Source organism: Mytilus galloprovincialis, chromosome 4 (assembly GCF_965363235.1).
Source record: "Mytilus galloprovincialis chromosome 4, xbMytGall1.hap1.1, whole genome shotgun sequence".
NCBI classification, from domain to species: Eukaryota; Metazoa; Mollusca; class Bivalvia; order Mytilida; family Mytilidae; genus Mytilus; species Mytilus galloprovincialis.
The window spans coordinates 56,717,111-56,789,199 of record NC_134841.1 but is presented as its reverse complement, the minus strand read 5'-3'; the positions used below and the strand labels follow the sequence as shown (position 1 = coordinate 56,789,199).

At 33.6% G+C, this 72,089-nt stretch overlaps 3 protein-coding genes and 1 pseudogene across 5 annotated transcripts in view; 3 read left to right on the top strand and 1 right to left on the bottom strand.

Annotated features, from left to right (window-relative positions):
- LOC143072505 (mediator of RNA polymerase II transcription subunit 28-like) overlaps positions 1–5,467 on the top strand; it is a 6,785-nt gene extending 1,318 nt beyond the window's left edge. The window contains exons 2-4 of the mRNA XM_076247449.1: positions 3,423–3,489; positions 4,106–4,218; positions 4,666–5,467. Of these exons, the coding sequence (XP_076103564.1) occupies positions 3,423–3,489; positions 4,106–4,218; positions 4,666–5,073 (588 nt within the window). The 3' untranslated portion in view covers positions 5,074–5,467. The remainder of the gene's footprint in view (positions 1–3,422; positions 3,490–4,105; positions 4,219–4,665) is intronic.
- A 7,274-nt stretch (positions 5,468–12,741) lies between these two features.
- LOC143072503 (uncharacterized) lies at positions 12,742–22,359 on the bottom strand. Of its 2 annotated transcripts, XM_076247447.1 has the most exons (3): positions 21,526–22,359; positions 20,776–20,910; positions 12,742–16,385 (listed from the first exon to the last, which is right to left on the bottom strand). In XM_076247447.1, the coding sequence occupies exons 1-3, from the start codon at positions 21,821–21,823 to the stop codon at positions 15,559–15,561; spliced, it is 1,260 nt and encodes a 419-aa protein (XP_076103562.1). In that variant the 5' UTR covers positions 21,824–22,359; the 3' UTR covers positions 12,742–15,558. The 2 variants fall into 2 exon arrangements, with proteins under 2 accessions (XP_076103562.1, XP_076103560.1); XM_076247445.1 differs by having other exon boundaries at positions 12,743–16,385; positions 20,776–22,357.
- A 10,318-nt stretch (positions 22,360–32,677) lies between these two features.
- On the top strand, positions 32,678–38,309 carry LOC143072502 (uncharacterized). 2 transcript variants are annotated; one of them, XM_076247443.1, is made up of 2 exons: positions 32,678–32,814; positions 36,967–38,309. In XM_076247443.1, the coding sequence occupies exon 2, from the start codon at positions 37,004–37,006 to the stop codon at positions 37,991–37,993; it is 990 nt and encodes a 329-aa protein (XP_076103558.1). In that variant the 5' UTR covers positions 32,678–32,814; positions 36,967–37,003; the 3' UTR covers positions 37,994–38,309. The 2 variants fall into 2 exon arrangements, with proteins under 2 accessions (XP_076103558.1, XP_076103559.1); XM_076247444.1 differs by lacking the exon at positions 32,678–32,814 and adding an exon at positions 32,854–33,008.
- An 18,370-nt stretch (positions 38,310–56,679) lies between these two features.
- Positions 56,680–60,667, top strand: LOC143072501 (uncharacterized; annotated as a pseudogene).
- The last annotated feature ends 11,422 nt before the right edge of the window (positions 60,668–72,089 follow it).

Here is a 72,089-nt window from a genome sequence, read left to right as displayed (position 1 = left end):
TCTTTTTTGGTAAAAATATTGATTACAAATGCTTATCTGCTTTTTTCAAAGGATTGTACTTGCAAGTCTTTAGATTCAACAAAATAAATTCCATGCCCACTCCTATGGGTGGGCAGAGGGGACAAGGTAGAAATTTTACTCACCTGGTGCCCACTCCCATGGTGGGCCGGTGGACAAAGCAAAATCCACCCGAGCTGTAGTGTATCTATTGTCCAGGTAAATGGAAAAAAAGCCACAGGAAAAAAAGTCACAATATATGTTTGAGTAAAATTATTTATCAGAACCTGAAGTATGTTGGAATGCACATGAAGAAGTAACTGCATGTACATGTATATGATTAATAATTAAACTGAAGTTTTGGAATGCATAGAAAAAAGTCATAATATACTTGTATCAGATCATTTATCTTAAAAGTGGTAAATTTTTTAAAACCTTTAAAGGGCAATTTAAGGTAGCACAATACAAAGATTTTTCAACCCCAACCAGACATCTTTAAACTGATGTAATTTCACTCATCTTTCTTTAAATTTTATAAATGAGGTACCAAAAGAAAGAAGAAGGATTAATCTTCCAAATTGTGATAATTTTTCATTATGACATAATTATTACATAATTAATTGTTATGTAATTAGTTGCCATATTGTGAAGTCCATACTTGAATGAATTTAGCTTCTTTGTTATTCATAGCATCCCAAAATATTTTATAGATTCTTGCACAACACAGTTTGACCTCCAAAACTGTGTCTCAGATTTTTCCTATCATATTTCATTCTCTCATAAATATACAATGAAATTTGCAACAATAATTCATAAGAGATCACTAAATTCAATTGGGTATAAAATTTGTTCTATTGATGTTTTTGGAAATCTGAGACACAGTTTTGGAGGTCAAGCTGTGTTGTACCAGAATCTATTAAATATTTTGGGATGGTATGAAGAACAAAGACGCTAAATTCATTCAAGTGTGGACATCACAATATAGCAACTTATTACATAATAATTAATCATGTAATAATTATGTCATAATGAAATTATCACAATTTGAAAGATGAATCTTTCTTCTTTCTTTTGGTACCTCATTTATAATATATAAAGCAGGATTAAATGAATTACATCAGTTTAAAGTTGTCCGATTGGGAGTGAACAAATCTTTGTATTGTGCTACCTTAAATCAGTACATGTGACATAATAGATAAACTAATAAAAGTGTAATTATAGAATTTTTTTCAAACTGACTTTTTGTAACAAATTGGGAAAGCTTATTGTTTCCTCTAACCTAAAAATGAGATCAAGTTGTATTTCATGGGTATGGCTTCCTACCAATAAAGCATTTGAAAGGTCTACAAAACGGCGCGGGACATTTGCGCTTATTTTTTTGGACACTTGCGCTTCAAATCATAGGACATTTGCGCTTCAAATCATAGGACATTTGCGCTTCAAATCATAGGACATTTGCGCTTTTAAAAAAAGGACATTTGCGCTTTTTACATAGGACATTTGCGCTTTTGCAATATTTGGTTTTTATGACTATCCTCCTCTTTTATCCGGGGTTGGAACCAGCATGTTTGACCTGGCAGAGTTAAAGTATATTTTTCTTTATGGTTAAAAGTTTAAAAAATCATTTCATAGCACAGCACATTTATATGTGCTTAAAAGTTTATATACACTGAGCTAAAGTAAACATTCTAAAGACATAAAAACATGTATGTAGTCATCACAGGTCAGTTTTCGCTTGATATCTGAAGCCCAAGGAGTGAACAAATTTAGCTATTGTTATCTGTTCTGAATGGTATTTCGACCACATTTTCAAATAAATAATCAAGTTTCTCTTTCTCAATTCTTGATAGGACGAATCTTAATGTAATTCATTACAATAATTATTGTTAAATGATACTCTTCAAAAGGATAAGAAAAAAAATAGCAGGATGGTCAAGTAGAAGCATTAAAGGATTCTGGACCATTTGTCGTACTAATGAGAAATATAAGTTAAATTTACGTAATGATTACTTCTCATTAAAATAACGGGTAGACGACTATAGGTAAAAAGCGCAAATGTCCAGTCAATTTAATACAGGTGAATCAAAATTAAAAGCGCAAATGTCCATAGTATTTGAAGCGCAAATTAAATGTCCTATCGTTTTACAGGTAAAAAAGCGCAAACGTCCTGTGCCCCTACAAAAAGGGAAAGGTGCCACAAGAAGCCACTAATCAATATCAATAATTGTTGTAAGTACTACACTATTATTAATGGCAATGAGTTGTTTGTTTAACACTAAATGGAAGGATTCCTATTATATCTTCAAAAATCAAATAACATGCCATACATGTATACTGAATTTCTAACTTTGACTCAAATTAAAGAAAACTGTTGCTGTTTAACTCTCATCTTCTTCATAAGAGCTAGATATATAAAAAAAATAATAATACCAGTAATACACTAACATGTACATGTTTCATTTAAATGCTTTGCAATTTGTATATAAATTTTTAAAGCCAAAGAGTATAAAACTGAATTAAAATGTGTTCATTTCCATACAAAATATATATTGTATAAAATTGAGAATGGAAATGGGGAATGTGTCAAAGAGACAACAACCCGACCAAAATAAAAAAACACAACAGCAGAAGGTCACCAACAGGTCTTCAATGTAGCGAGAAATTCCCGCAGCCGGAGGCATGACTTTTTTCCTGTGACCTTTTTTCCTGTGACCTTTGTTCCTGTGCCTTTTTTTCTATGACTTTTTTTCCTGTGCCTTTTAATCCATCTATTGTCCATGTCACTCAATACAGCTCACTTCAATTATTACCTGGGGGAAGTACTCAAACCTCTTCCCCTTTCCAAACATGTTTATTTTGGCACCTTCTGGAGGAATGAAAAAAAGTGCACCACAAAATCCTGTAAAGTTTTTATTTTTCTTAAACATAAAACGTTACATATTTGAAATTTATTTATCTAGGGCATGCTATGCCTTAAATCTTTCCCAGATGTACAGATTTGTCTGTACTCAGAGTAAATTTTGAGGTGAAAAATCATCCATTTAAGCCATAGAGTCCGATGAACCTTTAGGTTCATCATAAAAAATGGACAAATATCATGACTATGACTGTATTTATTCCTCAAAAACTACACTATGTACAGACTTACATGTACAGTTTTAAAAGTCGCAAGGCCTGGCATCCTCTAGATATATAAAAATGCAATTTGCATTGCGTTTCAGAAAGATAAAATCATTTTTGGATTTTGATGGACATTTTTTTTCCGTTTTCTGTTTCTGCAGAAGGATTTAGGATTTTTAGCCATTATAATTATTATTTTATTGAATTGAATTATTTAAAGAATGGATCAAATCAAACTGCAACTTGAGAAGTGTTTAATCTTTTGGTAATTTGAAAAGCAAAAGCCTCTTTCATTAACATTTCAGAATTGCACAGCAGCTGTAACCAGTCAGGAACACTTTAACACCCAAGACACAGACGAGTTGAAACCAGGTGAATTATCTGACTAATTAATCTATGATCATTAGGTAGGAAGAAGAGGTTCAAAATAGAATATTGATAATAATACACCACTTTCGCATTTATGCATATTTCCATACATTTTCTATAATGTCACAATATACATGATATATAAGTAATGTTATTATGTCAGAGAGTCTGAAAGTAAGAATCATTGTTCAATAATGTCATTCATATCGATTGACCTCAGTGTCAACTGGTGTAGCTCATTCTGAATTTTATTTTGAGATTGGTCTATTAAGAAATTTGATGAAAAAACAGCAGATTAATCAGTAAACAAATAGATTTGATCCTCTGAGGGGTCACTTCAATTCTTAATGTTACAGTAAGAGGTGAGCAGATGAGACAATACAAAATCCCACCCTTTCATATATTTTGAATAGCAAAAATATAAATTATTTCATATATGTGTTAACAAAAATCTACCTATAGCTAAAAAATAAGTAAACAAAAATCTACCTATAGTTAAAAAATAAGTAACATTCAAAATTTTGTATTGTGACCAGTAAGACTCGAGTAATCTGATGTATTCATCCTTATGACATAATGTGTAGACTTATTTTCACATTTATGTTTTGTAAATTTTCAGGAGCAGAGCAAACTTTCCAAAAGTTCCTAGATTTATGTAGACAGACAGAGGCATTCTTCCTCAACAAAAGGCTGGTGTTGTCAAAGCAGAAACCTGAACAAGTCATTAAAGATGTAAGTCTTAATCATCTCTTAAAAGATCTTTATCATGTGTATCATTATATGAAGAAACAAGAATGTGTGCCCCAGTACATGGATGCCCCATCTGCACTATCATTTTCTTTGTTCAGTGGACAATGAAAATGGGGTAAAATCTCTAATTTGGCATTAAAATTAGAAAGATCATACCATAAAGAACATGTGTACTAAGTTTCAAGTTGATTGGACTTCAACTTCATCAAAAACTACCTCGACCAAAAACTTTAACCTGAAGCGGGACAGACGGAGGAACAGATGCACAGAAAACATAATGCATAAATGGGGACTAAAAAAATATAGCCATAATAACAAGGGCAACAATATGTATGCACAATTCCTTCCTTAACAAATACATTGTGATAAAAACAATATTTAATTTGTCAAGAAAGATGATACAATGTATATATATTTCTATGATTACAGGAAACTGAGGATCTGAGAGCAGAACTTGAGAGGAAAGATGCTTTAATCAAACGCAATCAAGAAAAATTACAACAATGGCAGACATTATTAAATAATATTCAGAGGGGACCAGGTGGGAACTTGCCTGGGTCACATGGAGCTCAGAACCACCAACCCCATCAGTCACAACAGATGCATCCACCTCATGGTTATAATGTTCAAGGAGGGACACAGATGGCACCAATGGGAGGAAGTCAAATGTATCATCCCCACCATAATCAAGGTCCCCCTCAGACTGTAGGGATGATGATGCCACCTCAGGGGCCTGTTCCTGGACATCAGCCACCACCAGCATACTCATCACAAGTGCCATCAGCATTGGCCAGTCTGGAGACAATGTCCAGTTTGGGGATGCAGGAACGAAGATAGTGCAAATTGTATTTGATATTGTTAATCATGGCAGCTTTTCTAAATTGTTTTGAACTAAGGGCTTTTCCAGAAATTAGTTAAGTTTGGAGTCACTTATATTAAGATATACTTGTTTTGTTACCGGTATGTGCTTTTGATTTTAGATCAGAAAAAGTTACACACAGGCAATTAAAATTTCATGCATGTAGAGGGTATACAAAATGTGCTCCCCACACCCAAGTGCAATTATTTCTGGAATAGTGCCGAGTCATTTGTATCATACATTGCAGTATCTGAAAAATAAATGTTGTATGGAATGCAGACATAGAAGAAATATATAAAATTGCTGAATTTTATCAGCATTTAGTGTGGATTTTATAAAGATTTTCAATAAAAGTGTATGATGTGAAATATACATGTACTTTGAATTTGGTATTTTTATAGCTAGAATTAATCATAAATGTTCTTATATTGTTTAAAAGTGTAGAGGAATTATCTATTATAAGTTAAAGGTATGGGAGTGTTGGTATTTTGTTTAATAAGACTGCACCCAAACAACTTAAAAAAAACAAAGATAAGACATTTGAGTGGTCAATTTGGTTTTTTCAACAATAGTGTCACATGTCAATCTGACTTTCTCTGAGTCAAGACTAGAGAATTGATTTAACATGGACTTATTTTACTCAGCATTAGAAATGTTTGCAAGAGTATGTTTTTGCCCCACCCCCCTGTGCACACTCTGAAGAAGCAAAATATGCCTGTTCTTCCATCCTTCCTTCCAAATCACAACAATGCTTAGAGAATGTTTGAATTTTTTTTTTCATGTTTTACATATAAACCAAATATGAGAATTGGGTCAAATCTATGAATAGCTATTATAGTTTTCTCAGATATAAGCAATAGGTCAACTGTATGTGGTATATGCAATGATTGTAAGGGAGCTACCATTTGATTTTTATGGGGGGGCTAGGATGAAATTTGAAAAAAATAGGCAGGACAGGAGTTCTGAGTAAAAAAAAAAGGCAGGATGAGACACTTTGCCAAAAAAAAAAGGCAGGATGACAATTTATGAAAAAAAGTCAGGACAAACTAATTAAAAAAAAAGGCAGGACCGAATAGAGTGAAAAATAAAAAGGCAGGACAGAGATTACAACTAAAAAAAAATGCAGGACAAAATTTTTCATCCTAGCCCCCCCCATAAAAATCAAATGGTAGCTCCCTAAGAGGAAAGTGACCCTTTGAAGGGGTTGGTTTGACCTTGACTTCATTTTCATTGATCATTGGTCAACAAAGATTTTGGGGCTAGGTCCTTTTCTCAGATACTACCGGTATAAACACTAGATAAACTATATATGATTTGTAAGGAATGATTCTTAGGTGAATATGTTTTTTTTTGGCACAGTTCACCTGACCTTGACTGCATTTTTAAAGTTATTAAAAAGTTTTCTGTGGTTAGGGGACGACCATTTGAGGTATATTGTCTCAGGAAACCTTACCTCACTTTTATTTCAACAGGGCCGTAACTACATGTAGGAAATTTCAAAACCAAACGCTTGTCTCCATATCAAATTGTTTTCACGGCCTTGCAAGAAGAAAGTTCTGTTTCTCTCAGACTTATAGCCCTGATTTTTCAGGATCAATGTTTCTAATTTTTTTGTCTTTTGTTCATTGATTGCCCTTCTGTATTCTGTTAGTGTTGCATTCCTTTTCTAAGATAGGGCTATTCCAGAAAAAAATGTGTGGAGGGGTTGGAAGGCACAATATATCAATAATACATGGGTGATGGGTATCAAAGCAACTTTTCACACTATAATGCACTATATTCTCAATTACAATTGTCCGGGTGGCGAGTGCTGACTAAAACTGCCTTCCAACCCCTCCATACATTTTTTTCTGGAATAGCCCATAGTAATTTTGTTATGAACTTGATCATGAGTTTAAAAAAAAACAGCAGCCACAGGCTTAACTATGTGAATTCCATTTTTGCTTTATCTTGCATATTGGTCTTTTGATGTTGTCCCTTGAAACTTCAGTCTTACATTTTATACATTTTGCTTTGAGACCAAAATATTGTTAAAAATTATTAAAACAAAACTTCATTTTCAGATTATGAAAGGGTCTTCCGAACACCCAGAAAGCATGATTTTGCATCATTTGTTCTATAGCTTCTTGGGCCTAATTCAGTGGCTCCAAAAACCTTAAAAAAAAAAATTTCCTCGATCCGCTTGGCGTAGTATGTTTGCCAATACATTTAAAAGTCCCTAGTTATAACTAAACTTTAATACTATGTATACATATGTATGTATGTATGTATGCAGTACATGTATATGCAGTTGGGAATTTAAAAGATTCATTTCTGCAGAGGAGAGAATAAGACGTCTATACAAATGGATGATTTAATGCTGGAATACAATGACGTTAATACATAGCAACCATGACGTTACATATAGAGAGCGGTAACGTGTATAAGTACATGTATGAATCCCGCGTAATGTGATTGTCTCTTTTATCCTCGACACTGTGTAGAGTGTTTTTTGCTCCTGTTTGACGTTTTTTTACCACTTGTGTTTTTTACCCAATTTGTTATTGTGGAAACTATGTCCAGATAGTTGTTGTGTTCATGGCTTTACACTTTCACAAACAGATTGTAAACAAACCCCTTCAGTGCCAAGGCTTTTTTTGATTGTCTCTACGTTCACGGAATTAACGTCGACGTCATAGTACAGCTTTGATAGCGCAAAAAGATTTCAATTGAAAATTGACGGCAATTCCGGAGATTTAAATATTTCGACAGACTACATGTACCTTCTTGGTTGTAGGACATTCTGGTCCACGTTTTTAAGTAAGAGCAACTAAATAAAGTAAAATCAAGCTTACAATTGGTTGAAAACTTAAATAAATTGTTTTATGTTTTATGTTCTCAAAATACATGATCAAATAATTGCACCAATTTATAAGCTTGACGTTTACTTCTTTTCTCTCTTGAACAGGGACCCGAATGTCCTTCACAAAGAAAGTAACACGTTAGAAAATCATTTACTCACGAATCAAAAGTCGGTTATACATGTATGAAAAAGAACTAATGCAAATGGATTTGCCACTGCTCATAATATAATGCTTGTGATTATAATTATTCTTTATGAATAATTTCATTATATGAGCTTGGGATCATACAACATTCAAGACACATTTATATAGAAAGATATTTTATTCATCAGCATTACATCGCCTGCTGTGTTTCTTATAACACATTTTATGAACACCTTTATGGCAGAGAACACATATATGTTTCGACTTTTTTCTACCACCAGGAACATTTCGAACCGAACATACACAACAATCTTTTTCTTTTCTTTCCGGCAATTTTCTCAAATTGTTAATTTCATCATTTAAGATCCCAAGATTGACACGGTTTCTTGTCATAGGATCTTCGGAAAGGTCATCAATTAGCAGTTGAATAAAATGGAGACGAGATTTAGCATTGTCGGAGTTCTGTTGATATAAAACATGCGTTTATTACCATCCTGTGTATAATATTAAACACGATCTTCTTTCACACATTTTCGTCGATTTTCGCCCGTCTTCGTAAAAGCTAGTCAGCATGTCGTTCAAGTCAATTCCTCCCATATATTTATTGTACTCAGTTATCATCTTAGGTTTTTGGTTTGCAACTAGTTCTGCATTGTACCGGGTAGACAACATTTTGACATTTTTTCGCTTTTCTTTTTCCTTAAACGCACATACCAAAATTTCTTGCTGCCGCATGAACATACTCTGGGAGGCCCTTAACTTAACCGATTTGATAAGGTTTGGTAAAGAGCGGATTACTACGCACAGTACCAGTTGTATTTGTGTGTAAGTTTAACAATCGTTTCGCTAAAGATAAAGAGGTGAAAAACATGTCGCAAAACACATGGTACCATTTATTCAGTAAACAAGCAGCGCGAAGTAAGGATATAACAACATATGAACCTTGGGTATCTCCTGCTGGAGTGGGATCGTATCTTTTTCCTTTGTAAACATTAAAATAAAAACAATACCCAGTAACAGCTTCTGTCAACATCCATAGTTTGACACCAAATTTAGCGTGCTTTGTCGGAATGTACTGTCTCAAAACTGTACGCGATTTGGTCCCGATTAAGGATTCGTCAATCGACAGGTTTTGAGACGGAGAATAATGTTTTTTTGCTTTTAAAAGATTGAAATGGTCAACAATGGGTTTAAATTTTGCAGTAGGGTCATAACTTGGTGAATTTCTAGGCGCTATCTTTCTATTGTCAACAAGATGCAGGAATTTCAATAACAATTGGAACCGATTTCTGGTAAAAACTTTCCTGAACCAAGGAGTTGACTGACTAGAATGTTTTCTGTTCCAGTACTCCGATATTGTCGCCTTCTTTATCAAGCCCATATTTAAAATAACCGCAACGAAGGCTTTAAACTCTATTAATGTTAACTTTCCTTTCTTATGCCAATCATGAACCCTGGATTTATTGCTGATATTGTGTTGATTTCTTGTTATAAAATTTCTAGCGTACCTGGATATAAAAAATAATGAGTTTTTTTTTATATTCTTGACAACCGTATAATAATTATTAAATGTATTAAATTGTAGTTTAAAAATTCACACTTGTTTAAGAAAACAAGGATTGTGTCCGGTTTTTTTCCAATTCTCTTTTATGTGGTGAAATAAGAAGGGACAAAGTAAAAGATGCGTAAACACAGGCATGTTCCGATCAAAAACTATATTTCATATATATCATATCATCTATAATCAAGCTCAATAATCTTTTTGACGATGCAATACTGGACAATGCGTTCTCCCACGATAAATGCAATATTAATTTCATAATGAAATCGAGTGCATATCACTATAGCTCCGTCCCGTGTGTTTTGCTTTTTTTTTCTTCTTTTTTTCCTCTTGTATATCAAAGTGACCCCTTGATTTAAATGTTCAACCTTTTCTAACGTATGCCGCATTGATCTTGAACATTAGAAACAGTTTTTCAGTTTTTGTTTTGAAATTTATTCCGTGCATTGCGTCGTTTTCAAAGGAACAAGCCTTAGGGCTTTTGGATTGAGAGTTGTCTCATTGGCACTCATACCACATCTTCCTATATCTACTTACACAAACATACCTGTTTGTTTCTAGGACAAACTTCTTCATTAAATCCATTTTTAAAAATCAGCATAAAATATGCAATGGGTCTGGAATTTCGTGGCGGCATTCTTTTAGGTCCAACATTTTGATCAAATTCTGTGTGATCCCGAATTTCAGGAGGATATGCTCGAAACCAGGGATTAGCATCAGCCATTATTCGAAAGATGCGTTAATGGATGACGTCATAAGATCAATAACGTCATTTATTGAATATCGTACTTTTTGGCGTATTTTTAATTTTTTTTGCATCTCTAAAAAATGTTATTATATTTTATATAAACCTTTCTTTGTTAAGGTATTTTGTTCCTATTTGATTAATTTTTACATTTTATATCTAACGTAGTTGAAAAAACCATCAAAATAGGTGCAATTTGGGTACCGTCACGTTACATTTTTAATTGCATTTATATAAATATAAAGTAATCCGCAACTTGAAAAGTATATATATATTTTTAAAAGTACACTCCCTTGATGATAACTTTAGGAAAGAAAGATTAAAATGCATAACGCAAAAGTACTGGGAAAAAAGAGTGAATTTAAGACTTATTACACATAAAACTTACTTCCATAATGTTTATAAAGGAATCCACATGATTTTATTTTTATATTTTTCAAGAAAAAAAGCTCGATTTCCGAACTTTTCAATATTAGAAAAAAACGCGCGAAAATTTAGAGACGATAGACTTAATTGAAGAGGGGGGATAGGACCTTTATCGGGACTCCGGGATCGGGTGTTTCGGGATTGACTCTTTCGGGATCCGGGAATCCTTTTTTAGCTCACCTGGCCCAAAGGACCAAGTGAGCTTTTCTCATCACTTTGCGTCCGGCGTCCGTCGTCCGTCGTCGTCCGGCGTTAGCTTTTACAAAAATCTTCTCCTCTGAAACTACTGGGCCAAATCAAACCAAACTTGGCCACAATCATCATTGGGGTATCTAGTTTAAAAAATGTGTGGCGTGACCCGGTCAACCAACCAAGATGGCCGCCACGGCTAAAAATAGAACATAGGGGTAAAATGCAGTTTTTGGCTTATAACTCAAAAACCAAAGCATTTAGAGCAAATCTGACAGGGGTAAAAATGTTTATCAGGTCAAGATCTATCTGCCCTGAAATTTTCAGATGAATCGGTCAATCGGTTGTTGGGTTGCTGCCCCTGAATTGGTAATTTTGAGGAAATTTTGCTGTTTTTGGTTATTATCTTGAATATTATTATAGATAGAGATAAACTGTAAACAGCAATAATGTTCAGCAAAGTAAGATCTACAAATAAGTCAACATGACCAAAATGGTCAGTTGACCCGTTTAGGAGTTATTGCCCTTTATAGTCAATTTTTAACCATTTTTCGTAAATTAAAGTAATCTTTTACAAAAATCTTCTCCTCTGAAACTACTGGGCCAAATTAATCCAAACTTGGCCACAATCATCTTTGGGGTATCTAGTTTAAAAAATGTGTGGCGTGACCTAGTCAACCAACCAAGATGGCCGCCACCGCTAGAAATAGAACATAGGGGTAAAATGCAGTTTTTGGCTTATCACTCAAAAACCAAAGCATTTTGAGGAAATCTGACGGGATAAAAATGTTTATCAGGTCAAGATCTATCTGCCCTGAAATTTTCAGATGAATCGGTCAATCGGTTGTTGGGTTGCTGCCCCTGAATTGATAATTTTGAGGAAATTTTGCTGTTTTTGGTTATTATCTTGAATATTATTATAGATAGAGATAAATTGTAAACAGCAATAATGTTCAGCAAAGTAAGATCTACAAATAAGTCAACATGACCAAAATGGTCAGTTGACCCCTTTAGGAGTTATTGCCCTTTATAGTCAATCTTTAACCATTTTTCATAAATCTAAGTAATCTTTTACAAAATCTCCACTGAAACTACTAGGCCACAATCATCTTTGGGGTATCTAGTTTGAAAAATGTGTCCGATGACCTGGCCATTCAACCAAGATGGCCGCCACGGCTAAAAATAGAACATAGGGGTAAAATGCAGTTTTTGGCTTATAACTATGAAACCAAAGCATCTAGAGCAAATCTGACAAGAAGTTAAATTGTTAATCAAGTCAATATCTATCTGCCCTGAATTTTTCAGATGAATTGGACAACTGGTTGTTGGGTTGCTGCCCTCCAATTGGTATTTTTAAAGAAATTTTGCCGTTTTTGGTTATCTTGAATACTATTATAGATAGCGATAAACTGTAAACAGCAATAATGTTCAGCAAAGTAAGATCTACAAATAAGTCAACATGACCTAAATGGTCAATTGACCCCTTAAGGAGTTATTGCCCTTTATAGTCAATTTTTAACAATTTTCATTAATTTGGTAAATTTATGTAAATTTTTACCAAATATAGTTCTCTGTTACTAATGGGCAAAGTTCATTATAGATATAATTGTAAGAAGCAAAATCGTTCAGTAAAGTAAGAACTTCAAACACATCACCATCACCAAAATACAATTTTGTCATGAATCCATTTGTGTCCTTTGTTTAATATGCACATAGACCAAGGTGAGCGACACAGGCTCTTTAGAGCCTCTAGTTTCGGATTTCGGGACGTCGGGATTTACTTTATTTAAATTCGGAACCTCGGGATTTCGTTTTTTTAAGTCCGGGATTTCGGGATCAGGACCCCTCCTATCCCCCCTCATTGAAGCGCAAAAACGGCGACGTCATAGTACATTACGTATTTCATAACACCATTTGAATCGGCCGATGAATCGGCCCTGTGGCACAGAACTCGTTAAGCTAAAGGTGGAAATTTCTGTATCAGAAAGTGTTGTCTAGTCCTGGTCATGTATGAAATGTTTGCCACTGAACAAACAACAATCAATCAATTAAAAATGGAAAGAGTATAAGAAGATTGTTATGCACTTACGACCACTACTGAGGACTGTGTGAACGTGGAATAGTTCGTTTTTGTTGGTTTGTTGGTAATTGGCTATAATTGCTGGAATGAAAAACCAATTCTTTGTAAAATAATAGATCTTTATTAATTGCTGGTCAATGTTCAAGTGACCACAATTTCGTAAAATACAAGTTTTGTTTCATTCCCAGGTGAGGCCCAATTAAGGTAAAATAACTATGTACACAAAGTAAAATATCTCATAAACCCTGTCACTGTCCCCATGTCACCTAAGAGCTCAAATCTACGATAGCGTGGTCTTAATCCGGACATGCTAATCCAACATATTGTTAAAGGTTACATAATATTTGCTATCGCTAATAGATAATATATTAGACTCTAATTTATAGCTTTTGTAAATCTTTTGTAGAAAAATGTCAAATAATAGCTATTTTAATTCTTTGTCAAATTCTGGTATTTTAGATAATCTCTTTTAAACTTAACTTATAAAAGTTGGGTGACATGACGACAGTGAAATTCTTTTATTTATAAAATAAATCAAAACTCATTTCTATTAAAACTATAGTAAAAATATGTAAAAGATCTATAAGAAAAGTGATGGTGCATTTTCCCCTATCACAAATATCCCCGTCATTAGAGATTCTTTGTCCTCAAAGAACATGAGAAATAAAGTAAAAAGTATCAAAATTCTAAAAATTTCCCTCTGGGATCAAGTCAACATTCACTTCTGAAATACATATTTGCAACAAGTCACATGAAATAATAGGATATTGTGCCCTTTTTCAGCATACAAGCATACAAGTCAAATATTAATGTTATATGTCACACAATGTAAAATTTGAGTAAAGAGGTATATCTTTGAAAGAATTGCATCGTACCAGTGTTCATATTGAGGCAATACACGCAACTATGGCAATCAATAAACAACCTTGAATAAATTGTTGTGTACAACTAAGATGTATGATGTGAATGGTGATTTTAAAATGTTTTTCAACATTTTGCCTTTAATTGGATTGACTGTAAAAGTGTCAGGTACCTTGATTTGTTGTTTTGTGTGTACATTAACAATGCTTAAGCCTGACATTTCAACATTAAGTTTTGTATAAAAAGTACCAGATATTCTCAGGTTTGTTATGTTATTTGGTGTAGCAATATCCCAATCTGATGGACATAAAGGTAAATTAACAAGTGGTATTGTCAAGCATGTTAAACCATTGCTGATTTCAAGTATGATTTTAGTGTGATGTCTTGTGCAAACTTGTTTATATAAATAATGCAATACTCCAACAAATGAAATAATTGTGATTGCTGCCAACACAATTGATGGCCACTGATTTAACTGTGGTGATAATAACGAATCATAATTTTGAGTTGTTGATATAGGTGATTGCATGTAATGAAATGTTGGTGGTGTTTGTGGTGTCACAAATGCAGCTGATGATGGAGCTTTTTGTAACAGTATGAGTGCTGTTGTCAAAGCACGAACTTTGTTAAATAGTATAATGCACGCTATCGTCAAAAGTATTGATAATACAAGAGATATCAGGGAGATCATCTCATTTGTGTTTGGCCAAGAATCGTCAATATCTATTTCACCATCAAGTAATGGTTCTGACAATGAGGTAAATATTTTTCTGTCGGCTTTTGCTGCTTTCGCTATTCTTTTCAGACTTAAGTGTAAATTATTATCTTGTGCAATGACTGAATTAAAAGTATGGTTGAAAAAGTGAAGGTTTGGAAGTGTAATGTCTGCTGGTTCTGTAAAAATTGTGTCGCCTAATATTGAGTTGTAAGTTTCTGATGAAAAAAAGTGTTGAATAAGTGCTAGATTTACTGGATGTACTATAGTAACTGTGTTGGTATTGTTATCACACAATCCTATTTTTGCAGGTATAAATATTGAATCTGTTTTAACAGAACAAAGACATGGAACATGTATTATACAAAAGGAAGATCCTTTTTTCAATTTTATGAACTGATGGACAGTCAAAAGCAAGTGTTTTGGTTTTGTACACAAGTAAACTTGTGTCAGTTATTTCTTTGACTGCTGGCTGTATAATGTTGGTGAGAAATCGGAAATTGCAATTTGAATGTACAGTTTCTTTGTCATTGAACAGTAGTGCAAAGGAACAACTTGGTGAAACAAATGAAAGTAAAGGAAAAGTTTGTGTACAGTACAGTATATCTATTCCTGAACATGTTTTTATAAAGTCATCTGATAATTCTGCATATTGTCTGTTGTCAGATGTAATAACTAGGTACTGTGGAAGATCTACTAACTGAGTTGCATGATTGCTGGTTGTATTTATAGGTACTGGATACGAATTTATTTTGTATAAAGTGAGTGGATTCACAAATGTACTAATTGGAAATTTGATGCTAATGAATAAATGTTTGTGATGTCTGGTATATAAAATGTTAGATTGTGAATAATAATATGATGGGTTCACATTATTTAAGTAAAAACCTTTGAATTTGTCATTTAAGATAGATTGAATATGCTGAATTGTATGTTTGAGATTTTGTGGTGAAATCAAAAAATGGTGATAATTTGCCTTTAACTAACTCATGTACAGCTATCTTGAGTTCTTCTAGATACTTATTAATTTCAGCGGTTTCATTCATTTGTTTGGGTAAAAATTTTGACAATTTGATGCTTAGTTTCTCAAATTGTGAGATGAATTTTGCAGTTTCTTTAGTGATATTTTGAATACCTTCATAATTGTTCTTAATACCCAATATAATGTTGTCAAATCTCTTATTAGTTTTTGACATATATGATGATAACAATTTATCGTGATGTGTAATGTCTTTGGCAAATTCATTGTTTCTTCGAATTAAAATGTTAACATGTTTTGCCAATCTGTTTACATCCTTAGTAGTTGCTGTGCCAAATAGAGATTTTGAAATTGAGCCAATAAAGTCAAATAATCCACGCTTTAGTCTTGATTCTGTATTGGACTTGTCTTCAATATCAATATGTGGAATAAGTTGATGAATCACATCCACTGTGTGATTCACATCTGATGACACTTGTGTTCTGATAGCAGATAATTGTGATAAGACTTGGTTTAAGATATAACAATGCTGATGTGTAATATCACATTGTTCAAAGTTTCCATCAGTTTGTTTGCTGGGAAGGGGAATCTTGAAAGTGTGAAGCCAATTTTCACGACCCGAAAGTAAATTTGGTTGTCTCTCAAACACTACTCCATAATTGATACGCTGTATCTGGTTCACCTTGTCAGCTGACACACATATCATTATCCACAACCATATAAAAATCCTGGCAAGACCTAGAACTCCTATAGAAAACAAAGAAAAAGGAAATTGATAGAATGTGAAATGTTTGTTGGGTAAGAGGTTGCATGCCTCTTTTAGCACTAAGTAACATGAGCATAAGCTCATAATTTTTAACAAACATTAAAGAAAAGAAAGCAAAGAAAGAATTTTATAGTAAGAGTGTTCAGTTATGCCAACATCCTCATATAATGTTTCACAGATAGCTAGGTGACCAATGTATGAAGTTTTAGATATGTAAATGTGAAATTGTAAAAACCACTACCGTAAAAGTAATATATATGTAATAATATATCTCATGAAAGTCAATTGTAAGAAAATTTTTCAAGATATCTATACAAAACATGGATTCCTTTGTGGACGTTTGCGTCTTCTCCCCTGTTGTGTTTTGGTAGCATGGAAATTATTGATAATGTCATCACTTAAATCTTTGGCAAGTTGCCATGTAAGTCCTCTGTAACCTTTCCATTTTATTAAATATTGTTTTTGACCGTCAACTGTCCTTGACCTAATAATTCTTTCTATTGGGTACTCTTGGTCATCATTTTGATCCTTTGGATCTACATCATTGTCATCATCATCATCATCATCATCATCATCAACAGGTGCTTGATGTGCATCCTGTTGAGGTTGTACTTGTGGCTGAACTGGCATTGGTAAATCTGGACGAGGCACATCCCTGGGAGGTGCATTTAAATTTTGTCTGTGATCAGGTGGGTGGTATAGTTTTAACCTGTTTGCATTGATCATACTTTTGAGTAATTTATGGTCGCTACATCTGCGCAATTTATACGTGTAATTCGAACCTTTGTCAACAATGTAAAATGGTCCATCTTGTTTCTTGTAAAGTTTGGAAGAATATCCAACTGGTACTTTTGGAGTAAATACTAAAACTTGGTCGTTTACTTCAAACTTTGGCAATTCTGTTCGTTTGTCATAGTTTGTTTTTTGCTTTTGTTGAGCATGGTTTAAGTTTTCTGTAGCTATTGCCTTAGCTATTTTCAAGTTGTCCAGAATATTGTCGATATGTGTTTTCAGATTTTTGTTTAGATCTTCTCTTGGGATAAGGTTGGCATCAAAAGGAAGGTTCATGTCTTTGCCGAAAACAAGATAGAATGGAGAATACTCTGAAGAAGCAGATGGAGTCATCCGAAAAGCCATTAGAATACCAGGCAGTAGTTCTGGCCAGTTTGATTGTTGTTCGTTAATGACAGTTCTAATGCATTGGATGATGGTTTTGTTGGTACGCTCGGCAATTGAATTCGTTTGCGGATGGTAAGAGCTTGTGAAGGAATGTTTGACATTGAAAATGTGGTTGACTGCTGCAACAAGCTTGCTCATGAATCCTTGACCACGATCTGTACAGATTGATACTGGGCTGCCATATCTTGTAAATATCTCTTTGTGCAATACAGAGGCAATTTCTGCTTCACTTTCTGACTTAACTGGAAAACATTCTACCCATTTACTGAAAGAATCTACTATGATTAAAATGAAGCGATGTCCTTCTCTTGTCTCTCTTTTAAAAGGACCAATAAAATCCATGTGCCATCGAGCAAATGTATCTGTAATTGGCATTGGTGTCATTGGAACTCTTTTGGAATGTGGTGGATATTTTGCTTTTTGACATGGTTCGCAACCTGTAATGTATTCTGTAACTACTTGGTACATGCGTGGAAAATAGTACTTTTCTTGAATAGATTGGTATGTACGATCAAAACCAAAGTGTCCGTGATCATGGTATACTTTCATTAGATCATTTCTAAGTGTACGTGCCAATGCAAGTTGTTTAATGAACCTTTTGATTTTTCTTAAACCTTTTTGTCTTGGTTGATACTGATGATACAGGACATCATCTTGCATGATGTATTGACTTGCATCTAGGACAACCTTTTGTGCTATTTTCTTGTCATCTGGAAGTGTGTTGTTTTTAAATATTCATATATGTGACAAAAATCTGGACATTCACTCTGAAGTTTGCCTATTTTAATGGGTATGATATCAGATGTTGTTAATTCTGCAACTAAAGGTGATGTGCTTTTAGGCTGATCAGAATAGACAAATGTAACTTCTAGATAAGGATTTTCAGATTGGTCAATAGCATGAATTGAAGGTATGACATCTTCAGGTTCAGAAATATCAGATTCTTTTGTGACTGGATATTCACGTCTAGAAAGACAATCAGCAACGACATTTGTTTTACCTTGTCTGTATAAAATTTCCATATCATATCCTTGTAACAAAACTGACCATCTGGCTAAGCGACCAGTAGATTGTTTGATGTTTTTCAGAAATTTGAGAGCATTGTGATCTGTATAGACTTTAAAATGTTTGTATGCTAGATAAACATGATAAGTTTTGACACCTTCCAATATAGCTAGACATTCATGCTCACTTGCTGACCATTTCCTCTCTGCTTCCGTTAAACTTCGACCATCATAAGCTATAACTTTTTCTTGACCTTCAGAATCTAATTGAGCAAGAAAATAACCAATAGCTGTGCCGCTGGCATCAGTGGTAAGAATAAAGTCTTTCGACATGTCAGGATAAGCAAGAATAGGAGATGAAATCAGAGTTTTCTTCAGTTTATCAAAAGCAACTTGACAATCCTCTGTCCATTCAAAAGGTACATTGTCCTTAGTCAGATTATGCAAAGGACCTGCAATGTGGCTATACCCTTGAACAAATTTTCTGTAATAGTTACAGAGACCTAAGAAACTTCTGACTTGTTTTTCAGTTTTAGGAACTGGGAAATTTTCTACAGTTTCAATTTTAGATTTGTCAACTTCAACACCCTTCTTTGAAACTTTATGGCCTAGATAAATCACTTCTTTGCGTGCAAATTGACACTTGCTAGGTTTAAGAGTGAGGTTTGCAGCTTTCAATCTGTCAAAAACCAGCTAAAGATGTTTTAAATGATCTTCAAATGTTCTGCTAAAGACAAGTATGTCATCTACATAGACTAGAGCAATTTGGTAATTGAGACGATGAAGAACCTGAGTCAAAAGATGTTGAAAAGAAGATGGTGCTGCTGATAAACCAAAAGGAAGCCTTTTTCACTGATAAACACCACTAGGAGTGACAAAAGCATATTTATGAGCTGTAGCTGGGTCTAACTGACACTGCCAGTATCCGGACAAAAGATCTAAAGTTGTGAAAATCTGCGCTTGTGAGCGTCCTAAGGAGTCAAGAACATCCTCCATGCGAGGCAAAGGAAAAAACTTGGGACGTGACACCTTGTTAAGGGAGCGAAAATCACAACAGAACCTTAGTTCCCCAGATTTCTTTTTGCACATGACTACAGGTGCAGCCCATTCACTGGTGGACTCTTCTATGATACCGTGTTCAAGCATTTTGTCAATTTGTTTGTTCATTTCTTCTAGAACTGGTGGAGATTGTCTGTAAAATCTTTTTCGTATTGGTGGCGCATCTCCTGTGTCAATTGTATGTTTGTATAGATTTGTATTTCCTAGTTCACTAAGATCTTTGGCAAAAACTTGTCTATTTTTAGATAGAAATGCTTGGAGAATAGTTTTTTGATCTTCAGACAGATCTGAATCACTGAAATCAAAGTCTAAGATGTCACCCTGACAATCAGATTTAGAATTCTGAGTTTTCTTATCAACTTGAGTGTCTGCTAAAGAAGTGATAGATTTAGAGTCAACTGCAGAAACTGATGCAACAACAAAGTTAGCTGGCAAATGAATAGATTTTTCTGTAGGGTTCATCAATTTCATGTAAGAATTGCCAGTGTCATCAAGTTGAACAATGCACTTTGCCCCAGCTAATGATTGACTTGGTAAAGTGTGCAAGGGTTCTAAAAGAGCTGTTTGGTTTCGTAAGTTAGACACTTTGACTGGAATGTCAACTTGATGTAATGCTTTGATGTTAATGTGTCTCTTTGTGCGAGCTAAACCATTGTTTAACTCTACAGAATGTACAAGTTTTTCATCAGTGTCTGGTTCTGGGATGAACAGAGTGTTAGTGGGACAATCAATGATTGCTCCATTTTCAGTAAGAAAGTCAAATCCAAGTATCATACTCTGTTGCATTTTGGAGAAGACATGAAAACGATAGACAAAAGAAATATTTCCTATAGTAAAAGGCAAAAGGATAAGTCCTAAAATGGGATGGTGTTCACCCCTAACACCTACAGCATCTTGTATTCTTGTTCGCTGAATTTGTTTAAGATCAATGTTTAGAGATTTGAGTAAATTTACTGAGCAACAGCTAATAGCTGCTCCTGTGTCAACCAAAGTTTTAACATTGTTACCTTTAACTGTAACATGAACTGTGTTTCCATTTAATTTTGACAACTGTGCAATTTCTGGTGACAATAAAAACATTCAACATTGTATGCTGGGCATTTTCTCCTATCAAATACATGTGACTTACCACAAAACTTGCATTTGGTCAGTGACTGCTGCCTTGATCCTCTATAATTTGGACTGTAATTTTGCTTGTTTTGATCCTGATGAGGTACACCCACTGCCATCACTTGTTCTTGAAAAACTGATCTAATACCCTCTACTAAAGAAGAACATAAATCATTAATTGAATGTACATTGTTTACACTTTCTACATTTAATTTTTGAACATTTTGTGTAGATATGGTTGTATTGTTTGTGTTAACATCACTAGCTTTACATTCTGCTACACTAGTAGCAAGATAGATTGATTCTCTTAGTTCATTAATTGTTTTGGGATCTTTCCCTACCACAAATGGTTTGATATCTGGGTTAAGCCCATTTTTGCATAACCCAACAATTGTCTGTTCGCTAATGTTCTGTGCACCACTTGCTAGGTTTTGCACTCTAGTTAGGTACTGTATCCCGGTCTCATGCGGATGTTGTTTAAGGCGGTACAACTCATTGTTTGTGTTATGGTGCTTAAATCTGTCTAGAAAAGCAGCTTTCAAATTTGTCAGATCATCACGCGTTGCTGTAGGTAATGAATGATACCATGTTGAGGCTTGTCCCTCAACGTGAAATGAAAATGCAGCTAAAGCTGCCTCATTCTGATAATTTTGTAATTTAATGTAATTTTCAAACATGGTCCACCAAATGGCAGGAACCTGGCTTGTTTCATCATGAAAATGAGCTAAATTTATATTAGACATTACTCTTTTTGTGTTATTTGTCAAACCTATTGGAATAATTGGCACTATTTGTTGTTCAGCCTCTGGTTCTATTTCTCCTTCTGCTTGTACGGTATTTTGCAATTCTATCTGGTTGTTTGCTGCTGGTTCCTGTTCAGTTATGCTGTCAATATCTGCATTCTCTGTTTGATCGCCGTCTTGTATATGTTCTGTTATGTTTAGCAGAATCTCTTCTAGATTTGCAGAGTATATGTCCTCAGCGACTTGTGCTTTGGCCCTTGTATTGTAATTGGACGGTGTTGCCCCTGTCGTTGACTTGGCACCAGCTGTGTTTCTGTATGGCATGTAGACAGTAGAGCTAGGTAACAGGAAAGAGTCAGTCCTCTACCAATTTGTGAACGTGGAATAGTTCGTTTTTGTTGGTTTGTTGGTAATTGGCTATAATTGCTGGAATGAAAAACCAATTCTTTGTAAAATAATAGATCTTTATTAATTGCTGGTCAATGTTCAAGTGACCACAATTTCGTAAAATACAAGTTTTGTTTCATTCTCAGGTGAGGCCCAATTAAGGTAAAATAACTATGTACACAAAGTAAAATATCTCATAAACCCTGTCACTGGCCCCATGTCACCTAAGAGCTCAAATCTACGATAGCGTGGTCTTAATCCGGACATGCTAATCCAACATATTGTTAAAGGTTACATAATATTTGCTATCGCTAATAGATAATATATTAGACTCTAATTTATAGCTTTTGTAAATCTTTTGTAGAAAAATGTCAAATAATAGCTATTTTAATTCTTTGTCAAATTCTGGTATTTTAGATAATCTCTTTTAAAATTAACTTATAAAAGTTGGGTGACATGACGACAGTGAAATTCTTTTATTTATAAAATAAATCAAAACTCATTTCTATAAAAACTATAGTAAAAATATGTAAAAGATCTATAAAAAAAGTGATGGTGCATTTTCCCCTATCACAACTGTTGTAATAGTCTCAGTCTAAATATGTTAATGAAGAGAAAAAGAGGGACCAATTCAAAGTTGAAACCAATGTTCCTCTTCATGGACTTTAAACTTCGTGCTGTTTAAGGACATCAGATTTTGTAAAATCTATAAAGAAACGTCGCACGCTACTGGTGTTACTTTGGTGAAATCACGGACAAGACACATTCATCTTGTTAATTTTTAAACATAAAAAATGATATTATAAAGTGTTGTATATCATTTTAAAGCTTTTAAACTCTTCTTTCAGATTATTGCAATTTTGTATATGTAACAGACCATTTTCATTAATTTAAACTCAATAAAACCTTTATTTTGCAATATGATTTCCTTGTCCCGCGTTACACTTTTAGTTTTGTGAAATTCTGAATACTGTAAAAAACATATAATTTTTTTTACCAAACGATATAAAAGTTTGTCTAGAACAAGCAATTTATAAGTGGTCAATGACGTAATGTCGATTTTTCTCTCTCGAAAAGACGGAAATATAAAAAAAAAAAGGGATCAAGACGATACAAATTATGTGTCCCATGCACGAAAGGTTGCCGTAATTTTTTTTTTTAATTGTCCCAAAAAGGGAATTCCAGAGCAATCTCAAAGTCTAAAGTAAATAATTCTTATACTAGTATTTTGTACAAAGATCACACTTTCGCCTCATGCAATAATCAGGAATTTTTAAAACAAATTCTTTTTATTCGAGTTGATTAGCAATGTCCTACTTTTTGTCCCCTTCAAACCAAATTAACGTAGGGTTACGTTTTCTGTTTTTTTTTCATGATGATTATTTAATACAGTGCCATTCGCTACATAAAAAAACATTTTAATGGATAAAAGTACACATTTTTTTCTCTATTTTGATATTAAATTCCCATAAATTAAAATCTAATACATGTATACGAGATATCAGATAAAACAAAAATGTCCGATACAATGTCCCCACATACGATTTTGACGTTTAATATATAAAAAAGTATGCTTCTAACTTTCCGTCTAATTGTCATGATTGCGGGTTTCACAGACGATTTGGAATACTTTATTTTGTTGCTTAATAAGAAAACTTTAAAATGAATGTTTTATGTTGAAGCTATACCGATTCATAAAGAAGAGGTGGGGGAGAGAGATTTCCTCGCAGGACTGAAGTGTTTTCCGGACTATAATAGTCGGATTCGCTATAATACAAATTTATAGAAAAAAAAACCAGCTATAATAATTGTTCCCGCTAATTCCCTCAGTGCATATATTTGTGCAGAACTGCTATGCTAGATATGCCGTAGTCCTTTCGCCTTGATATTCTGGAGTCCAAAAATGCATTTAGTATGGCGTTCATTATCACTGAACTAGTATATATTTGTTTAGGGGCCAGCTGAAGGACGCCTCCGGGTGCGAAAATTTCTCGCTACATTGAGGACCTGTTGGTGACCTTCTGCTGTTGTTTTTTCTATGGTCGGGTTGTTGTCTCTTTGACACATTCCCCATTTCCATTTTCAATCTTATTTGCAGTGCATAGTTTATCCATAAAAAAAAAGAAATCGAATGCCTTTATAATTAAGATGTATATTTAGTGAATGGCTATTATTTATTTTGAATTTATTGAACCATAAAACTAATTTTTGACTCTTCACATTGAATAATCCGCGAAGCGGATTATGTAAAATGTGAAGAGTCAAAAATTAGTTTTATGGTTCAATAAAATCAAAATAAATTATTGCCATTCATTATAAATAAATTTCTATCAAAAATAAGGCTCAAAGAACTTTTTATATATTATTTATATTAACAATGACAACGTACACACGTTGGCGTATGAATACACAACGTCAGAGTGGGCGTGTCGCCATCAAAATTGATAACATTGAAAATAAAACTAATAATTTTAACCAATCAGAAGACAGTAAAAACACCAAATTTATTTATAATTAAATGGTTTCAATTCAAATTACTTTTTTATTTTTTATTTGTTAATAAAAATAAAGTTTAACATCTTTTATCTAAGAAAAAAAATTAATCCTTTCTTAGGAAAAAAATCAATCCTTTAAAATTTATTGTAAAAAGCCATCTGAACAAATTGCATTCCAACGTTTTTATATTGTCTTACGTCTTTGAGTGTGTAACGTTAGGTGACACCAGTATCGTACCACGTTTCAAAGGAATCATGACTTTAAAAAGGCACTGAAACTCATGGGAACCTCAGTGTGTGCATGGCCGTGATAGTTTGTGACAACAGTTTGTTTTGAAGCAAAGAAATTGAATATATCTGATCCACGCCTGGTAAACCATCTAATCTCAACCAAAATGTTGAGACGGAAAAAAGTATTCTGGCACTTCCTGTTGAGTCTTTCTGGTTCAAAACACATTGTAGGTCGACTTTTCGTCAATTTACTGAAAATCAATGACTTTTTTGTAAAATAGGAGAATGTCATGCCATAGATAATTGAATTAGGATTTGTTTCGTGTATAACACGGACCAATATGATTTAAAATGACATTGGAATGACTTTTCTCCTGCAGGTAAATGTGGCCAGTGCAGTCGGCTATTGACAAAATTACAGTGAAATCATTGATAAACTACGTATATATCAGTAAATTAGTATTTTTCTAAAACCTTATAATCATAAAATTACAGTTTGCTCCTTTTCTTTACTAATATAATTTAATTAAGCTAAATATGTTATGAAGTAGATCATGTTGAGATTTTCTGGTATCGGTTGAGATATTCTGGAACAATGTTGAGATCTTCTGGTGATTGAAATTTTCAACTAGCTTAGTATCAATTATACATACAAATGTACAACCGCCAAAATTCATAAACTTGCCGTATATTGTTTGACATTTCAACTGTCATTTTAATCTTATCTTTTTCAACTGTCATTTTATTCGTGTCTGTATAGTTATGACAGACAGCTTCTAAAGAGACCTTTGGTTGTACTAAAGTGAATAGTTAATAGTGAATAGCTGTGTTTTTTCTGGCGCTTGAGATTAATAGTCTAGCGTTTGAGAAGCAGTTTTGCACAGAAGCTATAAAGTCAATAATGTTGTACTTCATATCTCCAGCGCTAAAATTTATTCCTACATCGCTTAACTTGACATCGCAATAGCTAGCTTTTCGAAATCTACATCGCTATACTTTACATTTGCAGTGCTGGGGGGTAACATCAGCACTAAACTTTAACTATACACAGCTACTTTTGCATAGGTACTGTTTCTAGCAATTTCACAAAGTAAAATGTCAGTGGGTCAGTTATTTTTCTATTACGTTTTTTTCTATGTTTTTAATCAACATGAACAGGAGTAAAACTGCGCAGATTGTAGTATTGATGTTTTAATGAGTCATTAAAATACTCATTTTCTAACTAAATGCATATTCAGGACGAGTACATGAAATGTAAACATGAATGTTATATGAACATAAACCCTCCTTTGTACTAGATTGACACGCCGTGTGTGCTTTTGAAAATGAAATTGATATATACGTCCACTTGTATTTTTGTCCATCTGATGAATTAAGCATTTTCCAACTGATTTTTATAGTTCGTTCCTATGTTGTACTGTTATTCTACTGTCCAATGTTAGGGGAGGGTTGGAATCCCGCTAAAATGTTTAACCCCGCAATATTATGTATGTATGTGTCTGTACCAAGTTAAGAGCCTGTAATTCAGTGGTTGTCGTTTGTTTATGTGTTACATATTTGTTTTTCGTTCATTTTTTTATGCCCCACCTACGATAGTAGAGGGGCATTATGCAGGGCCGTAACTACCTATGAGGCAGGGGAGGCAACTGCCTCCCCTGAATTTTCTGCACCAATTTTTTTTTTTGAAGTAATAAAAAGAAATATTGACAATATGTACACGAAGAACTTGAATTTGTATTATTAACAACACACGTTTACAGTTTTAACAGTGTTATCGTGATACGTGATATATACACTGTATCTGTCATTTTCAGGATTTTTTATCGAAAGTGAACCATTTCAGAATTTGTTTTAGTTTTTTATTTCGTCTGGCCATCCATCTGTTATTCAGTATTTCCTATGTCGTACGAGAACGCATATGAAACTTTGCTTTCGGTAATTTTAATTAAAAGTTAACTAATCACTTTTATTTACCATGTTTAGGGGCTCAATTAAGCAGAGGAAGTTCCCTTTGTATTGTCAAGATTCGAAGTTTTATTTAGAGTCGATATTCAATAAACTACATAAACACAAGCTCTAGTGAGCTTTTCAAATCGACTTTTGTGAATCTTTTATGATATCGGAAATTCGTTACCGGCTGAATCAGCTGTTGGATAATTTTTTTAACGTGTCTAGTCAGACAGTACGTCTCCCGATCGTACGAGAACATTATGGTCAATGCCATTAGTAGTTAAACACTCCCATTCGTTGTAGTTCTATACATGTCTGTTCAGCTTTCAAACTATGATATTGAAATTCAAGGTCCTCGATAAAAAAAAATATTCTTGCGTTCTATTACCTTGCTTTTTTTATATGGGTTTTTTAACATACCAGTTTGATTTCTAACAAAAATATCTTTAAATACAGATAATAATTGTTTGCAAAACAAATTGCTCCCAGGTGCAAGCATTACTGATGAGTCGTAAAGTAAGGAAATCGAAGGAAAACGTCTTTTTTTCGCCATTTTATTGAGAGAAAAAAATCGGCGGTCACAATGTATTTAATGTTAATAATTATAGTTAAAAGTACGACCTTGAAGACGGAGCCTTGGCTCACCCCGAACAGCAATCTCAGTTTGTTTTTGCATAAAAATTGCTATCAGGTTCAAGCAACACTGATGAGTCTTAAAGTAAGGAAATCGAAGGAAAACGGGTCATTTTAAGCTATTCTCTTGGGGCCTCAATCGGCGGCCAAAAACCCCTGCCTCCCCTGAAATCGATCCCTAGTTACGGCCCTGATTATGTTTTCTGGTCTGTGCGTCCGTTCGTCCGTCCGTCCGTTCGTCCGTCTGTTCGTTCGTTCGTTCGTTCGTCCGTCTGTCCCGCTTCAGGTTAAAGTTTTTGGTCGAGGTAGTTTTTTATGAAGTTGAAGTCCAATCGACTTCAAACTTGGTACACATGTTCCCTTTGATATGATCTTTCTAATTTTAATGCCAAATTAGAGATTTTACCCCAATTTCACGGTCCACTGAACATAGAAAATGATAGTGCGAGTGGGGCATTCGTGTACTGAGGACACATTCTTGTTTTATATAAATAAGGTCGTTAGTTTTCTCGTTACTATTGTCATTTCGGGGCCTTTTATAGCTGACTATGCAGTATGGGCTTTGCTCATTGTTGAAGGCCGTACGTTGACCTATAGTTGTTAATCTCTGTGTCATTTTGGTCTCTTGTGAAGAGTTGTCTCATTGGCAATCATACTCTATTTATATATATATTTATAGTATACAAGGTATTATCCCGCAGCTAAGATTTGTCACTCTTTAAGAACGCATGCACATCCGTAAAAAAAACGGACGACTACCGGATGTACAACGGACACTTCATCAGTTGAATGTCCGTTAATTCAAAGTATTGAACATGCTCGAAATTCTCCAAGATAAGATAAGATAAGATAAGAAAACTTTATTTTGATTCGGCATAGATACAAATAAGCAACACAAGCTCTAAGGAGCTTTTGACCGAATATAAAAACATATAAATAACATAAAAACAGTGCATTTTGACATATAAAAAATTGTCCACCGGACAGAAGGGACATTGATGGATATCACGGATGTTGAACGGACATGAAACGGAAATTAACGGACGTCTTACGGACATGAACGGATTGTAAAAAGTATAATCCGTTTGCGCTATCCGTTAAGGTGTAACATGCAATACAAAATTTGTTATCGTTAAAAAAAAAAAGAAAAAAAAAGGTGTAACATGTGCTTAAATCTCCGGTCACACCTTACCAGATAGCGCGAACGGACGCCGCACGGATAACTTTTTTTCAATTCGTTCGTTCCGTGAAACAAGTGGTGTAATCCGTTATAGACGACCGTACATATCTGTTTCATTCCGTTCAGTATCAACTTTATCAGTCGACGTCCGGTTGGTCCGGTGGAAAAATTTTAGCATGTTAAAAACCTTTGAACGGACGTTCAACGGATGAAGTGTCCAGTAGGCGTCTGTTTTTTGTTTACAATACTCGTCCGTTCTGTGTTCGTTTTGTATCTGTTACTCGTCCGTTAAACATCCGTTGGAGGTCCGGTAGACAGGTTCACTAACGATCTTTACCTGACATATAAAGCATAAAACGGATGCGAGACGGACATGAACAGAAGGATAACAGAACGATAATTGATTATAAAACGGATACACACCAATTGAAAATCGCGTCAGGAAAAAAAATTTATTGGTATGTTGGTTTTCTTTAGTATCATGCATATTTACGGCTTTTTATAGCTGACTACATGTATGCGGTATGGGCTTTGATCATTAATGAAGGCCGTATGGTTACCTATAGTTGTTAATTTCTGTGTCATGTTGGTCTCATGTGGAGAGTTATCTCATTAGCAATCATACCACATCTTCTTTTTTATATGATCTTCTAAATCATGATCAGGCAAAGTTATTGGCTTTTTATTCTGATATTTGTTTTCTAATTCTTTTCAACCCCTACCATTTCTCGGCATACTACAAGTCCGTTTTATTTGTTCATTACATAACGGACATAAAATGAAAATTCACATTAAATATCTGCATTCCTGCATCAAATTTTGCTGACTTAATAGAAAGTCTGGACCTTTGGTTCTCTGTTTTTTTACGATCCAAGATGGAGGAAGACAACCATACCACCTTAAAATCGTTTTGAGTTACTCTTAAATTTCCTAGCTGTTAGTTCCCTTTTTTTAATAAATGTCGGGCGGATATTGAGAATACCCTCGGCCCACTAGACCACGATCGCACAACGCTCACGGCGATCTAAAATAAATTCAAATCGTGTTGAGGTCGTGGTATAAGTGGCATAAAATGTCACGGAAAATTCGTTATTTTCATGTTTTTTTTCTGCTACAACGTCCTCATTACGCTTCTATACAACGATCCTGCTACGATTATACCACGTTCTCTTCTCACCACCTTTATTCTGCGCATAAGTTCTTGTGGACAGGCCCCCCTTTTTTCAACCAAAATCCGGTATTTTTTTCGTTTTGTATTGATTTCAATAATTTTATCGTTTTTCTGTTTCATTGGAACAAAAACATACTAGTAGAAGTAGTAGTAATATATATAGTGGTCGAGACAGAGGTCCTCGGGCGTTATCCTGATCCAGTAAAAATGTTGGACCGACCAATCCAACCTGAATCACAACATATTGCTGGTCAATGTAGATCAAATAACGATGTTTTAATAATTACATTAGATGTATGTTTCATTACTATACGTTATTCTGATTGGCTAACGGCACATCATGTGTTATTCCTTAAGCTGTTGATCATTCATTAAAACTTCTTATTCATGATGACACGAGGTCCCACAATAAAGTGCACAGGTAAATGAAATAAAAACTTGATAAAAGGCGTGTTTTCATGATCCTATAGGTAAAAATGTAATTATAAGTATTGAATGCTTTTTTTGTAACTTTATAGGGTTGTAAAAGCGTTGACCGTGTGCACATTTTAAGTATGAAGCGCTTCCGCGCTTCATACAAAATGTACTTCGGTCAACGCTTTTACACCCCAATAAATTTACAAAAAAGAGCATTCAATTCTTAAATGAAAGATAGTGGAAATGACACAATGAAATGTGTCATTCATGGTTGGGCCCGTTGGAAAAAAGAGACATGAGGTCCAAAATACATACATACAAAACCTAGAGAGCTTTTATACCTTTATGTGAAAATGACAATGAGAACGACTATAGAGCTGGAAATCGTCGTAGTAATATGATCGTAGTCAGGTCTTAAGAATAGCGTGATGAGGACACCGGGCTTGATCGTACTAGAATCGACTTTTGTAAAGGATACGGTCTTCGGAACTGCTAAGCATAACCGTAGAATAGTCGTAGTGGTTGGGTCGCATTAATACGGTATAGTCTAGTGGTTCAGGGGCGGATCCAGCCATTTTAAAAAGGGGGGGTTCCCAACCCAGAGTAAAGGGGGGGGGTTCCAGCTATATGCTCCCATTCAAATGCATTGATCGGCCAAAAAAAAGGGGGTTCCAACCCCCGGAACCCCCCCCCCCCTTCTGGATCCGCGCCTATGGTTGTATTAAGGTAGCAGTAACATCGACGTTAGATCGTATAGCGCAGTAAATGTATCTGCGACTTGAATCGCGCTCAAGATACGATGGCACAGCGATCTTTATGGACTACGACCTTTACGCGCTCCTACTTAGACATGATTTCGCAACGACACATCACGATTGTTTTGAACATGTTGGCTACTCTCAATACGATCTTCTAGACCTCAAGACTGTACCACGACAATACTGCGATCTACACAATCGTAGTACAATCGTCAAAAGCATTATTTTTTATAGTCTAGAGATCGTAGTGCGATCATGGCCTAGTGTGACGGGGCCTGGGGTATACTATAAATGTTGCTGAATATTACCAAATATTAAGGATGTGCCCTGAATACAGTTGTAAACAAACAATCTAAGTTATAATCATTTCAATACAACACGTGTTATTACGCTAAGTTGGACTGCATAAAGCGGCAGTTTCAAAATCGATAATTTTTTTTGTGATAAGTAATATAATGACAAAAATGACATATTTTACTAACAAATAGATTATCACCACCATTAAGAAGTCATCCTGTATGAAAAATTAAACCTAGAAAAGGGGGTCTGTTCGATTGAATAGTTTTTAACTATTTTATTTCTTTATAAATGTAAGCATTTTCGACATTAAATAAAGTCTTTTAGGAATCGAAATCATCTAAAACATAATAATAAATAAATATTGTAAAATAATCTTATTTATACTTGTAAAGCATGCATTTTTCTATCGGCAATTCTTGAAATTGTATCAGTATTTAGATTTTAACTTACCACAGACAGAAAACATATATATCACTTTAACCGCAAAAAGGTAAACTCGAATAGTACCGCTCACTGATAAAGTTTCGTTGTTCATTTTGGGAAATAACTTTATTTTTACAACAGAAATTACATTTAATTATTTAAATTAAACTTTAGCATAGCTATTTTAGCAGTTTTTGTCTTTATATAGTAATATTGCATGCGTTTAGGATTGCTAGTCGTAGTTAATTTGAACTTTGAAACCTCAGCGCCAATATTTTAACAATAATATACTTTATGACACAAAGTTACCAGAAAGTCTCAACATTGTGACAGAAAGACTCAACCAGTACCTTTATATCTCAACCATTTAGAATTTTTCATTTTTCTGCTTAGAATAGGCTTGACAAAAAATGTTTTTGCAATTTACAGACGTGGTTATCGTAAAGCATAACAAAAAAACACAAATAATTGACATATTTTCTTGCTAGGTCATTAATATCATAGCAGTTTTATCGGATTCAAAGAAAGTAAACATGATAATCCGTAGGAGAAAAGTGATTGTGACTTCAATTTCAGATATTTTGAACCAAACAGAGACATATTAGCTACAATTATCATTTATCTATGGCATGACATTCTCCTATTTTACAAAAAAGTCATTGATTTTCAGTAAATTGACGAAAAATCGACCTACCCTGTGTTTATTTTGGATATTTTGAACCAGAAAGACTCAACAGGAAGTGCCAGAATACTTTTTTCCGTCTCAACATTTTGGTTGAGATTAGATGGTTTACCAGGCGTGTGATCAAGAAGTCACTTCAAATGTGAAAGACGTCAGGGCCTAAAACATGGGGGAAACATGACACACACGTATCGCTTTCAAAATTTATAACAGGACCTTTTATAACTTTATTTTGATACTAGGTTAATTTACTTTTTATTTTGGTTAATTTAAAAGTCAATACTATTAAACTTCCTTTAAAAGATACGTTTATATTCTTATCTCAAATCAACACATGTAAAGTCGTGCACGTACAGGTTTTAGCGTAATACAGTAATTAATTTATTTTTTGATTACAGAAAAAATATCGATTTACAAAGATGATGAAACTATATACGACTCCCTTCAATGCATTTTTCATTTAAGAAATAATTCAACAGTATAGTTACTTTTTTTTGTGTCACGCATGAAAACAATAAAAATCATTAAAATTCTTTAACAAAATGTTCGATCGTCAACGATCGACTCACCGATTTCCTTGAACTTGGTCAGACATATATATAAAGAACGTAGTTTCATTTGCCATTTAAATCTGAGCTCAAGGTCTAAAGAAGAAAAAAATCTGTTGACTGTTGTTCATTATCGAAAGGTAAGATACGTATCTACATTTTACATTTATTTAGCCGTTGTTTTTTTCTTTATTTGTTTTAAAAGTAAGTTGAAAAGTTGAGTATAGATATTTTACAAAGTTAGCCTAGGACATATGATACGAAATCAAACATTTTAACTTGTATAATATTAAGGAAACTGAATAACATTGGAAATATTTTCAAACTGGTATTGGTAAGCAGGGCCGTAACTAGCCCCTTTTAATACTGAGGCAAAATATATTCGGCGAGCGTAGCGAGGCGAAAAAATTTTGGCGAGGGGTCTTGGGTCCGCTTAAGGCCCCCAGAAGCTCTGAGAAAAATAACGCAAAATCGTGCATTCTGAGCGTTTCCCGGACTCTTTCTTACATAGAAACACAAATCATTTTTAGCTATTTTTTCGACAATATTCTGGTCTCAAAGCAAAAACATAGATTCATCGTTATTTAAGACTTTAAAGTTTTAGGGAAATTCAAAACATTAAAAGACCTATATGTAGGATAAAGCAAAAATCGTAATTCTCATAATCATTAATACCGGATCTGTCTGTCTGTTCTTGTCTTGTATTGTGCTGACTTGAGATTTTTTATGACTAGATTTAAATATAGTGACAGTCATTAGTGCAGTAATATACGTTAAATACTAGTACTGCTCAAGTCGACACTAGGGACCATATTGACCTTGTTTTACGGTATTTATGATTCTTTCAGTATTGAAGACCCTCCAGCAACTACCAAGATGAAGAACAGGAATAAACACTTTGACCATTGATCATTTGTATTTTTTTCTTTACATTGACATTGTGTGCGATTAGCTCCCGTGCACGTGTACTTCATATTCCTTTATTTTCTGTTAAAGGGTCTGAACACGACTTAATGCAAATTTAACCCTTGAATGTAAAAGGTCATATGGCAATACATTGATGGTTTTTTTTCAACAAATGATTTGATACCGGGAAATTGGGGTGGTCTTACTTTAATTTAAACCATGTCAGCTATCTAGTTTTATCCACAGGCGCTTGGGTATATGATACAGTTATTTTTTGTTTATTTTTTTGTTTATTAAGATATTCAATTTTCTATATTTATAATACATATCTATCACTTCTGTGCATATCTCACCTACAGAAAATACCTAAATTTGCAATCCATACTTAAATAAACAGCTGCGCCATGAGCGCATGATACGCCCGACGTCTTGTGTGGAAGTTTTATGCAATAATCATAAATAGTTTCTGAGGAAGTTTTAAGCAATAACCATTTATTGTTTTTGAGACACGGCGGGACATGTGAAACCCCCCAACCCTGTTTTTTTTTTACAAATATCACTAAAATAAAATTTTGAATCAAACCAAAAAGTAAATAGATCTTTAAATTAGTATAACAAAGAAGTGTGTACAGTTTCAAGCAATAATCATAAATTGTTTTTGAGATACGGCGCGACATGTAAAAAAAACCCTCCCCTTTTTTACAAAATACTCAATAACTCAAAAATAAAATTTTGAGTCATCACCAAAAAGTATACAGATCTTTAGATTAATATAACAAAGAAGTCTGTAAAGTTTTAAGCAATAATCATAGATCGTTTTTGAGATTCGGCACAACATGTAAAAAACCTCCCCCTTTTTTACAAAATAGTCAATAACTCAAAAATGAAATTTTGAATCATCACCAAAAAGTATACAGATCTTTAGATTAATATAACAAAGAAGTGTGTAAAGTTTTAAGCAATAATCATAAATTGTTTTTGAGATACGGCGCGACATGTAAAAAAAACCTCCCCCTTTTTTACAAAATACTCAAAAACTAAAAAATTAAATTTTTAATCATCACCAAAAAGTATACAGATATTACGATTAATATAACTAAGAAGTGTGTAAAGTTTTAAGCAATAATCAAGAAACGTTTTTGAGATACGGTGCGACATGTGAAAAAAACACACCCCTGTTTTAGTTGCAAAGTGCCGTAACTCAAAAAGTTTAAATCTTATTTTCACCAAAAAGTATACAGATCATTTGACCATCATAAGAAACAACTATATTAAGTTTCATGAAATTTGGATAAGTCGTTCTCAAGTTACGGTGCGACATGTTTACGCCGGACAGACGGACAGACGGACGAACAGACGGACGGACACCGGACATTTGTATACCATAATATGTCCCGTCAAAATTTTGACGGGCGTATAAAAAATTGGGTATGGTTTTATATACAAGAAAGGCAGTTTCGTATTCTTTGATATCAAGTTCAATTCTCCATGCAGAAACGACCACTTTTTTCTGTGTCCAGTAGCATCGTATATTCTTAAAATATTTTCTCGCATTATGCCTGGACATCGGTGGACATGCAACATTACACAGTGTGACACGTTTACAAATGAAAATCAACACTCAGACTAGTCATTAAGTAGGACAATAAATGAACAAAAGACAAACCCGGGACACAGAAGTACAAACAATAGACCATCAACTCTGAAAACCAAAAGTAAAATATGCAGGGGCGACATCAGAGAGTGAAGAGAACTTGCTTTTTGCAAGACACTTTCAGTGAAAACAATTTGATATGAAGACAATCATATGAAGACAATCTTTTTTTTTAGTTTTTTTTTTTTTTTTTGAAATTTAAAACATGAGGCATTTGCCTCATTTGCCTCAATGTAGTTACGGCCCTGGTAAGTTAGCGTGTGTATAACTATGGATCAACACAGGCACTAGCCTCTGCTTTTTTCTCTTTGTATCTATATATATACTTTAATATAGTGCCTGTGAGAAACAATGGCGTGTTAATTATTGGGTTCGTGGTAAAAGTCGTTCGAAAACAAAGTTAAGGGAAATCAGTGCAGAAAACCCGAAGAAAGATACAGAACTTGCAATTAATCACAGACATGCATTTTTTTTACTGTAACACCACTGTCCCGGGGTAGACATAGGGTTGGCGCCTTCAATCACGTTCAATCCCGCTTCATTCTACTGGTGCCTGCCCTGTCCCATGTCAGGAGCTTGTAGTTCAGTCATTGACTGTCGTTGGTTCATGTCTGTCATATTTGTTTTTCGTAAATTGTTTTCATAAAAATAAGACCTTTAGTTATCTCAATTGAATTGTTTCATATTTTTCATGTCTGAGCATTTTCTAGCTAACTATGCCAAATGGGTGGTTTTCTCATTGTTGAAGGCTGAACGGTTGCCTAAAATTTTGCACATTCACTTCATTTATGTGGTGGGTATAGTTGTCAAGTTGTCACATTGATAATATCACATCATAGGCGGGATTTTTATGAAGTATATTTAAACGACAGACTAATAAAAGACTAATAAATAGAATGAAATTCAAAACAGTGTAGCTATGGCCATTGATTGACACATTAAAATCATCCATTGATTGGGACAATTTACGTGAACGTTTGTCTGTAACGACCACTGTTCACGACGTACCTACGATAGACATTTAAACTGTGGGGTCACCAAAGGTTTCTTAACGCCTTTAATTATAAAATAATTCGAAAAATTAATCAGGAATAACTTTTGTGTTTTGATTTATATAATTGATATAAATCAAAATATCGTGTTATTTATGATTAATTTTTCGAATTACTTTATTTAGGTGTTGAGAACCTTTGGTGACCCCATAGTTTAAGTGTCTTTAAAAAGTACATAGTGAGCATTGGTCGTTACATACAAACGTTCACCTAAATTGTCCCAGTCAATGGATGGTTTTAATGTGTCAATAAATGGCCACAGCTACACTGTTTTGAATTTCATTCTATCTAACGGGACAACCATTTTCTCGGGTGAAAAAGGGGGGGGGGGGTGCAGATTTTGTTGTTGTTTGTAGATTGACTAATAATTAAATCTGTTGCTATACGTTCTGGTTTTTCCCCGCAGTATTGCCTCTCGAAAAATATATTTTTGATACAACTATATACTGCATTTTGACGGTGTTGCAGTGTTTTCATTTTCATTCAGTTGGCTTGGGCAAGTTTTACCAGGCAAGGATATTCGTTTTCAAAACCATTCTGTCGCTATCACAGAAAATCGAATTGTTGGCCTCTAAATGTAACTTCGTTGAATTTGAAAAGTGGGAATATAAAAGCTTTATTAGATTCGAAAATAATTTTCATGACTTGCTTCTTCACATATTTTGTTTTATTTACGACAGGTAGCTCACGGATTTTCAACATAAATCCTCAGTCAAAATGAGTGAAGATCATTCAGTAAAAGGAGTAAAAGAATCGGAAAACGAAGATAGTCTTTCAAAAGAAAAGGAGACACTGCAGGATGGAAACACTACACAGATATCTGCTGCAACAGATAAAATTAATCCTTTAGACGAAAAAGATTTGACAAAAGAATCTCTTCAATTCGAAGACACGACAAAAGATCACCACGCCAAGAAGGGTCATCCGTCCAAGACAACCCATCCTACACCAAAGGCTCATCCCCTTAAAGAAGGAAACCACCATGCCAAGCAACCCCATCACGCTAAAGATACGCACCATAAAAAAGAAGAGGGCCACTCGAAAGATACGCAACATAAAAAGGAAGAGGGTCGCCAGAAAGAAACGCATATTTCGAAAGGAGATAAACCCCATTCAACTAAAGAAAATCATCATTTGAGTAAGACACACCCTGTTAAAGGGCACAAAGAAGACCACCACACTAAAGAAACGCTTAGGACGAAGGAACATCCCACTAAGGAAACGCATGATTCGAAGGAACATCCCACTAAGGAAACCCATGGTTCGAAGGAACATCCAACGCATGGTTCGAAAGAACATCCAACTAAGGAAACGCATGGCTCGACAGTACATCCCCCTAAAGAAACACACCATGCGAAAGCAGCTCACCACCCAGCAAAACAAAAGCATGACCCAAAGGACACGAAAGCAGTTACAGAACAGTCAAAGGAGGAGCATGATAAAACACATCATGATAAGGATATCCCGAAAGACGCCCATCATGAAAAGGAAAAACCGAAAGAAGTCCATCATGCTAAAGCTGCACATCCAAAAAAAGATGTTCATCACAAAGATAAAGAATCAAACCACCCAAAAGAAGCGCACCATCCTAAGGCAGCTCACACCCCCAAAGCAGCAGACAAATCAACAGAGAAACATCATACAAATGGTGCACATCACCCAAAACATCCCGTTAAACACGATAAAGACATATCAGAAGCATCATAATGATTCGTTTATTGATTTATTTATGACTAGCATCACTTACGTTTTTTTATTTATTTTAATACTAGTAAGTCAATTGTATAGCTACATTATTTGCTTTTTATGTCATACTTGAACGATATATGTATGAACGCCATTGCTTTAGATTGGTAGAGCAACTGGATTTTTTTTTCTTTTTTTTTAATTACAGAATTAGAATATTATTGTTTTATCGGAAAGAGGTAGGGCCAATTTGTCGGGATTTTTTTTCATTCGATAAGATAGGTAAATCATGTTTTAAATAGCTTGATAGATGCTAATTATAGTACATGAAAATACGTCACATCATCTATTCTCATACCTTGAACAGGTATTCCTACAAAAACAAGGCCAAGACTATTGATTTTTTTAATATTGATTTTATTTTATTATTAACATCCTTATACCATACCACGTAACTTGTCAGGGAGCCAAATAATATCGAACAAATTCAAACGGTTTTTCTCATTCTGAATATATGTTTATCTGTATTTGTCCTGGTCTTTTAAGGTTTTGTCGTCTATAAGATAATATAGATAATACATGTATATATTTTAACCGGAGAACATCTTACATCAGTTGGTCATAGATCACCCTGTGTTACTTACACATGTTATGCATTTTCTGGCATTTTAACAAATCGGCCCTTCGTTGTGATACAGATGCATCAGCTTCTTGATGTTTACCTACGATCACGATTTGTTTTGGAATTGATTTGTTCTGTTGTGTTGTTTTATTTTCTGATGACTTAGGTACCGGTGTAGGGACGGTGGTAAAAATTTCAGTACTAGTATCTAAAATTGAGAATGGAAATGGGGAATGTGTCAAAGAGACAACAACCCGATCATAGAAAAGCAACAGCAGAAGGTCACCAACAGGTCCTCAATGTAGCGAGAAATTCACGCACCCAGAGGCGTCCTTCAGCTGGCCCCTAGTTCAGTGATAATGAACGCCATACTAAACTCCAAATTGTACAAAAGAAACTAAAATTAAAAATGATACAAGACTAACAAAGGCCAGAGGCTCCTGACTTGGGACAGGCGCAAAAATGCGGCGGGGTTAAACATGTTTATGAGATCTCAACCCTCCCCCTATACCTCTAGCCAATGTAGAAATGTTTGTGAATTGGCGACAAAATTGCTGTTGAGTGCATTTGTTATTTGTCTTTTCTGCTGCGTCTGATGACTTTTAGCGCCTGGTGTAAAACAAGAGAAAGTTCTAGTAAATGAAGACGTTTATTTGTTGAAATCAGTAATCAAAGTGCTGCTCAATTATAACACAATAAATTCTAATGCAATTATTTTGTAACAATTGTTCTGATTGGATGACAGCAAGCGTAAAATTCTCTATCTCCTTGTCTGTAACTAAGGAAGCCGACATTTTGAATTTCGGAATGTGTTGACATGTTATTTCTACAATAATAAACAAAAAACTCACTTGTTGCGCCTAAAAATTTTCTTTTTATCAAAATTTATTACATTTTGAAGCGGCAGAGAAGCCAGAAAACGCCCGGTGTTTATGTTTGACGCCGGAAGCATACCTATGACGTCACCTAGTGTAGGGACCAAAGAAGATAACATCTTTTCGCGGAATTTTCTTTAATGAAGATTTTACACTGAAATAATGATTGAAATTTAATTATGAACTTGTTTTGCATTAGAATAGAGATAACTGTATTGTATTTGAAGCTTTGCGGACGTCCATCGGTAGTTTTACTGTCGCAAATACCCGTTTACCTGTCTCCGCGCAATCTCACTTGATAATAAATTTAGAATTTCACAAATGAACTAAATCAAGGAACATAGCTCTTTGCAAATTTTAACTAATCAAATAAAACTTGCCCAAACTCTTTTTTATCAAGTGAAACAGCTTTACAAAACTTTACGTACAGGTTTAATAATACATTATACAACATGTTAAATAAACCGAATCATTTCAACTAAAAAGGATTCTTAATTTTAAATGTTGTGTATAATAATTTGTTACTATGGAAACAATAAACTTTTAAAATTAATAAAATCTTTGTCACAGTGTATGTAAAGTGCGGATCCTAAAATATCATTTTTACTGTATATGCCATAAATGTCTATTAACACATGGCAAGAGTAAAATCTCTTTGTTCTTACTGTGTTATAATCTGGATAATGCACAGCAAAGGTGTGCATTAACTACCTCAGATATACTGCACAGTTCAAATCTATTTTTATCTTAAGGGGCGGTTCCTGGATTTTAAAAGGGGCGTTATTCTATCAAATTAAAAAAAATATCACCGAGTGTAGCGAGACTAAAGACAAAATTGACGATTTTAAGCTAAAACACGATACTTTGTCCAATCCAAGGGTTAATGACCTGTTCGCCCCCACCCCCGAATCCGCCATCTGCCTTGAAATTACGACAAAGTTGAACTTCGTACAAACATCGTAGTTTCAAAATAGGAAAACGAAAGGTTTCTCAATCCTTTTTTTTTTGTCTACGCTGGGACATAAACTTTTTTTATTATATTTTGTGTACAACGTAAATCTAAATCAGTGTTTTAAAATTAGAAAGATAGTTAAATCAATTTTTGGTAATTTCTGCCCAAAAAAAATGTATCTAAGAATATCCAAATAAAAGAAATCTGATTTGGATTAGTTCCAGACTCAATGGAATTAAAACGACTTTTTGGATAGCTATTCCTATAAAAGGACTATTTTTGGATCGAATTTAATGAGGATCATATTTAAGTTAGTTTCAAAACGGGGATTAGCTGGTTAGCTGGAGATTAATCAGACTTCATTTAGATGGACGTGTCTTAAAAAGTAATACTTTGGATAAAAAGGAAATTGGGCGGGGGGGGGGGGGGGGGGGGGGGGGGGGGTTAAGGTTTTAAAAGAGAAATGAATTTTCTATTTATTTAGCATTTAAAATTTAGGTAATATAACATCTTCCGCGGCTCTTTTTTTCTCTAAGCATATCATTAAGGGAAAGAAATTCAAAAGCAATTTATCTAATTTAAACTCAATAACCCTGCAGTTATTTTTCTTTTCATACACCAATTTGAAAGTACACAATTTGTCAAAGTCTTAATCGTCACCAATTAAATATAAATTGGGAATAAAAATAAACAGACGAACTTTTTTTTACTTTCGAAGAAAATGAAGAAAATTAGTTAAAATGTATATGTTCAGAAATACATAATACTAATAAAACAAAGTAAGAGATGCGAGCGGGTTTTATCGCGCCTAAAGCCATCCAGCTTTGAAATATATACCAAAATAGGTGAATTTTATGACATTTCACGGACTGATCGTGCAGGTGCTTTATAACTAACAGGTAAGATGTTGTTGCAGTACAAAATATTCATTTTAATACAATTAATAAAGTTGTATAACCACGGCTGGTAATCTACACACGCAGAACATTTGGTTCTGCAATGAAAACCGTGAGAGGATTTTCCGGTTGTGCTTGAGTGGAGTAATTGTCACCGCTTCAAAAGGTATGTACATTTCTAAATCTCAATTTTCTTATTCAACTGATCAAAATATTGAAAATCGGAGAATGCTATGCTGTGGTGAATACTTTAACGAAGAGATACATGTATCATTTCCTGTTGTACGTAGAGTTGAACTCCTACAAAATCAGTTGTCCCACGAGAAATTGCATAAAAAAGTGACATTTCAATTTTGAAATGGTTCTATTTACAGACCTACAAGTTCAAATTTAGTTTTTTTTCGTGCAATGGGTATGAATGTTGTTTTTGGCGGCGTATGCGCTGTCCTGTGTTGATAGACGTCTTAATAATTCCAAAAAACATTTTTCCATGAAGTCATGCGTGAGGGGATCGGTTCTGATTGAGGACATCGTGAATGCGTGAGGGGAAGTACAAACATTTTTTTTTTAATCTTTGGCTTTGTGACTTTTGTTGACTCAGTCAATGAATAAATGTGATCAAATCAATGCTGATTAAAAAGCACAGATTTATCCTTATACTTTAATAGACGTAAACTGATCACTGATTCAATGAAATCAAACTATAAATGACTCATAAATTCAGTGGCGGATCCAGAAATTTTCATAAGTGGGGGCCCACTGACTGACCTAAGAGGGGGCCCGCTCCAGTCACGCTTCAGTGATTCCCTATATAAGCAACCAAATTTTTTCCCAAAAAGGGGGGGCCCGGGCCCCCTGGGCCCCCCACTTCTAAATCCGCCTCTGAAATTGTTTGTTCAATTTCAGAAAATGCCATTGTTCAAAGGAAAAAGGAAAAGAGGACTGAAATTGACTCTCTACAAAAAGCCATGGAGATACAAGTTATCCCCGCCCTCGAAGTGAACTAAACCCTCTGGGAACTGTAAAAATCAGTTGAAAAAAGCTTAATGAAAAATCATGTCATACACATTTATGAAAGGAGTTATCTCCCCTAAATTAGTTTATTTAAAAAAAAAGATGATTCTGAAAACATAAAATTTGATATTTGTTTAAATATTTTGATTTATACAATCAATCACCAATTACATATTCTTTATATGAATAAAGTCTAACTATTGAATTGCAAATCTGTCTCCAAATTTGCAGATGTGGGCAAATAATCGGTCTAGTTTTTACTTGTAGCAAGAAAACAAAATCGTTGACAACATTTTTTGTCTTTATTCTTCGTGAAACATATTATTAAACCTAGGTTCCTACAATTATTTCATAATCCAATCTCATAAACTTTTTAAAGCACACTCACATATGTGTTTTTTCATGAACAATGTAGCCAAATTTAGGTAAGCTTCAACGACTCATAGCTTGAATATAAAGATATGATTTGTACCTCCCCTCACGCATTCACGATGTTCTCAATCAGAACCGATCCCCTCACGCATGACTTCATGAAAAAATGTAGTTTTTGGAATTATTAAGACGTCTATCAACACAGGACAGCGCACACGCCGCCAAAAACAACATTCATACCCATTGCACGAAAAAAAACTAAATTTGAACTTGTAGGTCTGTAAATAGAACCATTTCAAAATTGAAATGTCACTTTTTTATGCAATTTCTCGTGGGACAACTGATTTTGTAGGAGTTCAACTCTACGTACAACAGTAAATGATACATGTATCTCTTCGTTAAAGTATTCACCACAGCATAGCATTCTCCGATTTTCAATATTTTGATCAGTTGAATAAGAAAATTGAGATTTAAAAATGTACATACCTTTTGAAGCGGTGACAATTACTCCACTCAAGCACAACCGGAAAATCCTCTCACGGTTTTTATTGCAGAACCAAATGTTCTGCGTGTGTAGATTACCAACCGTGATAACGTATAATATGTTTTGTCATTCAGTTTCTTCATATTTAACTAAATTCCACTATGATGATTTCGTAATGCTAGTCATGTTTACTGTCGAATAATGATACTATTCTTTCATTTTTACTGTGGAGCGAATCATTAGTACTGTATATGCGGTGCATTTTCACTGTATATTTTTTTTTTATCTATTACAGCTCATTTCTTTAAGCATGTAGAGCAAGACTTTAGTTGACTTGCTTGTTTTTCTTTTATTGGATAATCGTTATGATAACACCCAATTTAATTCAAATATTAAAAATACAGGTTAAACTATCATATGCCTAATCATATTGTTTAAAAATCTTATTTACAAAATTTGTATAAACAATTAAACAAACAAAGCAAGCAAGCCAACCAAAGTTTTGCTTTGCATGCATTATGAAATTAGCTGTAAGGCCTTAATTTAGCCGACTTGCTCAAACAATAGATAAAGTAAAAGAAAGATTTGATAAAATTTAACTTACGGAGGAAAGTTTGGTTTTAAAACACTCTAATAAATTCAATAGAAATAACATTTATTTCAAATATACTCCATTTAGTTTCTTATAAAGCGTATAGGGATCTTTATCCTTATTTTTTTTTATCCATTTCCATGACACTTCACCACTAATTACGTACATCTTGATATAGATTGAATCTTTGTTTTCCCGTTTAAAAGGTTTTACACTGGAGCCATTTATAACTTGCTGTTCGGTGTGAGCCAAGACTCCATGTTGAAGACCGTATGTTTACGTATAATGGTCTACTTTTATAAATTGTGACTCGGATGGAGAGTTGTCTCATTGTCACATACGACATCTATATATGGCTCTAAAACGAAACGAGACGGGATAAAAAGGTATAAAAAAATCCACACTACTTTTTTAATATATGTATAATGGGCTTAATATGATTCAGAATAGAGTAAAATAGTGGGTCGCATTTGGGTATAAGCGTGACGCCGGATTGCCGATTTTTTGCAAGCGTGACAGGTGAAAGTCAAATGATTGTGTCGTGAAAAACGAGAAATGAAGTCTAGCGGGACACAGGAATCTGACAAAACAATAAGCGGAATACGGGAATCTGCCAAAACAGTAAGCGGGATCCGGGATCAGAACCCCCCAATGAGACCCCCAGAATAAGACTTTTGTGTATATCAATCCTATTGTTACAGTCATGCCTTCAATAACAAATGTATCCGATGCATGCATTTTTTTTTATATTTTTGGTCCCTTTTTCAATTTTGAGGGGTCCAAATTTAAAGACAAAAGTCCTTTAATATAGATATTTGGGATTCGTTGACATGCTGAATCTAACCGTGTATCTAGTTTGGGGATTTTTTGTCTAGTTGCTGAAACAGCCCACATAGAGTTCCAAAGGGTCTAAAATCAACAAAAATGAATTGTAGCAATCATTTCGTGTACAATTCAATAACCCAAATGTGTATGGTTTTACCTCTGCGGTAGTATCCATTCGCGGATCTAGAATTTTTCATTTTGAGAATCGCTTTTGGTACAAGTTTAAAAAGCTGTATATTTGATGAAGAATGAATGAGGAGTTTGTATTTCAATTTGAAAATACATGTATCATAAATCCTAAAGTCATCAACTAAGTTTTTTCGTTTGTTGCAAGTGCATTTATCACATAATTCTACAATAAAAATTCCTCGCATCTTTGAAAATTCTACATTAATAATGACTGCACTAACAGTGATAATTCATCTATAGCTAAAATGGATCGCTTTCAATAATCGATATGCTATATTATGATGCTTTTATAACACTTATTTGAACTTTAATGCTATGTTTGTATATTATAAAGACATATCACAATGAAAATATGTTAAAACTTATCTTCAAATCACTTAACTTGATATTTTCAAAACATAAACAAATACAGTTTTCCCATGATCCTTTATTCTACAATAGACATACCCGCATATAACAGTAAAAATGAACTAGCTGGATTCGCACTTTATATACACTGTGTCATACTATCAGAGATTTATTAATTTAATCGCATAAAATCATATACCAATATAATGTATTTATGAATAAATTGGTTAGACGTCGCGTACGGTGTTGGTGATAATACGGGTTTTGCTTTCCAGTTCGCCTTTATTGCATTTGTTAGAAGTTTCGGAATTGATAACTATATAAATGTATATATCAAAATGTGCGTAATTAAAAGTAGAAATGGAATATGCCTTAAAATCAATACTTTTATTCATTTTGTTACTCGAATGATCCCTAATAACACTGATTTTGAGCGTGTAGACAAGTAACACCGCGACATATGATCAGCGTTGCTTTGAAGTTATTCTTGTCATTTTTTAAACTTATTAAAAAAAAGTTGCACTGCTAACAAGAGTAGTCTTTGGTGTTAATGGTGTATGTTTTATTTATGACGTCATCGTTAACTGGACGCGTCTGACCAGGACGAAAAGTTCACTTTGTTTTGTGGTCAAGCCGAAAATTGAAAAAAAATATGGATAGGGGTGAAGTTAAGAGTGATTTTTAAAGGTAATTCAAATAGATTATTCCGAAAATGATATATCTTTTTATTCCGTATATAATAAGGAAAAAAAATATAAAAAGTTGTGTTACAACATTTCAAAAGATCGTGGCAGAATTAATGATTTTTTGAAATTTGTATTTCTGTCACAAAACCAAAATCTCGCATATTTTTTGGAGTTCTTCGAAATTCGAACGAATACTGCAGATCCAAACCTCAATTTACATATCCACCCTTCCTGTGTCAAAATTATAAAATAAATATACAACTTTCTATGTCTTCAATTAGTAATTATTGTTTAAATTATGTCCTAAATTGTTCATTTTATTAAATCCGTTGAAATGTCACACTAGCCGTTTTCTGACGTTTTGGCGTATTTGTGAAGTGTCTTATGAAAAGTAATAGGCAGTTGCAGTCTTTTCTACGATATGAAATTTTATTCAAACGTGAAAACTTTTTTTTTTAAGTGTATGAAAAAAAATGATGTCGAAGTTTTAAGAGAAAATATCGGAAAACTAGAGGCTCTCAAGAGCCTGTGTCGCTCACCTGTTAATGTGTTTACTGATGTCGGCCATCTTTGTTGGTAGGCGGGGTCATTAGACACTCTTTTTAAAAATAGATACCCTAGTATTATGATTGTGGCCAAGCCGTTTGGTTAAATTTGGCCAAGTAGTTTTAGAAAAGATTTTTATACAAGTTACAAAAATGAGGAAAAGTTGTTTAATATTGACTCTAAAGGGCAATAACTCCTTAGGGGGTCCTCTAACAATTTTGATCATTCTGACTTATTTGTAGATCTTACTTTGCTGAACATTATTGCTGTTTACAGTTTATCTCTATCTATAATAGTATTCAAGATAATAACCAAAAACTGCAAAATTTTCTTAAAATAACCAATTTAAGGCAGCAACCCAACAACAGGTTGTCCGATTCAACTGAAAATTTGTGAGGGGATATATCTTATTCTGATGGACATTAAAATCTTGAAAGATTTGCCCTAAATGTCTTGGTTTCAAAGATATAAAGCAAAAACTGCATTTTACCACTATGTTCTAATTTTAGCCATGTCGGCCATTTTGTTTGGTAGGCTGGGTCATCGGACACATTTTTTAAACTATAAACCACAATGATAATTGTCGCCAAGTTTGATTAAATTTGGCAAAGTAGTTTTAGAGAAGAAGATTTTTAGAAAAGTTACAAAAAATGATGAAAAGTTGTTAAAAATTGACTATAAAGGGCAATAACTCCTTAAGGGGTCGACTGGCAATTTTGGTCATGTGACTTATTTGTAGGTCTTACTCTGCTGAACATTATTGCTTTTTACAGTTTATCTCTATCTATAATAGTATTCAAGATAATAACCAAAAAATGCAAAATTTCCTTAAAATAACCATTTCAGGGGCAGCAACCCAACAACATGTTATCAGATTCGTCTGAAAATTTCAGGGCAGATAGATCTTCACCTGATAAACAATTTTACCCCATGTCAGATTTGCTCTAAATGCTTTGGTTTTTGAGTTATAAGCCAAAAACTGCATTTTACCCCTATGTTCTATTTTTAGCCATGGCGGCCATCTTGGTTGGTTTGACGGGTCACGCCACACATTTTTTAAACTAGATATCCCAAGGATGATTGTGGCCAAGTTTGGTAGAATTTGGCCCAGTAGTTTCAGAGGAGAAGATTTTTGTAAAAGTTTACGGACGACGGACGACGGACGCAGGACGACGGACGACGGACGCCAAGTGATGAGAAAAGCTCACTTGACCTTTCAGGTCAGGTGAGCTAAAAATTAAACGCGATCTTTTTGTTTTTGTCTAGTCAAAATGTCACAAAACGCCGTTTTTTTTACATTTTTGTTACAAGTATGATAAGTCATATTATACAGTTTTGGAGGAGGGAATTTGAAATTATAATAGCACAAAAAATACTATATAACATTAAAATCTACTGTTAAGGGATTTTTTTTGAACCCATTTTCGATAACATGTCGGAAGTATTAACGACACAGTCAGCGACTGCTTTTGTCTAGTCATAATGTCACACCATGCTTTTTTACTTGTTTTGACGTTACGTTCTGTAAAACCTAACGTCGAAAATTGCGGAAGCCTTTACGTGCCATGCTAATTAACTTTTTCCAATTTGATATATATAGAATAACCATACATTGTCTCGAAATATCAATGTTATTTGTACAAGGCTTAGAAACAGGTAGAAAGCGAGGCTGTGCCGAGCATTTCTACCTGTTTCGAGCCGAGTACAAATAACCGATAGATATTTTGAGACAATGTATGGTTATTCTTTATATACTGCAACTCTTATAAGTGTTCTAAATGAAGTATTTAGGGTAAAAACCATCATTTTTTAATTTGGAGCGGACGACGTAAAATGTCCGCGAACCTGTATGTTTTATTGACGTCATAAATAAAACTCTACGGAAACGCATTGTCAACGTCATAAACAAGGTGATATACGGTCAGTGACTGTATATCACATATGAATATACAGTCAATGCAATTTGACTGCTCAAATAGGACAGCTGCTGTATATAACGAATTATGAATGTGATATAACAGATTATGAATTTGATATATATAGAATAACCATACATTGTCTCGAAATATCAATGTTATTTGTACAAGGCTTAGAAACAGGTAGAAAGCGAGGCTGTGCCGAGCATTTCTACCTTTATCGAGCCGAGTACAAATAACAGATTGATATTTCGAGACAATGTATGGTTATTCTTTATATACTGCAACTCTTATAACTGTTCAAAATGAAGTATTTAGGGTAAAAAACGTCATTCTTTTATTATGAGCGGACAACGTAAAATTGCCGCGAATCTGTATGTTTTATTGACGTCATAAATAAAACTCTACGGAAACGCATTGTCAACGTCATAAACAAGGCGATATACGGTCAGTGACTGTATATCACAAATAAATATACAGTCAATGCAATTTGACTGCTCAAATAGCACAGCTGCAGTATATAACAAATTATCAATTTAATATAACAGATTATCAATTTGGTATAACAAATTATCAATTTGATATAACAGATTATCAATTTGATATAACAAATTATCAATTAGAAATAACAAATTGTCAATTTGATATAACAAATTGTGAATTTCTCTACCAATAGTATGATTTAATTATAATAATGAGATTGTTTGAAACATTGCGTTACCCAAATTGGGCATTTTTTTGTGTCTTGATTCATTGTTTATCTGACGTCCAGCGACAAATATGTCATTGAATGCTTATTCAAAACTTTCTTAACAGGTTTAATGTTTCTGAAACCCTCTCCCTCCCCTTTTATCTATTATTTGAGGTAGTTGGGGGACTAGTTTGAAGGTTCTCTATTCAGTACATGGGACCTGGTGTCTTAGAACGAACGTTTATAATAGAAAAAGGATAAATTTATATTGCACATTTGCAAATCAGAAAGAATGGATAGTGTGTTTCTAGAGACATAGGAACATGCAAGGATAAAAAATACTGGCATGCTTCTTCATCAATTTCGATGGGCACATACAAGGATAAATGAAACATCTTTAAGTTCATCCTTGCATTTTTATGCCCCACCTACGATAGTAGAGGGGCATTATGTTTTCTGGTCTGTGCGTCCGTTCGTTCGTTCGTCCGTTCGTTCGTTCGTTCGTTCGTTCGTTCGTCCGTCTGTCCCGCTTCAGGTTAAAGTTTTTGGTCGAGGTAGTTTTTGATGAAGTTGAAGTCCAATCGACTTCAAACTTGGTACACATGTTCCCTATGATATGATCTTTCTAATTTTAATGCCAAATTAGAGATTTTACCCCAATTTCACGGTCCACTGAACATAGAAAATGATAGTGCGAGTGGGGCATTCGTGTACTGAGGACACATTCTTGTTCTTTATATATTTGTTTTAATATTTATTTTGTTTGTACACTTTTTATTAAAAAACAAAGACCCTTGCGCGAGATCTAGAAGAGAAAACCCATGCACAATCAGTACAATACTGTTGATAAAGTTGCTGATTTTTCTCTTTATCTTGTCTAGATTATGGAGCACATTCGCCTATACATTGTATTTTTATATATGTTGTTGTTTGCAATTTGATGATAGTATCAAGAAAAAAGTAAATAGCTGAGCGACAACTATAGAATTACTTTTATTTCCATGATGAACCAAAGTGAACATATAATTATACATACAACTTTAATATTAAACCAGCATAAATTAATGCTCGTGGTTTTAGCATTATTCAACTAGGAAAGTTTTCGCTAAAATGGGCTATCGAAAATACAGCTGAACGGATTAATCCTGCGCTAAAATAGGCTCTAACGTCTGCGCTAAAATGTCACATAGTAGTTTTGCGCTAAAATTATCTATAGTTGAGATTAAATTTCTTTTTGTTTATGAAATTGGCAAATTTGATTAAATTAATTTTATTGTGGTTAATTTTGAATTTGCTTTCAACTGTTGATTCTTTTAACATTTAATACAGGCGATGAAACAAACGATTCAACTAATAAAATTTTTATTCGGAAATTATCAAAAGCGTATAAAAGAATAAGCCCTTGACACCATTTGCGAGTATGATGGTCTTGTGAAACAATGATAGTCCGTCGGCAGGGGGCGATAAATGACTGACCCGTGTTTTATTAAGAGAGAGCAATATCTCTTGCACATAAAATTCACCCTTTTAGATTTCGGAAAGAGCAGGCTAAGGCTACAAGGAAGCACTCGCACCCTTAAAGTTGAAACGGATTAATATAAGTTGTAATAACCTGTTTAACAATCCACTATAAATAAATATGTTTACACTAAAAGAAAAAGCAGCAGAAAAGAAAGTGGTTTAAACTTTTTTTTCAAATATCCTGTTTCAATCAAAAGAAAGAGAAAATATCTTTGCTCCGAGGGGATACTAATATAAATGAAAATTATTTTTCCGTTTTAATTTAACTGTACTTGAAAAAAATGTGTGCCACTTTTGCATTTCGGTTTTATACGTAGCAAGTCAAGCAAACCGCTCATATAAATTATGCTGTACGATTGAGCTGCACGAAATAAAAAAAAAGTACGACGTTATTTATACAATGCATGAAAAATAACGTCTAAATAACGTTACCAAAACTAACACCAACACCGTACGCGACGTCTATGTAAAATAACCTTGCATAATGCTTCAAAAGTATTTACTCTTTTTGCAAAATATTAAAATAAAGAATATACCCATGTTGCTTAGCAACAAACATGTACATCTGTCACGAGTTCCGTGTATGTGTGTAATACAATAAAATTAACTAAATTCAATTTAAATATAAGTTCTTAAGTCAATACACCTTATCGCTATTTGTCCGCCATTGCTGGATATCACACAGGTTCCCGTAAAATGTTGACGTCATAAAACAAATTATAGTAAAATTATGAATTGCCAAAGACAAATGTCCAGGGGAGATAATTTGTAATCTTTATTTGCCGGGAGAAATGTCTTTTGTTGAAAAAGCAATGATTATAGAGTTAAATCGAAAGCTAAATAACATAGACATGAAACCTTATTTTCTTCTTTATTATTCTATAAGTTGTGTTTTTATATTTTGTATATAGATTATATTAAGTTCATAAATTAGGTTTTGGAAAGCGACACTTGTCCGCAGGATTTCAGTTTGTTTACAAAATTGTTTGAACATTTGAATACACCTTATCGCTACTATCACGAGTTCCGTGTATGTGTGTAATACAATAAAATTAACTAAATTCAATTTAAATATAAGTTCTTAAGTCAATACACCTTATCGCTATTTGTCCGCCATTGCTGGATATCACACAGGTTCCCGTAAAATGTTGACGTCATAAAACAAAATATCTGACGCCACAATGGAAAAATGATTGTTGTTGACGTCAAAAGTTCAAGCGGCCGGGTCAGCCGGGATTAGCGATAAGGTGTATTCAAATGTTCAAACAATTTTGTAAACAAACTGAAATCCTGCGGACAAGTGTCGCTTTCCAAAACCTAATTTATGAACTTAATATAATCTATATACAAAATATAAAAACACAACTTATAGAATAATAAAGAAGAAAATAAGGTTTCATGTCTATGTTATTTAGCTTTCGATTTAACTCTATAATCATTGCTTTTTCAACAAAAGACATTTCTCCCGGCAAATAAAGATTACAAATTATCTCCCCTGGACATTTGTCTTTGGCAATTCATAATTTTACTATAACAACTCTTATCCTGATTTAGAGTAATTTCTCGCAATTTGATTGGCTGATATTGTCCTAATAAATTTCAGTACAATTTTTTATCACGTCAATTGGAATTATCTCCCTTGTACCATTGACTTAATAAAAAAAAAAGAAATTCGGAGTTTCTTCCCTTTTGTTTATTTACGTCTGCAAGATGGCGACTGGAGGGTAACACGAATGACCGAATAACACTGTTATTATCCGAATAACACATGTAATGACCGAATAACTCTTCAAATATCAATATTAACACATTTGAGTGACTTTTAAACATATATTATTGAATAAAATTATAATAGAAGTGTATTTTATAACCTAAAAATGATTTACAAGTTGCAGGTAAGTTAATATTGATCATTATAAATTTATGGATATCGGTGTGTACTTCCAAGATGGCGACCAAGGAAATCATATAGAATGAATAAAAGAAAGATTGCATACAATCCCTCAACGTGTTCATCTTAGACTACCAAAGTGGAGCCCTCACGCCACGTCAAGGCAATGAACAATGTGAGGGTGTGCCTTTTTAAAATAAAATATGGAATAGTAAACTGTTTAAATTAGATTTTGTTTTAATTTTAGTTAGTTATTAAAAAAATTATTATCTTTATCATATTATTATATTCCGCGAAAATACTTTATTTAGAATTTATTGTAAAAAAATTATAACTACTAAGATATCCTGCACAAGGCACCGGCTTATCTGTCATAGTCCGCGAAAATACTTTATTTAGAATTTCATACTTGCAAGAAAATATTTGTAAACTGTGTTCTTCATATTTTACCGTAAATATGATGAACATTTTGGTACATGGGCATAGCTATGTTGAGAATTTGAGACGTTTGTGTGAGAATAGGCGTAAACCCCATACTTGGGAGAACCCGTCTAATGCTCATGGGAAGGTCTCTGTTTAAATGCATGGTTATCCTGGTGCCACTTTCAAGAGATTAACTGAAGCAATTGAGGCTGGCTTGTTTGTGCATTATAGTCCACATGTGGTTATTTGTCAAATAGGTAGCAATGATTGTGACAGATATTCTTTTGATGAGACTGCCTTCAGAACAGACATGAATATTTTCATTTATGCTTGTCTTTCGAGAGGAGTATCAGTGGTATTCATGTCAGTTATGAAGCGGTCTGGGCCTTGGTATTGCACTCCCGATGATCATACAGTTCGCCGAGAGATAGTGAACAAAATGATGAAAAGCATAGCTCTTGAAAATCATTTTGTACATTATTTCAAGCCAACTAATGTTTATCGGGTGGAATACGAAGCTCGTGACGGGGTACATTTCACTGAAGATGGTTACCGTGCCTTCTTAGTAGCTTTGAGGAAGTCGGTCAGTTGGTTTATTAACAAAGTTAGCAAATGAACTGAAATATTTTCTCAATGACTCCACGTGAAATGTATTTTGTTTAAGAAGAAGAATTTTTTTTTTAACATCGAATGACTAAAATAATCCAAAAGTTCTTACATATTTTTAATTTTAAATTATAATTTGCCAGAAGAAAGCTTTTGTAACAGGAAAACTCAAATCAACTTTAAATACTTTTTTTTAAATAATTAGGTCTTTCCACTTTTCCGTGGAAAGACCTATTGGATTTCTTCTGATTATTATTATTTTTTTTTTTTTTTCTTCCGCCTAATTTTTTTCCTTCGCTGTTTTTTTGTTTCGAAAGATGTCGCTTGGATTTTTGGAATATGATATCGAACAGTTTATACGCTTTTGAAACCAACTCGTTTTAACCGAATACTTTCCCAAATAAGAGTTATCTCCCCGAACAATGTTTTTCTTGTTATCTCTAAGGCTTCGCAACCGTATAAGAAACAGACAAATTTATTTTTCCAAATTGCTCGTTATATCCTCAGGATGTTCTGTTTTATTTTGACAGAAGCCGTATATAGATTCCATATGAGAGTTATCCCCCCTTTTATGTTTGATATAAGAATTTGCATTTCTAACTGGTAAACCATAAGTGATAGAGACCTAGGGTCTTTTGATTTGAGGTCCTTGGTCCAAAAAAATGAAAATAAGGTCAAGGTCAAAGGTCAAGGTCATATTATAAATTTTGATTTTGGCTTATTTTCACTCATTTTCAAAAGCCGTATAACTTTTCGACAAATTATTTTTACTAAATTGTTAGTTGCGACATGTGGTAACACGTAGATTTTAGTCGCAATAGTACGTAGACATTTGATGCCAGTTTTGCCCCCTTTTATATCTAATATTAGTTGTAAGGTAATACAACTCATTAACTATGTATAGTAGAGGCCTAGAGTCTTTTGATTTGAGGTCCTTGGTTGATGACCTCGAAATTGAGCTCAAGGTCATAGGTAAATGTAACGTTCTAGATTTTGACCTTTGCTTTTACCTCATATGTATACATGATCAAGACTTGGGACTTTTTAAATTAGGTTGCAAGCAATGTGATCTAGAAAAAGACAACCGGAAGTGACCTTTTGTAAACCGGAAGTAGCTATATTTTGTACTTCATTGATGGAAAAGTATATAGAACCATATATTTTTGTAATCAGTGTCACTTTAACTATCAAACTATACCGGAAATAACATCGTTTGAACCGGAAGTAAACAATTATCTCCCTTATCTATATCTTTTTCCATAGAAACCATACATTTTTGGAATTAGCGTTCAATAAGCTGTCATTTGACGGTACAATTGACATTTAAAACCAAATTTTAATATTTCCATATAAAAAAAGGTCTCAACTGGTGGAAAGACCATCAATGGTTCTCTGAACAATTGGTTTTTAATTTTAAATAATTTTATTTTAAATAATCAAAAATTATTGGTGAAACATTGAACATTATTACCCTTTCACAGAAAGCTAACATAGGATGTACATATTGTATATAGTTGTAAATATTTATTTGTGTTCTTTTTTTCATTTTTATAATTATTGGTGTTGGTAATGCAGTCTTGGTAAACCAAGACAGTCACAAGCCTGTTTAATGCAGAGTGTCCATACTGTAATATTATATGTTATTCAGGTCTCAGACAGGGTATATACTTTGACATTCCCGGCTTAGAGTTTATATCCCCTGAGCCGAAGGCGAAGGGGATACAAGCCCTAAGCCGGGAATGTCACAGTATATACCCTTTCTGAGACCTGAATTACACATATATTACGGATTACCCCTGACTTAATGTTATTTTCCAGTGCAGGTATTTGTTGACAACACATATTGAATAACCCAACCTGATATGTTCGGCATACAATGTACGTGAAGGATTTTCTAATTTGCTGTGAACATAATTTTATCGTGTATGTAATAATTTTTATTTCATATCGGTTAAGAATAAGCTTTTATTATTGGATAAAAAGGGGCCACATGACATTCATTATTCTTCAGTAATAAATTCAATCGATCATTAACAGAACAAAACGGACTAGAAAACCGGTCGTTAACCAACTTTTACATGTTAATGACCGATGGGGCGTGGTTTCCGTCTGATAATGACCGTTGGGGCGTGGTTTCTCTGTTAATGACCGGTTGGGCGTGGTTTCTCTGTTTAGAAGAGAGATGTCCCTGTAATAAAACATTTTCCTGTTTTCAATACTATATTTAAGTTGTTGAATTGTTTATTATATGTTTTCATTAATTATAAAATTATAGAGAACTTGATTAATGAAAAATTGAACTAAAATTAATGGCAGTATTACTTTACAGAGGGAAAATAATGACGTGCTTCAGTCAATAATACATTTTTGATACAAAATCACGCAATTAACACTTTTAATACTTTAATTTCAGGGCCGTAACTAGGGATCGATTTCAGGGGAGGCAGGGGTTTTTGGCCGCCGATTGAGGCCCCAAGAGAATAGCTTAAAATGACCCGTTTTCCTTCGATTTCCTTACTTTAAGACTCATCAGTGTTGCTTGAACCTGATAGCAATTTTTATGCAAAAACAAACTGAGATTGCTGTTCGGGGTGAGCCAAGGCTCCGTCTTCAAGGTCGTACTTTTAACTATAATTATTAACATTAAATACATTGTGACCGCCGATTTTTCTCTCTCAATAAAATGGCGAAAAAAAGACGTTTTCCTTCGATTTCCTTACTTTACGACTCATCAGTAATGCTTGCACCTGGGAGCAATTTGTTTTGCAAACAATTATTATCTGTATTTAAAGATATTTTTGTTAGAAATCAAACTGGTATGTTAAAAAACCCATATAAAAAAAAGCAAGGTAATAGAACGCAAGAATATTTTTTTTTATCGAGGACCTTGAATTTCAATATCATAGTTTGAAAGCTGAACAGACATGTATAGAACTACAACGAATGGGAGTGTTTAACTACTAATGGCATTGACCATAATGTTCTCGTACGATCGGGAGACGTACTGTCTGACTAGACACGTTAAAAAAATTATCCAACAGCTGATTCAGCCGGTAACGAATTTCCGATATCATAAAAGATTCACAAAAGTCGATTTGAAAAGCTCACTAGAGCTTGTGTTTATGTAGTTTATTGAATATCGACTCTAAATAAAACTTCGAATCTTGACAATACAAAGGGAACTTCCTCTGCTTAATTGAGCCCCTAAACATGGTAAATAAAAGTGATTAGTTAACTTTTAATTAAACTTACCGAAAGCAAAGTTTCATATGCGTTCTCGTACGACATAGGAAATACTGAATAACAGATGGATGGCCAGACGAAATAAAAAACTAAAACAAATTCTGAAATGGTTCACTTTCGATAAAAAATCCTGAAAATGACAGATACAGTGTATATATCACGTATCACGATAACACTGTTATAACTGTAAACGTGTGTTGTTAATAATACAAATTCAAGTTCTTCGTGTACATATTGTCAATATTTCTTTTTATTACTTCAAAAAAAAAAAAAATTGGTGCAGAAAATTCAGGGGAGGCAGTTGCCTCCCCTGCCTCATAGGTAGTTACGGCCCTGACTTAGTGAAAGATTGTCTTCTTTGAAATTAAAAATTAAAATTTTTATTTTAATCTTCTTGTTCCATGTTTTGTTCTCTATTAATAATATAAAAACTCAATTTCACGTTTATATACCTTATAATAAACGATCAAGTATAATATTTTTTTAATTAAATTTGAATTGAATATGTGAAAATTCTTAATTACATTTTATTTAATGTTGAGTAAATTGTTATGAAAAGTAATTAGTGATTGGAGTAATTGCATTGCTTTGATGTACTGGTTAAATTTTCAAATCCTTGGAAGCTTAAAACGTTTTGGGCAGACGACGGATGATTCGCGGGATGAAGAGATGATGGACAAACGGCTTAAAATAAATGCAGCAAACACACTAAGATCAAACAAAAAGGCCGGGAACACCCTCAGGGAATATTTGAGAGAATCAGAAATGGACATAAGATTTGAGGAATATGATGAAGTTCGCCTGAATGAAATATTGCCATTTATTGGGGAAATTTTATATGAATGCAAGAAAACCAGACGGTAACCACTACAAGATTTCGTCACTTGAAAACATTCGATATGGATTGAATAGATATTTAAGGTCGCCCCCTTACAACAAAACATTTAGCATAATAAAGGACGCTGCATTTAACGATGCAAATGTAAATTTCAAAGCAGCGACTTCAGAACTGAAAAGAATGGGTTTCGGTACCACTGATCACTATCCCAGTATCAATGAAACTGACCTGATCAAGTTGTACAGTTCAATCTATTGTGCAACAAATACTCCATCTGGCTTGTACACAAAAGTACAATTTGACATAAGAATGTACTTTTGCAGGAGGGGACAGGAGAACATGCATTTGATGACAAAAACAACTTTTGGTGTAGAGACGGACCCTGCCACAGGACTAAAGGTTGTACGAAAGATGCCTTTAAGATGGAGGATGAGATGACAAAAAACCACAGGGAAACTGACAAAGAAGAGAGTTCGGGAGTCATGCCAGAAGTGAAAGGTAAAATAATTTTAACCTCTTTTTTAATATTAAAATAAAACATATTGCCATTATTGGGTGTAATAAATTATATAGGCAATACTTGTCTTAATACAGAAGAAAAGTATCGGGTCATTCAAATTTATAACATCAGAAAACTGGGCCGATAAATAATTATTTACCTAAAGGAACAGCTTACAGGTTAAAAAATTAAACATTCATGTACGTTTACTTTTATAAATTGTTATTTGAATGGAGAGTTGTCCGATTGGCACTCATACCACATCTTCCTATATCTATATACGTTATTTGCCATGGTGTTATCATAATGTTCATCATTTAATTTCAACATTTATCATATACTTAGACTAAATAACATATGATTTTTACTGTATGATAATAACATTAAATTAACGTAAACTCCATATTTTACGAATTGGTGCTCAGCGGGCTGATATGAAAAGTTTATCACATGCTTCAATTGTTATCACATGCCTTTCCGTAACGTTATCACATGGCATTCCGGTGATACTCGGTAAATTCCGGAAAATACACCTCAATGCTACGTTTTCAGTGAAAAACATTACAAAGTAGTGTACAAAACAATTATTTGAATACTGGAAAGTAAATTGTGTAAAATAATAAAATTGAATTAAAAAAAAATATATTAAATAAATGCATTTTTTAAGTTTTTCTGAAACATAATTTAGAAAGTTACTTTAAAAAAGTTGACTTTTCCAAACAATGTTCATTATGTATATTGTTGAGGGGGAGGACAGGGGTAAGGGAGAAAGGGAGAAAGGGGGTAGGAGAAAGGAGAAAGGGGGTGGGAGAAAGGAGAAAGGGGGTAGGAGAAAGGAGAGGAAGGCTGGGAGAAAGGAGAAAAAGTTGGAGAAAGGAGAAAAAATAAAATATCTCTCCTTTTAAAAAATTTTCTAATATTTCACGAAAAAATATCTCAAAAGGAGATGTTTTATTCTAATGGGAGAAAGGAGAACGGGGGTAGGAGAAAGGAGAAGAGGGGTGGGAGAAGGGAGAAGGGTACCCCCTGTCCTCCCCCTCATTGTTGAATTATTATTTTTTTGTCGATTCGTCCATATTAAAATGTGTTTTTTTTTCTCTCTGTTGAGGCATATGATCTAAAAGTTTCATATTGAATGTATTTAATTTTGGGTCCGACGTCCGTGAACTTTTTACTCTTTCAACTTCTTTTCGGGAACCACGTAACAGGATCAATATATGAATCTGTTATTTTTCTCTACTGTTGAAGCATATGATAAAAAGATCATAACATGTCATTTTTCATATCGCATGTATTATCAGCCCTCGGTCAATATCAGCCCTCGAGCCATGCGGCTCTTGGGCTGATATTGAACCTAGGGCTGATAATACATGCGATATGGAAAATGACATGTAATAATCTGATAATACATGTACATGTACATGTACATACATATATATAGCTATTGAATAATAAACACAGACAGTACGAGAACATGCATAATAATAATTTCAAAACACAAAAATCATTCACATTTATTAACATGATTAAGACTAATAAATATCACAATATTAACCAAATATATTAAATCTTGTTTTCTAAAATAAAAAAATAAAAAATATGATGACTATACAATACATGTACCCCTTTTATTTGCAGATTCACCTTATTGCCCTGTGAGCTCATTCGAAATGTATGTGTCAAAGCTTAATCCAGAAAACAACAGATTATGGCAGAGACCTCGGTCCAGTTTTTACAGTACAGATGATACCTGGTACTGCAATGAACCAGTCGGAGAAAAGAAGTTAACAGTTTTCATGTCCGATCTTAGTAAAAGTGCTAACCTATCACAGATTTATACAAATCATTCTATTAGGGCTACAGGTGCTACAATTTTATCAAATAATATGTATGGTCCAGCCCAGATTATGGCCGTCACTGGACATAAAAGTGTCCAATCCCTAACTGTGTATCAACGGGTTGGTAATTCAGAGAAAATTAAAATGGGTCAGACATTGTCAGACAATTTAGTCAAGAAAAATAATGCAATGCCAGCAATTTCTTTTACAGCAATTCTTGCATTGCCAGCTCCTGAACCAGTTTCATGTAATCAGCTGGCATTGCCTATCACAGAAAGCAGTGCAAATGCAAATGAAAATATTCAAAGGGCAGGAGGTAGAATTGACTTTTTGAAATATCTAGATGGACTTGACCTTGCTGATGTTTTCGGTGAATACAAAGAAAACAGATGTGTTCAAAACAATGTGAAGTCTGAAACACGTACATGTATGCAGTCAAATCCTGTCGTATTTAATGACTGCAAATTTACAATAATCCACAATTTAACAATCAACAAATGACACTTAAATTTCATGGTGGAAAATACACTTTGTTAATTGAAATAATTGGTTGATAAAACTGTTCTAAGAGTTTGTGATATTTAATATTTTAATTTTTCAGGAATTAACTTTTGCATACAAGAATATGTGAAATATTCATTTACATTATATATTATATACAATTGTTATTAAATGTTAATGTTAAATGGTTTTATTTATTGGCAGTATATTTCTATCAAACAACAGTATTCAGTAGACAAAACAGACACAAAAAAAATTTTTGACACTTATTATTCATGTACTTTTCACTACAGTGCTGGGTAAATATAAATATATGAATCAAACTTGCATAATGTTAGTTTTGTATTGCTGTTCTTCATCATAAAGTTATATTGCCTCTTAATATGAAACAAAACCAAAATTTAGATATGTTAGATATTCATGTATTTTGGATTCCAACTTGTCATAAATTTACCTTACTGATATGGAAAAACGATAGATTTTATATAGATATCAGGTTAAATTTGTTACACAGTGTGCCTATACAGAATTAATAATGGAAAAAACATAAGCAAGTGGTGTTATAGCAAAATCAGGATAAATTCGTTACACAGTGTGCAATTGTCCTAATACGGAATTTATCGCCTCACCCGATATGAATTTTATTGACCCGATAAATTCCTGTATTAGGACAATTGCACACTGTGTAACTAATATTCCACAACCTCACTTAGCTTTGTCCCAAAGCTTGAATTTGAAACATCATCTGAACAGATAGAATAAGAATGATAATTATATACATACATGTTTAAAGAATGAAGATAAGTATGATAACATATAAAACAAGGATTTATTTAATACTGGAAACTACTTTTAAAAATGGAATGTCAATTTTTATGCCCCACCTACGATAGTAGAGGGGCATTATGTTTTCTGGTCTGTGCGTCCGTTCGTCCGTCCGTCTGTCTGTCCCGCTCCAGGTTAAAGTTTTTTGGTCAAGGTAGTTTTTGATGAAGTTGAAGTCCAATCGACTTCAAACTTAGTACACATGTTCCCTATGATATGATCTTTCTAATTTTAATGCCAAATTAGAGTTTTTACCCCAATTTCACGGTCCACTGAACATGGAAAATGATAGTGCGAGTGGGGCATTCGTGTACTGAGGACACATATTTTTTTTTCTACGTCACCCTAATTTTTTTTCAAATTTAAATTATACTTTACCAAAACATCTCTGCATCATAAACTAATCTTGCAATTCATCATAGTTTTTAAGGTGTGTGTGTGTGTGTAAGGTTTATAATCCATGTGCATGCACAACTTAGTTAACTAACCATGTGCATGCACAGCCTTAGTCAACCAACCCTGTGCATGCACAACCTTAGTCAACTAACCCTGTGCATGCACAACCTTAGTCAACTAACCCTGTGCATGCACAACCTTAGTCAACTAACCCTGTGCATGCACAACCTTAGTCAACTAACCCTGTGCATGCACAGCCTCAGTCAACTAACCCTGTACACGCACAGCATTTAAGAGATAACTGTATTGTATTTGAAGCTTTAAGGACGTCCATCGGTAGTTTTACTGTCGCAAATTTAGTTTACCTGGCGACGCGGAGCGGAGACAGGTAAACGGGTATTTGCGATAGTAAAACTACCGATGGACGTCCGCAAAGCTTCAAATACAATACAGTTATCTCTATTCTAATGCAAAACAAGTTTATAATTAAATTTCAATCATTATTTCAGAGTAAAATGTTCATTAAAGAAAATTCCGCGAAAAGATGTTATGTTCTTTGGTCCCTACACTAGGTGACGTCATAGGTATGCTTCCGGCGTCAAACATAAACACCGGCCGTTTTCTGGCTTCTGTGCCGCTTCAGAATGTAATAAAATTTGATAAAAAGAAGATTTTTAGGCGCAACAAGTGAGTTTTTGTTTATTATTGTAGAAATAACATGTCAATACATTCCGAAATTCAAAATGTCGGCTTCCTTAGTTACAGACAAGGAGATAGAGAATTTTACGCTTGCTGTTATCCAATCAGAACAATTGTTACAAAATAATTGCATTAGAATAGTTGACTTACCATGTGCATGCATTGTTAGTCCTTTCAGTAAACTAATATGAAACTAATAAAGCAAGTCATGCAAAAACATGTTTTTCGTACATGTACAAACCCTTGAAGTTCTATGTTGAAACACATTTTCGGGATATGAAATGTAGACTAAGGCTTGCTTAATGTATGTACTTTAACAGTACATAACAGTTGCACCAACTACTTGTACAGTTTATGCAGCTTAGTTGAATTTGTTATCTATGTAACAATTGGCTTTGTGCAGTTCTAGTACACTCTATGCACAATTACAGGTTTGCCGGATGACATTTGGACTTATTTTTCTTAAACTATAGTCAGGCTTTGTTGTGAATCATTTCAATAACTGCTTTGAACAATGTATTGAAATTCATACAATTGTAAGACGAGGATCATGATGATTTCTTTTTGTAATGATTTAAATTGCTTGTTGATATATATTTTGTAGTAGAAGAATTCACATACTACCTCAGGAAATCCACCGTTTAGATTTGGCTACTCAATTTGCATCAGTCCAAGTTCAAAATACATATGGAATAACAATTTATTGCCTTAAATTTAATCAGAACAATTATCCAAAACAGGAAGCAATGAGGCATGTCTATCCCAATTTGAGCTAAAAAGGCAATAACGTATGACATGTCACTGAATAGAAGTTCCTTCATAACATAAGTTTCAAAAGGAAAATATATTCTGGAACATTATTTCCACAGGAATAAATATTACAGTATATGTTCCAAACGGAATAATTATTATATGATATGCATTTTAGGGAATACGTTGATATGATTGGTCGAGAGGACTTCCGGTAGTTGATCTTGACGTTGGTTATTTTTCGATAGACGACGCAACTTCCAAGCAAGGACCGAAGCTCATAAACTCGGCAATCAATCCTTGCCGTCACCGGTATTTTGTATTTTCTGCGTCACTGATCGTTTATGCGGACTTGCTATTTTGTATTGTGACGTCACGATATAGAAACTGCCAGTTTCTATTGCAATCTACAAGCGTTCAAAGGGACACTACTCTTTGTGGTCGGAACTACTTTTTTGGGGTTTACACCAAAGACCCAAAAAGGAAATAGAAATGAATTGACGCTTATAATATACGATTCGATCATTCGAGTTATTGAAATTTCAGTTACCTTTTGTAACTTTTCGATAGGTTTTCTTCAAGTTTACATTTTATTAAATGTAGAGTTAAATGAATTATTAAAATGAAAAGAAAAACATTTACTTTATAAAGTCGAAACTACAAGTGGAAACGAAAAGACTGCTTGAAAAAAAATCTACCATAAGACTTATTCAAGTTATTTAATTGCTTTTCCCCCCAGGTTAAGATATTGGAAACTTATTATCAAAATTTGCCAGAATAGAAATAGAAATTGGCGTATTGTTATCGTTTACTTTTCTACATTAGCTACAGGTATAGGGGGAGGGTTGAGATCTCATAAACATGTTAAACCCACAGGGACTCGGTTAGCAGATTTAAATTTTGTTAATCAATGTTTTTTTAATTTTTTTTTAGTATTTCCTGTCTATTTGTATTATATTATTCACGTATTTGACGTTAACAACATTATTTCTTTGTTTTCCAGCAATTAGACAGGAAATACTAAAAAAAAATTAAAAAACATGGATTAACAAAATTTAAATCTGCTAACCGAGTCCCTGTGGTTAAACCCCGCTGCATTTTTGCACCTGTCCGAAGTCAGGAGCTTCTGGTCTTTGTTAGTCTTGTATCATTTTTATACGACCGCAAAAATTTTAATTTTTTGGTCGTATATTGCTATCACGTTGGCGTCGTCGTCTGCGTCGTCGTCGTCGTCCGAATACTTTTAGTTTTCGCACTCTAACTTTAGTAAAAGTGAATAGAAATCAATGAAATTTTAACACAAGGTTTATGACCACAAAAGGAAGGTTGGGATTGATTTTGGGAGTTTTGGTCCCAACATTTTAGGAATTAGGGGCCAAAAAGGGCCCAAATAAGCATTTTCTTGGTTTTCGCACTATAACTTTAGTTTAAGCGAATAGAAATCTATGAAATTTTGACACAAGTTTTATGACCACAAAAGGAAGGTTGGGATTGATTTTGGGAGTTTTGGTTCCAACAGTTTAGGAATTAAGGGCCAAAAAAGGGCCCAAATAAGCATTATTCTTGGTTTTCGCACATTAACTTTAGTATAAGTAAATAGAAATCAATGAAATTTTAACACAAGGTTTATGACTACAAAAGGAAGGTTGGGATTGATTTTTGGAGTTGAGGTCACAACAGTTTATGAACTAGGGGCCAAAAAGGGGCCCAAATAAGCATTCTTTTGGTTTTTGCACCATAACTTTAGTATAAGTAAATAGAAATCTATGAAATTTAAACACAAGGTTTATGACCATAAAAGGAAGGTTGGGTTTGATTTTGGGAGTTTTGGTCCTTACAGTTTAGGAATAAGGGGCCCAAAGGGTCCAAAATTGAACTTTGTGTGATTTCATCAAAAATTGAATAATTGGGGTTCTTTGATATGCCGAATCTAACTATGTATGTAGATTCTTAAATTTTGGTCCCGTTTTCAAATTGGTCTACATTAAGGTCCAAAGGGTCCAAAATTAAACTTAGTTTGATTTTAACAAAAATTGAATCCTTGGGGTTCTTTGATATGCTGAATTTAAAAATGTACTTAGATTTTTAATTATTGGTCTAGTTTTCAAGTTGGTCCAAATGGGGGTCCAAAATTAAACTTTGTTTGATTTCATCAAAAATTGAATAAATGGGTTCTTTGATATGCCAAATCTAACTGTGTATGTAGATTCTTAATTTTTGGTCCAGTTTTCAAATTGGTCTAGATTAAGGTCCAAAGGGTCCAAAATTAAACTAAGTTTGATTTTAACAAAAATTAAATTCTTGGGCTTATTTGATATGCTTTATCTAAATATGTACTTTGATTTTTGATTATGGGCCCAGTTTTCAAGTTGGTCCAAATCAGGATTCCATATCAAGTATTGTGCAATAGCAAGAAATTTTCAATTGCACAGTATTGCACAATAGCAAGAAATATCTAATTGCACAATATTGTGCAATAGCAATTAATTTTCAATTGGAGTTATCTTTCTTTGTATAGAATAGTAGTTGATAATATATGTTGGAAATTTGCCAGACATGACTATGATGTCATTTTCTATTTTTATTTGCCAATAACTTTATGTAAATAACTTCATTGGAAATTTGCCAATATAAAATGTTGCTGATGAAACTGTTTTTCCTTATCTTATCTAAAATGTTTTTAGATAATGTATGTTGGACATTTGCCAGACATGACTATGATGTCATTTTCTATTTTTATTTGCCAATAACTTTATGTAAATAACTTCATTGGAAATTTGCCAATATAAAATGTTGCTGATGAAGTTTTTTTATTGTTTTATACAATAAACAATGTATATTCACTTTTACTACCAACCAATCTTTACCATTCAGTGATACCAAGCACTTTATTTTACATTTTAATATTTTATGATGTATTTAAAAGAGTAGTTATTGTTGCAAACTCCATGAGAAATTTGACTTGATATCAGTTTTGGAAAAAAGGGAAACGGGGAAGTGAAAAAAAGGGGGGGGGGTTAAATTTTTCTCATTTCAGATTTCATAAATAAAAAGAAAATTTCTTCAAACATTTTTTTGAGAGGATTAATATTCAACAGCATAGTGAATTGCTAAAAGGCAAAAACAAACTTTTAAGTTCATTAGACCACATTCATTCTGTGTCAGAAACCTATGCTGTGTCAACTATTTAATTTTAGATTTAAAAAGTTTGAAGAAGAAATCTTTAATTGTAAAATTTGTAAAATCTTGACATTTGTTTTGTGTAAAAAAAACCCATGTAATGTCAAAAATTTGATCACAATCCAAATTCAGAGCTGTATCACGCTTGAATGTTTTGTCCATACTTGCCCCAACTGTTCAGGGTTCGACCTCTGCGGTCGTATAAAGCTGCGCCCTGCGGAGCACCTGGTTAATTTTAGTATTCTTGTGTATAATTTGGAGTTAAGTATGGCGTTCATTATCACTGAACTAGTACATGTAGTATATATATATTATTATTAGGCAGTGGCTATATGACCGGCACCGGCAAAATAGCAAATTTGCTATTTGACCGGCACCGGCAAAATAGCAAATTTGCTATTTAGCCGGCTCTGATTAAATTCTATTTCACTGGAGTTAAAATTTAAGAATAATAATTAAATATCAAATTTTATTTTTAGAAACTTTTGTTACTGTTGCTCATATAAACACTTAAACTTCTTATCTTAAAAAAAATAAAAAAAACTATGTTGCGTACACATACAAAAAATTGACAAAAATGAAGAAAGAATAGAATAGAAGTAATAAGATATATTAAAAAGTGAAATACAAATATAATAGTCACTTTGTAGCTATACTACATTCCAGAACTAGTATACTCTTTTTATTTACGGAACCAGCATTGTGATTGTGTTGCCGATGCAATGACAGAATGGTCTTTCAGTACCATGAGAAGACTTGAGAAATACAATTATAATCAAGCAATTAATATCTGGCTAGTCTTTTGAATATAAACCGTGAAAAAAAAATCATCTGACACATTTTATTTCAGTATAAGAAAGAAAAGGAAATGGTCCTTGATTTTATAATTATATTTGAGAATTAAAAGTTGAAAAAAGACTTAAACATAGAGAAATTATTTTTTTCCTCAAATTTATTTATCAAATATTTAGTTTCAAAAGTGGATTTTTAACTGCTGAGAATATGATTATTGTGAGGTCATGTTAAGTCCCAGGAAATTGCGAGAATGCAGGATTTTTCCCTATTAACACCATAGCTTCTGGGGACCTTGAGCGGCCCCAAGAACCCTCGCCATATGACTTACCCCCGGCTTTGAGTACACATCATTTTGGCCACATGATGTAGATTCAAAGGAAGCCAGTGTAATGTGTAGTTTCTGTTTGGAGTGGCAAAAATTTTCTTGAGCTAGACTAAAACAATTTCAAAGGCAAAGAATTGGTTTTATATGTATAACAATTGCCAATATTAATTCATGTGTCCAATTAAAATTCATAGCAAACAAGTTAACTATTAATATTGTCTGTCATGTCTGTTTTATGATGTAGTTTTGCTTAACAATAGTGTTATCACTGGCAGGATATTTAAACCGTAGATTTTACACAGATTTGAAAATCAACTTTTTTATAAATATTTTAGAAAAAAATATTTTTAATAATGTATTTACAATTGTGTTTTCATGCTTTAAATTAATATTATAAAGTTATAAATTATTTGTTTAAGAACATCTTCAATATTTTATTTTTGATTGTACTGTATTTTTAATGCTTGATATTGTGATAAAATTATTTTAAATTATTATAAATCTTTTTTTTCTACTAATCACATCAATGAACAGTATTATTCAGTGCCGACTAAATAGCAAATTTGCTATTTTGCCGGTGCCGGTCAAATAGCCACTGCCTTATTATTATTTGTATGGGGGCCAGCTGAGGGACGCCTCCGGGTGTGGGAATTTCTTTCTGCATTGAAGACCTGATAATGACATTCCATAGGCGGATCCTGGGGGGGCCGGGCTTTTTTGGTTAATTTTGGTTAATTATATAGGGAATCATTGAAGCATGACTGGAGCCCCCCCTTTTAGGTCAGTCAGCCCCCCCCCCCCCTTTAGGAAAAGTTCTGGGTCCGCCACTGCCTTCTGCTGTTGTCTGTTCTATGGTCGAGTTGTTGTCTGTTTGACACATTCCCCATTTCCATTCTCAATTTTACTTTTATTTCAAAGCTTTACATATGGGTCATTTTCAAAAAAAAATGTGGAATTTTGAAATTAAAAAATTCATTAAAAGTTACTTTTACATTCAAACAACCCTTTACATAAGCATATCAAAACAAACAGTTCTTATAGAACAACAAATTAAAAGATGCAATCTTAATAATGTCATACAAGAATATCTTGAAACTGCTTATTTTTATTCAATTAATCTTTTATCATTATTATATAATAAAATGACCTTTGATACCATCTTTTATAATGACCTGACAACTAAAATGTTATACCTTATGAAGATTTTAAAAGTATTTACTGTAAACTATTTAATGATCCCGACTATATGAGTATATAACCATACGGTTATGACCATACTCGTATGGTCCGGAACATATTTATATATACATAGATATATATGTGTAATATTCATCGCTGGACGTTAAACACTTATTATCAATCAATCAAAACTAGTTCAACCAAAAAATCTCAAATTATCTGTCTCAAATGACAGTTCTCGTCCCATATGTTTTGTTCAATGATAAAAAAAAATATGGTTACTCAACGTCCAACATTCAAGACGAGAACAATAATGTGAAATGATTATTTACCTTGATTTGTACTAAGACACTTATACTGAGGTTAATTATCAACGTGCTTGTACACAACCAATCTGACTCCAAGCAGAACAGTCTTTGCTCTTTTCCCTTAATGCTACGTGCCTAGTTGAGAAGCCTCAAACACCTATTTTACAGTCTTTTGTTTGACCCAGAGTGAGACAGCCATGATTTGAACACACGATCCCTAGACAAACACGCTACCAAGTGACCACCGATACGGTGTTTCATTATCATGAAATAAGTGTCTGCATATGCTGAATTTATAGACAAGCTGCATACCTGCATTACTTGAAATTTATATGGGACAATTTACAAGTGATAAATGTACATATGGCAAAGATGATTGTTTATATCTTACGGCAATATTGCTTAGTAGGAAGATGTTGTATGATTGCCACTTTGTCAACTCTTAAAGAGACCAAATGACACAGAAAGTAACAGCTATTTCTTAGTATTTGTCACCGTACGACCTTCAACAGTCACCAAAACCCATACCGCATAAGTAGTTATTAAAGCACCGAAATGTCAAATTTAAACTATCCAAATATAGTTAGCCAGTTGCTTGTAGCATCTAAACAAAAGACTCTAACGAGTCTGTGTCGCTCACTTTGGTCGATGTGCATATTAAACAAGGGACACAAATGGATTCATGACAAAAATTGTGTTTGGTGATGTGTTTGTATATCTTACGTTACTGAAAATTCTTGCTGCTTACAATTATCTCTATCTATAAAGAACATTGCCATTAAAGCGGGTTGTTTGGCATGCCACAAAACCAGGTTCAACCCTACATTTTTTCTTAAAATGTCCTGTACCAAGTCAGGAAAATGGCCATTGTTATATTATAGTTCGTTTCTGTGTGTGTTACACAATGTGTACTATGTTGTGTTTCTGTTATGTGTTCTCTTATATTTGATGCCTTTCCCTCAGTTTTAGTTTGTAACCAGGATTTGTTTACTTTCTCAGTCAATTTGTGAGTTTCGAACAGCGATATACTACTTTATTTGGCCCAGAAGAGAAAATTGTTAAAAATTTACTATAAAGAGCAATAACTCCTTAATAAGGGGTCACTTGACTATTTTGGTCATGTTGACTTATTTGTAGTATTTGTTTTATCTATAATAACATTCAAGATAATAACCGAAAGCTGCAAACATTTCTTAAAATTATCTATTCAGAGGCAGCAACCCAACAACAAATTTCCTGATTGGCCTAATAAATTCAGGGCAAATAGATCTGGGTCTAATGAACATTTGTATCCTCATCAGATTTGCTCTACATGGTTTCAGAGATATGAGCCGAAAAAACGCATTCTACCTTAAGTACTAATTTTAGCCATTTAAGTTCACCGGCAGGGTCATCGGACACATTTAAAAAAAATAAATACCCTATTGATGATTGTGGACAAGGTTGGTTCAATTTGTCTCATTGTTGAAGGCCATACGGTTACCTCTTATTGTTAATTTCTGTCTCATTTTGGTCTCTTGTGGATAGTTGTCTCATAGACAATCATACCACATCTTCTTTTTTTATATATCAGTAGTTATAGAGAAGATTTTTGGAAAAGTTTTTAAAAATTTGACTATAAAGGTCAATAACTCCTTAAGGGGTCAACTGACCATTTTTGTCATCTTGACATATTTGTGTATCTTAATTTGCTGAACATTATTGCTGTTAACAGATTATCTCTATCTATAATAATATTCAAGATAATAACCAAAAACATCAAATTTCCATAAAATTACCAATAATGGGTTGTCCCATTCATCGGAAAATTTCAGAACAGATACATCTTGACCTGATTAACAATATGATCCGGCGTCAGATTTACTCTACATGCTTTGGTTTCAGAGTTGTAAGCCAAAATCTACATTTTACCCCTAGGTTCAATTTTTAGCCATGGCCGCCATCTTTGTTGGTTGGCCGGGTCACTTGACACATTCTTTTAAGTTAGATACACAAATGATGATTGTGGCCAAGTTTGGTTAAATTGGCCCAGTAGTTTCAGAGGAGAAGATTTTTTGTAAAAGTTAATGGACGACAGATGACGGAAGACTAAGGACGCCATGTGATGAGAAAAGCTCACTTGGTCCTGTGGGCCAGGTGAGCTAAAAAAATGACTCAACTCTTTATCATCGTAATAATAAATTAATGTCACATCATCAACAAGATTGACCATGCAATTTCATAATCTCTTCATGTTTGACCTTCACACCTAAAACTCAGTAGAGATTTCCATGTATTCTTAAAATGTATTCTGGTGCATTAACATATGTTAGGCTTTGAACTACATTTTTGTATTTCTCATTAGTAAAGGTCATATGGCTTACATCAAAATTTACTAGTTTTTGACTATGACCTTTCTCCATAGATTGATTTTTAAGATTGACTTAAAAAAACACAAGTAAAAATTATATATGTTTATTTCCTCTGTGTATGATACATGTTTTTGTAATTGTTTGAATTACAACATTTATAAAAGTCTGTGACTGTCATTCTCTATCAGCACACAAAATACTAAGTATATTTCTTTCAAGTCAGCTTCTCTGTGTTACAGTTCCATATATGTCCATTCTAGAAGAAAAAATCATTAATTAATAGATTTATAGCATATATACTGCATTGCATATCATTTTTTATCAAAGTTTGGTATTGTCTATTTGACTTTATGAATGATCAGAATAGTTCATACAAAAATAAGAAAAACCCCAATTCATAATGATACATGTACAATAAAATTTGTTACCTATGATCAAATTCAGAACATACCAGGAGATCATGTGCAAAAATCTAGTAAAATATAACATATATTTTTTCATATCTTTGAAGCTATTACATATTGATCTTATCTCCCTTTGCAACTACAATGTACTACAGAATGTAATTTAAAAGCTAAAATTATATTTCACAAGGTATTTTAGAGCTTTGTTTAAAGAAAACTAGTTTGTAGAATGCATAGAAAAACACCATTCTAGAAGAAATAATTCAAAATCTGATATAATATATATATATTTATATGTTTAGTAAAATAAAACATGTGTCTGTCTAAGTCTTTGGTAAGTGCAATTTATAGCTAGAAGCAAGCATGAGAGGAGGCCACTAAAAAGAGCATATTTTCCGCAAATATTTAATTTTGACAAATGTAGCTTTCAATAATTTTTCTTCAACCCATTCATTTTTTCTGCTTGAAAAAAACTTTTGATAAAGGAAATGTGATATATATACAGTCTGCACCAAAATCTTTTCTCAACTACTAGTC

What these genes read in the sequence shown, in the direction of transcription:
- LOC143072503 (XM_076247445.1), bottom strand. Translation starts at nt 21,823, where the DNA reads ATGCCATACAGAAACACAGCTGGTGCCAAGTCAACGACAGGGGCAACA. An exon ending in GACCAAATGCAAGTTTTGTG is followed by an intron (nt 16,386 to 20,775) that starts GTAAGTCACATG and finishes TGTTTTCTATAG; the next exon opens with GAGTTCTAGGTCTTGCCAGG.
- LOC143072502 (XM_076247443.1), top strand. Translation starts at nt 37,004, where the DNA reads ATGAGTGAAGATCATTCAGTAAAAGGAGTAAAAGAATCGGAAAACGAA.